Raw genomic sequence first — 72089 nt, 5'->3', positions numbered from 1 at the left:
AGGTAAGCTCAATGTCACAGCAGAAACAACAGAAAGCATAGAGTTAAACGGTTGTTGCTGGGCAGGAGTCTAGACCAATCACAGCCAGCCTCACACACAGCAGGAGTCTTGGCCAATCACAGCCAGCCTCACACACAGCCTGTGAGGGAAATTCCCTAGCAGGAGCTGCTGGAATCATTATTCACCAGAGAGAGAGAAGCTGAACAGGCATTCACTCCACTAAGAGTTGTCTTTTATGGAAGCAAAGAGGCCAAAATATCTATTTAAAACAGTTATATAATGTTCCTACTGTTAATATAGAGATTAGAACTGTATACTAACCCAGTTATATGCGTGTTTACTTACAGTTCCACCAATTGCAAACTACAAAGTTCACAATCCAAATTCCATATTGCAATCCAAATTTCATTCAACCATACCAGATCATAGTCAAACAAATCTACAAATAGTTACTGCTAACTGCATACTGCAAATTGCGACCAAATTCAGCAAGTAGAACTATTAGTTAGATCTCAGATATACATCTCAGAGAGATCATAAAGTGATTAAATAACTTAAAGTGAGAGTACAGATACTGAAGAGAGAAATATATCCACCATTGTATGTTGAATGACAAGATTGAACAGTTGAACCACCATCTTGTGCATACCGCCATTTTGTGATATCTTTTCAACACATGTTATGTACATGGACCTTTTGCTGCGGAGGTGGCAGTGTTATATATGAAGAAAAGTTGAAGTAAATAAAGAAGTTATTTCAAGCATTTGGTGTGCTCTTTAAACCTACTGTTTCCATAGAATGGCGCTAGAGGAATTACAGAGTAATAGAGAGTCTGGTTAGACTAAAAGTAGTCAGAGATATCAAAATTCTTCTAATGCCACAGCACAAAAGGCACTTCATAGTGCAGCGCCTGCCACAGCCGATTGCGGCCACAAATCCAGTTTGGCTGCCCAATAGTCCAGCATATCTTCAATGACGGCTGGCAGGGTGCACTCCAAGTATGCCACCACTAGAGATGGCCCGAACTATCCGACGGCGAACAGTTCCCGGCGAACATAGCTTGTTCGCGTTCGCCTCTGCCGGGCGAACACATGCGATGTTCGGTCCGCCCCCTATACATCATCATTGAGCAAACTTTGACCCTGTACCTCACAGTCAGCAGACACATTCCAGCCAATCAGCAGCATACCCTCCCTCCCAGACCCTCCCACCTCCTGCACAGCATCCATTTTAGATTCATTCTGAAGCTGCAGTCTTAGTGAGAGGAGGGAGACTGTAACTGCTGCTGATTTAATTGGGAAATCGATAGCTAGGCTAGTGAATTCAGTGTCCACTCCAGTCCTGAAAGACTCATCTGATCTCTGCTGTAAGGACAGCGTCCTGACAGCACCCCAAAAAGCCCTTTTTAGGGCTGCAACATTAGTCTGCTTTTTTTTTTTCCTTTATATACATATTGCAGTTGCCTGGCCTGCCTGTGTGTGAGGAGCTGCAGGCCCACAGACTGTAGTGTGCCCACTGCCAGTGCTCACCCCTGTCATTCCGTGTGGCACAGGACTTTGCTTAAAAAAAGGCACTTAATTCTTACACTTTAATCTAAGGTTAGTTGCCTGCCAGTGTGTGTCAGGCTGACTTCCACTGACTGTAGTGTGCCCACTGCCAGTGCCCACCACTCATACCGGCTGGCACAGGACTTTGCATAAAAAAGGCATTTAATTTTTACACTTTAGTGTAATTTCAGCTGCTTGCCTGCTGCTAGTGTGTGTCAGGCCGACTTCAACTGACTGTAGTGTGCCCACTGCCAGTGCCCACCCCTGTCATCCCGTGTGGCACAGGACTTTGCTTAAAAAAAAGGCACTTCATTTTTACACTTTAATCTAAGGTTAGTTGCCTGCCAGTGTGTGTCAGGCCGACTTCAACTGACTGTAGTGTGCCCACTGCCAGTGCCCACCCCTGTCATCCCGAGTGGCACAGGACTTTGCTTAAAAAATAGGCACTTAATTTTTACACTTTAATCTAAGGTTAGTTGCCTGCCAGTGTGTGTCAGGCTGACTTCCACTGACTGTAGTGTGCCCACTGCCAGTGCCCACCACTCATACCGGCTGGCACAGGACTTTGCTTAAAAAAAAGGCACTTCATTTTTACACTTTAATCTAAGGTTAGTTGCCTGCCAGTGTGTGTCAGGCCGACTTCAACTGACTGTAGTGTGCCCACTGCCAGTGCCCACCCCTGTCATCCCGAGTGGCACAGGACTTTGCTTAAAAAATAGGCACTTAATTTTTACACTTTAATCTAAGGTTAGTTGCCTGCCAGTGTGTGTCAGGCTGACTTCCACTGACTGTAGTGTGCCCACTGCCAGTGCCCACCACTCATACCGGCTGGCACAGGACTTTGCTTAAAAAAGGCATTTAATTTTTACACTTTAATGTAATTTCAGCTGCTTGCCTGCTGCTAGTGTGTGTCAGGCCGACTTCAACTGACTGTAGTGTGCCCACTGCCAGTGCCCACCCCTGTCATACCGAGTGGCACAGGACTTTGCTTAAAAAATAGGCACTTAATTTTTACACTTTAATCTAAGGTTAGTTGCCTGCCAGTGTGTGTCAGGCTGACTTCCACTGACTGTAGTGTGCCCACTGCCAGTGCCCACCACTCATACCGGCTGGCACAGGACTTTGCTTAAAAAAGGCATTTAATTTTTACACTTTAATGTAATTTCAGCTGCTTGCCTGCTGCTAGTGTGTGTCAGGCCGACTTCAACTGACTGTAGTGTGCCCACTGCCAGTGCCCACCCCTGTCATACCGAGTGGCACAGGACTTTGCTTAAAAAATAGGCACTTAATTTTTACACTTTAATCTAAGGTTAGTTGCCTGCCAGTGTGTGTCAGGCTGACTTCCACTGACTGTAGTGTGCCCACTGCCAGTGCCCACCACTCATACCGGCTGGCACAGGACTTTGCTTAAAAAAGGCATTTAATTTTTACACTTTAATGTAATTTCAGCTGCTTGCCTGCTGCTAGTGTGTGTCAGGCCGACTTCAACTGACTGTAGTGTGCCCACTGCCAGTGCCCACCCCTGTCATACCGAGTGGCACAGGACTTTGCTTAAAAAATAGGCACTTAATTTTTACACTTTAATCTAAGGTTAGTTGCCTGCCAGTGTGTGTCAGGCTGACTTCCACTGACTGTAGTGTGCCCACTGCCAGTGCCCACCACTCATACCGGCTGGCACAGGACTTTGCATAAAAAAGGCATTTAATTTTTACACTTTAGTGTAATTTCAGCTGCTTGCCTGCTGCTAGTGTGTGTCAGGCCGACTTCAACTGACTGTAGTGTGCCCACTGCCAGTGCCCACCCCTGTCATCCCGTGTGGCACAGGACTTTGCTTAAAAAAAAGGCACTTCATTTTTACACTTTAATCTAAGGTTAGTTGCCTGCCAGTGTGTGTCAGGCCGACTTCAACTGACTGTAGTGTGCCCACTGCCAGTGCCCACCCCTGTCATACCGAGTGGCACAGGACTTTGCTTAAAAAATAGGCACTTAATTTTTACACTTTAATCTAAGGTTAGTTGCCTGCCAGTGTGTGTCAGGCTGACTTCCACTGACTGTAGTGTGCCCACTGCCAGTGCCCACCACTCATACCGGCTGGCACAGGACTTTGCATAAAAAAGGCATTTAATTTTTACACTTTAGTGTAATTTCAGCTGCTTGCCTGCTGCTAGTGTGTGTCAGGCCGACTTCAACTGACTGTAGTGTGCCCACTGCCAGTGCCAACCACTGATACCGGGTGGCACAGTAGCTTGCCGATAAATAAGGCATTTAATTTTTAGACAGTAGTCTAAATTCAGTTGCTTGCCTGCTGCCAGTGTGTGTCAGGCCCGCTTCCACTGACTGTAGTGTGCCCACTGCCAGTGCCAACCACTGATACCGGGTGGCACAGTAGCTTGCCGATAAATAAGGCATTTAATTTTTAGACAGTAGTCTAAATTCAGTTGCTTGCCTGCTGCCAGTGTGTGTCAGGCCCTCTTCCACTGACTGTAGTGTGCCCACTGCCAGTGCCAACCACTCATACCGGGTGGCACAGTAGCTTGCCGATAAATAAGGCATTTAATTTTTAGACAGTAGTCTAAATTCAGTTGCTTGCCTGCTGCCAGTGTGTGTCAGGCCCTCTTCCACTGACTGTAGTGTGCCCACTGCCAGTGCCAACCACTCATACCGGGTGGCACAGTAGCTTGCCGATAAATAAGGCATTTAATTTTTACACTTTAGTGTAATTTCAGTTGCTTGCCTGCTGCCAGTGTGTGTCAGGCCCGCTTCTACTGACTGTAGTGTGCCCACTGCCAGTGCCAACCACTGATACCATCTCCCCGTTCGAAAAATCTATTCAATAAATGGCACCCAGATTGGGGACGTTAGAGGGATTAAACTGATGAGAATAGTACTACAGAAAATACCACTCATATCGGGTGTGACAGTAAATTGCACGGCGCAGACGCAGTCACCGTGGATAAAAACAAAGGGGAGGGAGCCAGCGTTTTTTTAACCATCTCCCCGTTCGAAAAATCAATTCAATTGACCTTTCGGGGACCCTTGGTGTTGTACGTGGCTGGGTGGAGGAAGAAACCTTCAATGACATCACCGGGACGTGGCTAGCTTGGTATCCAACCTTGTGCAAATGGGGAGTTTGCGGTTGTGCAAATGAACTGTTTGCGGTGCATTAAAAGGGGAGTTTGGTCTGTCAATGTCTGTGATGCGGGCGTAACCCTTACACTACCTGATCGATACAACATCATACCTGATCGTATACACACACTGGATGTTTTAAAGCACGTTATTCCAAACAATTTAGGAATGTTAGTTGATTTATGCCCTTTATGGATTAAAACCCGACTCTGCGTCCACTACGTAATTTTCCATGGGAGTTTTGCCATAGATCCCCCTCCGGCATGCCACAGTCCAGGTGTTAGACCCCTTGAAACAACTTTCTCATCACTATTGTGGCCAGAAAGAGTCCCTGTGGGTTTTAAAATTCGCCTGTCTATTGAAGTCTATGGCGGTTCGCCCGGTTCGCCAGTTCGCGAACATTTGCGGAAGTTCTCGTTCGCTGTTCGCGAACTGAAAATTTTATGTTCGCGACATCACTAGCCACCACCTGCTGGTTCAGGTTCTGCTCTATGTCTAGCTGGTGAGTAGTTTCTTCTCTATGCTGGTGAAGTAAGCTGCTTATCAGCGACTCTAGACTGAGGCTGCTGCTGATGGAGCTGCTCCTGCCACTCCCCCCCCCAGCAGCCATGGCAGTGGAATGTGAGCGCAGAGGGCCCCCCCGGTCAGACCTGTGAGAGGATGGACGATGGCGCAGATAGGCAGAGGCTAACTGACTACATAGGATGTCTCCATGGTAGATTTGTTTTGTCCTTCCTCTCAGCGAGTGTAAAAAAGGTTCCCATTTTGGATCGGTAGCGAGGGTCTCACATGGTGGAGAGCCAGTAGTCATCCCTCTGCCGAATGGGGACAATTCGGCTGTCACTAGGCAAGCAAGTGAGCATGCATTGGGCCATTTGAGCAAGTGACTCGGAGGGACTCCCTGCCTTCATCTCCACTGCATACTGCCACGGTGTGTCTGGGTCATCTGCCTCATCTTCCTCCTCTCCCTCTTGCTCCTCCGGCTGCTCCTGCTCCTCCTCTCGTGTCACCTGTTTTTGAAAAATCACCTATTTCACTACAAATTGCTTGTGCTTTAATGTCATCCTACTCCTCCTCCTCCTCCAGTTCAGTCCCCACAGGGCTCATGTGGCTGTGAGATGTAGGTGCCATGTCTCTAGTCCCCTGACCAGCCAGATTTACCAGCATCTTTATCCAGGATATAAATCAGTGGAATGACGTTGTACATAACACAGTCCTGGCGACAGACAAATAAAGTGGCCTCATTAAAGGGCACGCTCAAACGGCAGGTGTCACGTATGAGCTGCCACTGGCTAACATCGAAGTTACACAGGGGAGTACCTCTGTCCGCTTGTATCATTAAGAAATCGTTTATGGCCTTTCTCTGTTCGTACAGTCAGTCCAACATATGGAGGGTGGAATTCCAACCGGTGGAAATGTCGCATATCAGCCTATGTTGGGGGACGCCGTTCTGCCTCTGTAGCTCAAGGAGGGTGAGTTTGGCGGTGTACGAGTGGCTGAAGTGCATGCAAACTTTCCTGGCCATTTTTAGGATGTCTTGCAAATGGGTGAAAGACTTCAGGAAACGCTTGACAACCAGATTGAACACGTGCGCCATGCAGGGCACATGGCTCAGTCCTCCTTGACGCAGCGTCGACACGATGTTCTTCCTGTTGTCGGTCACCATGGTTCCGACTTTGAGTTGTCGTGGAGAAAGCCAGGATTCGATTTCTTGATGAAGGACACGGAGCCGTTCCTCCCCTGTGTGACTCTGTTCATTAAGGGAAACTAGATGCAGAACAGCGTGACACTGCCGTTCCCTGCACATGTGGAATGCTGGTGAAGCACTGTGAATTTTCCCTGCAGTAGAGGCTGAGAACAAGGTGGAGTATGAGGAGACAGCATGAGAATGTGGAGGTGGAAGCGGCGTCACCTGGCCAAGTTGCTGGTTTGGCTGGGTAGGAACCACATTCGCCCAGTGGGCCGTATAGAACATAAATTGTCCTTGACTGTAGCTATAGCTCTACATGTTGGCGCTGCCGTGCACTTTGGCAGACACTGACAGGCTCAAGGACTGGCCCACCATCTGTTCTACATATGTGTGCAGGATTAGGACTGCCTTTTTGGCAAAGAAATGACTGCTTGGGACTCTCCACCTTGGCTCGGCACAAGCCATCAGTTTTCTGAAAGGTGCAGAGTCCACCACTTGGAAAGGGAGGGACTGCAGTACCAGCAACTTGGTCAGGAGAACGTTCAGCTTCTGCGCCGTTGGATGAGTGCACGCATACTGTTTCTTGGCAATCGATTCGGTGACTGATTGCTGACGGAATGACTGACTAGGAGAAGGAGGAGCAGGAGCAGGAGCAAAAGGACCAGCAGATAATGGAAAGGACAGACAGCTTCCTTCGGCTGAGGTGGTGGAGCTGAAATCGGGTGTGTGCCACTGGGCGGCAGCCTGGACCACCACATTGGAGCCACGGTTCTCCCAGGCCACTTTATGGTGACGCTGCATGTGTCGATGCAGGGCCGTGGTGCCAACATTGGCACCCTGGCCACGCTTCACCTTCTGCCCACATATTTGACAAATGGCCATGTTCACCTCCCCCGGCAGCGTGACAAAAAACTGCCACACCACTGAGTTGGTGATTTTACCCCCAACACTCCGCACTGACTGACTGCTACCGCCACTGCCTTCGTGAATCCCTGCACCACTACAGCGAGTGGTCTACTACGGGCACGTTTGGCTCCTGACCTCCCACTGCTGCCACCCTGCTACGCTAGCAACTTGCTAACTCCGCCGCTTCCTCACGGGCAAGCTTCCACCCTCTTTTCCTGATGATGATCAAGCCCCTAATTCAACCAACTCCCAAGTACGATCAGCTCCATCATCATCATCGAGTAATGTCTGCACTTCACTGTCCTCCTCAATGGTCTCTGGGTCAGGCGCCTGAACGCTCGCAACACCAGCTCCCATGCCAATCTCCTCATCACTACTTGCCCGCCTACCGGAGGAAGTGGCGGATGTCTCCTCTGTATCTTGGCTGGGCAGTAGCTGCTGATTCTTCTCTAGTAGCTCATCCTTGCTGTATAGTGGAGCTGAGCCCACAGCTTATAGTACTTCTCTGGCTGAGGGAACAGGGCAGGTTGAGGACAGGTGAGGGCACAGGGCCTGCTCCCGTGCCATGCCAACTAAGCGTTGTGTCTGACGAACCCACCGAATCTTGGCTGGGGGTGTCTGATGTCACTTTGGACGAAGTTTAAGATCGAGTCAACCATTCAAGAACTTCTGGGTTGCTGGTCAAGACACGACCGCTAACTGACACTCGGAGCTCAGAACTTTCAAAGTGACCCTTGCTGCCACAAGCCCCTTACTCGGCTGCGACCTGTGCCTGGACCAGAAACGTTTAGGCCTGTGCCCCTTCTCTGTGCAAGACCTGTCACTTCTCTGTCTGACATACTGTTAGATCAAATAAGTAAATAAAAAGGAAATTACTAGTGTTGAATGAGTATGCTCGGCCGAACACCAGTTCGGCTCTAGCATCTCTATGCTCGGCACATTGTAATATTCAGCCGAATACCTTGTGTGCTCGAGCGCGATGCTCTAGTCGGTGTATTTAAATCCAATTTAGTCTCTATTTCTAAAAAGTTTCTGCTGGGATTTGAATTCACAACCTTGTACAAAGCAAGGACTTTAACCACTTAGCTATAAAGCTGAATGATAAACTGTGTCAGAAATACCTCATAGTAGTTTGTCATGTAGTAAGTATTCCTATACAGCAGAAATATCATTTCATATTTCAATGCAGGTTAACATGTAGCTGTATAGCGTAGAGGTTAAGGTTCTTGGCTCTAATGTAGAAGGTAGTGAGTTCAAACTTTTCAGAAATATAGGTTAAATTATATATATATATATATATATATATACACACAGTACAGACCAAAAGTTTGGACACACCTTTTCATTCAAAGAGTTTTCTTTATTTTCATGACTATGAAAATTGTAGATTCACACTGAAGGCATCAAAACTATGAATTAAAACATGTGGAATTATATACATAACAAACAAGTGTGAAAGAACTGAAAATATGTCATATTCTGGTTCTTCAAAGTAGCCACCTTTTGCTTTGATTACTGCTTTGCACACTCTTGGTATTCTCTTGATGAGCTTCAAGAGGTAGTCCCCTGAAATGGTTTTCACTTCACAGGTGTGCCCTGTCAGGTTTCATAAGTGGGATTTCTTGCCTTATAAATGGGGTTGGGACCATTAGTTGCGTTGAGGAGAAGTCAGGTGGATACACAGCTGATAGTCCTACTGAATAGACTGTTAGAATTTATATAATGGCAAAAAAAAAGCAGCTAAGTAAAGAAAAACGATTGGCCATCATTACTTTAAGAAATGAAGGTCAGTCATTTGACTATTTGACCATGAAGTAAGGGCTATTTGACCATGAAGGAGAGTGATGGGGCGCTGCGCCAGATGACCTGGCCTCCACAGTCACCGGACCTGAACCCAATCGAGATGGTTTGGGGTGAGCTGGACCGCAGAGTGAAGGCAAAAGGGCCAACAAGTGCTAAGCATCTCTGGAAACTCCTTCAAGACTGTTGGAAGACCATTTCAGGGGACTACCTCTTGAAGCTCATCAAGAGAATGCCAAAAGTGTGCAAAGCAGTAATCAAAGCAAAAGGTGTCTACTTTGAAGAACCTAGAATATGACATATTTTCAGTTGTTTCACCCTTTTTTTTTATGTATATAATTCCACATGTGTTAATTCATAGTTTTGATGCTTTCATAGTCATGAAAATAAAGAAAACTCTTTGAATGAGAAGGTGTGTCCAAACTTTTGGTCTGTACTGTATATATATATATATATATATATATATATATATATATATATAAAAACAAAGTCCAGTGGGAGCACCAGCCAAAATGTGGGTGCAGGTCCAACGAAGGGTAACAGCAATCCCCAATGGTATAGTGATCAGAGGAGGGGATCGTCTAACCCTTTTGAAAAAAAGAGAGTTGCGCTGGATATATGATTTGGACAGCTTGCACCCTAGAGGTCTCAATGTTGAGTTTAGGTGAGAGTGACTGGATTTGTGGCACACTTTTGATTCCCCTGTATGTTTGCGGTCTGTCTTTCTTATATCTGTATAATGGTGCAGGAGAATTGTGAAAGACCAATATGTAACTGCAACATAAATCGAGAAACTAAAATATATTTCTCTTTGCCTTTTAGGAATTTTTACACTGTCAGAATATTGGATGTGGATCCCTGAACTTCGGCTTTTGGAGACAATGCGTCCAAATGTGGACATCAGCGTTCTTTTATTCACGCGTCATTCCAGATACATAACTGTCCCTGAATATGATACGGCTGTTGTAATGGTAAAGGGATCATCCCCCTATGACTGCTAAATTACCGGCAAATGGGCTTTGACTGCCGGCGGGGATCATGGAAATGTTCCCCTCTGACACTCGCAGCCCGCTGGTCCGGTGTCCCGCTCGAAAGATCGGGATTTCGGCCCAGTTGCTGGGACATGTAGGAGATCCCTACTGCGGTCTTATACCATTCTTAATGCTTAATAATTACTTTGTTCAGACAACAGTTAGGCATAGAACATGTTCGGAACTACAGGGCATGTTACCCTTAAGTAAAATGGCGGTTTTGTGTTGAATACATAGGACACATGCGCAGGACCTTTGCACTATGACTCATATGATGATGTCAGTGTGGTCATGCGCAATGAAGAGTTGGAGAAGCGCAACGAACGCGATGGTATATGCGGGCCCCATTGCTACCTAAGGTCTGATTTCTGTGATCCATATTCACTATATTCTTATTTATATAATTGTGAACTTAATTGAAACAAAGCAATGTACCCACCTTGCTCCACACTATAGGGATGGTATCCCAAAGTTGTGGATTATGTCACTTTATGCACATGCACTTTATTTATTCACTTGTATCAGATGTATGTAATTTGAATTGATTGTAACCACACCCTGATGGGTTGGACATTTTGCAAGTGTCTTTATATACCTTCACTTTCACTGTTTCCATGCTTGAGGAAGGCTCTTGTGAGCCGAAACGTCGCAAGATTTGCCATATTATGGGTGAATAAACTACTGGTTGTTTTATCACTACTTCGGAGTGCAGTCCTACTTCTTCTTTTACTATATATATATATATATATATATATATATATATATATACGTTTTTAGCCATAATATAATTACATATATTATTATATACTTACAATATATAATACAGGGTGGGCCATTTATATGGATACACCTTAATAAAATGGGAATGGTTGGTGATATTGACTTCCTGTTTGTGGCACATTACTATATGTGAGGGGGGAAACTTTTCAAGATGGGTAGTGAACATGGCGGCCATTTTGAAGTCGGCCATTTTGAATCCAACTTTTGTTTTTTCAATAGGAAGAGAGTCATGTGACACATCAAACTTATTGGGAATTTCACAAGAAAAACAATGGTGTGCTTGGTTTTAACCTAACTTTATTCTTTCATGAGTTATTTACAAGTTTCTGACCACTTATAAAATATGTTCAATGTGCTGCCCATTGTGTTGGATTGTGAATGCAACCCTCTTCTCCCACTCTTCACACACTGAAAGCAACACCGCAGGAGAAATGCTAGCACAGGCTTCCAGTATCCGTAGTTTCAGGTGCTGCACATCTCGTATCATCTGAAGGCAATCGTCTATGCTGTGAAGATACGAGGTGTGCAGCACCTGAAACTACGGATACTGGAAGCCTGTGCTAGCATTTCTCCTGTGGTGTTGCTATCAGTGTGTGAAGAGTGGGAGAAGAGGGTTGCATTCACAATCCAACACAATGGGCAGCACATTGAACACATTTTATAAGTGGTCAGAAACTTGTAAATAACTCATGAAAGAATAAAGTTATGTTAAAACCAAGCACACCATTGTTTTTCTTGTGAAATTCCCAATAAGTTTGATGTGTCACATGACCCTCTTCCTATTGAAAAAACAAAAGTTGGATTCAAAATGGCCAACTTCAAAATGGCCGCCATGGTCACCACCCATCTTGAAAAGTTTCCCCCCTCACATATACTAATGTGCCACAAACAGGAAGTCAATATCACAAACCATTCCCATTTTATTAAGGTGTATCCATATAAATGGCCCACCCTGTATATTATAATATATATAACCTATTATGGCTAAAAACTAAAAACATCAGTAGTAGTTTCCCACATATTATGCATTCATATATCAGAAGTATGATTATTTATATATATATATATATATATATATATATATATATTAATAATTTTTTTGTAATTACACATTTATTTTGTGCCATACATTTTTTACAATTACAAAAAATAATCTAAAATATATAAATCTAATTTAGCCTCTATTTCTGAAACATTTCTGCTGGGATTTTAACTCACAACCGTCTACATTAGAGCCAAGAACTTTAACCTCTATGCTATACAGCTACATGTTAACCTGCACTGAAATGTGAAATGATACTTCTGCTGTATAGGAATACTTACTACATGACAAACTACTATGAGATTTTTCTGACATAGTTTATCATTCAGCTTTATAGCTGAGTGGTTAAAGTCCTTGTCTCTAATGTAGAAGGTTGTGAGTTCAAATCCTGGCAGAAACTTTTCAGAAATAGAGGCTAAATTAGATTTAAATACACAGGCTGTCCCCAAGCACTGACTCCATATATGGACATAGCTATATATGGAGTCAGAGAAAGAACTCCTAAGCCGCAGACTCACACTGGGGGATTCCCTCACTGTACAGAGATCTTCTGCATAGACCTCAGTGGTACCCGGCACCCTCCCTTCTTCAGAGCAGGGGGTGCTTGGTTTCTCCCATTGTGCTCGAGCACCAGATCACCCAAGCACTTTGGTGCTCGATCAACACTAGAAATTACTACACTCCAAAAAGGGCTTTAATTTTCTCACTTCACCACACAACGGGTAATAACATATATATAACTGCACCCCACTAGGGCTAATAAGACCCCAATAACAAGAGCGGTTTACTGGAATTACAGAGGTATTGCAAATCTGAAATGAGCAGCAGTATAATGACAATTTGGATTTTCAGTCAGTGCAGCAAGGTGTAATAGGATTGTATCTATTACCCAGGCTGTAAACACCCCTGTTGAACCCTGTTCTGCTTCAATACTGTGGAATAATTCCTCTCTATCCTTTCCCTACACTTCTAATATTCTTTCCCTGAACTTCTATTGAGCAAAATATATGTTTTCAAGTCTTTCCTAGCACTGTCCCTAGCGCCTGCTAACGTCTCTCGCTAAATCCAAGATGGCTGAGGCTATTTATAGGGCTGGGACATTACAGGGCTGTCTGGCTGTGGATTGGCTGCATACATGGCATTGTGGGTGATCTCTCGTTCCCAGAGTTCCTTGCTCCATGTCTTAACATGTGCACCAGCCATTTTAGGAAAATAATGCGATTCATTACCACGAAGCGTGAGGAAATTCGGAGCGAATCGAATAATTCCTGAAATTCGGATCAAATTCCACTTCATCAGATTTGATTCACTCATCTCTACTTAAAATTCTACTGTGAAAAAATGACATTCCATGTAGCATCACTTAATGTAATATTTACTTTATATTAAAGCATTTCTCTTTCCACATTGTAGTAAACATCTTTATACCATAGCAACTGTATCTGAGAAACTCTACATCATGGTAAAGTGGACTTATGTCAAATAAAAAGCCAAAAATCTTCACTCTATCAAAATATTATATTAGAAATATATCAGATATTCAGAAGAATGTTGTAAACGTAAGTAATCCCCAAAGCTTTATAAGCTTAGTCGAAGTCAAATGTGAACAATGTGATACTAATGGTCCTTTTAAACAGTTTGAAAATCAAGATATTATCGTTTATTGGTCACATATCCTAGGTGCAGCTCAATGACAATAAAGTGAATGGGACTGAGGTGCCAGGCACAGCCACTATACTATGGATGGTGCTGCGCTTAGTAAGCTATGAGGAGGCCGCAGCGCTCACTGGGGCTCCAGTGAGTGCCGTGACTTGACTTCCTCAAATTAGCTGGGAGCCGGACCCCTGCTAATCTCATATTGATGACCTATCCTGAGAATAGGCTATCAATATAAAAATCCCCAAAAACCCCTTTAAGCTGAATTCTGTACAGAAGAATATCCATGCACAGTACATTTAATTATGTAATTAAATTTTTAAGTCGACTGCAACGTTGCCTTGTGACTGGTAAGGCTTACAAGTAGTGTTGAGAAAATCGAAGTGGACTTCGATCCGACTTTCAAGAAAAATTTGATTCTGATTTGTCACGCAGCCGAATTTCCTCACGCTTGATGGTAATTAATAAATTTTTCCTCAAATGGCAGTAAAAAACAACAACAACAAAAAAAATACACTCATCTCATCCATTTGCTCGCAGAGAGGCCGTCTCAGCCATCTTGATTGAAGAAAATGCTCTGGTCAGGCACAATTATGTGATCATACGATCAGAGTGTGCGCAATTTGGTGCGTTTTCTTCAAAATGGCCACGTCGGCCTCTCCGAGAGCAAATGCGAGTATATATTTTGTTCTGATTTACCCCCTGAAAGGCCTGAATGTGACTGTCAGATGTCATGATCAACGTTGACTGCAACATCTGAGGGGTTAAGTGACGTGGGGGCGGCACGATCGCCGCTCCCTGTCATTGCACCTATTATATACAATGGAATGCGATTCATGATGAATTCATTCATAATTAATCAAATTACTTCATTCATCTCTACTTACCATAACTGCTGAGCTTTTCTAGTATCTAGTAGCATCCAATATTTTGAGGGGCACATACTAGCATTTTATATAGAGGTGAGCAGATTTCCCAAAAGTAGTCAGCCTGCAGATTCCATTTGGTCTAAATAAAAATTGACCAAATTTAACATGCTCCAATCGCCCTGAAAATCTGTGTATGGCACTCTGGGATGTCCCAGGATCAACCCTTTCAAGAGCACTAGTAATATCAACGTGAAACATGTGAGACTATGGGTAAATGTATGATGGCCAGTGGTAACAAACAGCCGGTGCAAACACATTGCACTGTCCAATATTTTTTATATTTTTAAAGCTACAAAGATTCTAAATATGGCTTATTCTCTGCCTTCTGATTTGATCGATTTGTGCAGAATGAATGCTAAAAACTTTAAATAATTGGAAACCAAAGTTTATGGAAAATTCAAAACAAATTTGATTAATTTACATTTGATTGGCTCAGCCTTAATTTTAAATAGAATTCAAAACTTTCATTATATTTCTGCAACATACTTTGGTGAATGTTTTAAATTGATGTAAATGGTTATTTTCTACTGTTTTCATTTATTTGAAATTTTGCAGTTTTCCTGAATTTTTCTAAATGCTAAAAAATCCAAAGTATTTGGAATGGATGATGAGTTCTCATTTTATTTTATATGCCTCATATCCAACTTTAGCTTGTAAAGAGACTTGTTGGCAGGGGAGATAAAAACATCTTAGAGTTATAGATGCATTTTACCGCTGGGGTCAGAAAGAACAATTTTCTAGTTTTCCTGCATGGAGGACATAGGAGACCATGCTGTGTGAAATGATTTCTCTTAGGTGCACAAAGTCTCAGAAGAATTGTGTTTCTATTTATTGTAGAGGGTAAACAGCTTTAAATTCAAGTCAATAAAATGTGAATGCTGAACTAGCAAGAAAAGGCTTAGAAAGTATTTTACCCTAAAATAAAAATACCTTGAAATATAACAGTAAGTGGTCCTTCTGTTTAAAGTCTACTAGAATTTTGTTCAGCTATTTTCGTAGTTCCCTACACAGATAATAACTAATGAAGAGTGCTATTAGACATTTAAGGCTGAGCTGCAGGTACCATATTAATTGCAGAGCTTCACCTCAGCTTGCCATGGGTATAAGTTGCAAGCATCCGCATGTTTAGTTGCGCATACTTATAATCACGAGTCTATTAAGAATAGACTCAGTTCCCACCAATCCTAATCACTCTTTATTAAAGCTTTCCTTATATGACAGTCTGTGGGAAGCTAGACATCAATTTATAGGAGATGCAAACGAGGTCTTCCTAATAATGGTCATTGCATCAGCTAGACCAAGATACCTCAAAACCAGTTGACTAGCCAGGTCATCCTAGGATCTTATGTAGAATAAAGATACCCAGTCTGTATTTTGGTCTTTGTGAATCAGGACAAATGGTGCTGAACATCTGTACAATGTATATACGGTAGTGAACATGCTAGGCTATGTACAGGGTCTTCATATGTGGGCCACTACACAAGGGTTTCATTGCTGTCAGACATTATCTTGCTCTCCAATCTTTTACACTACTTCTCTGGGGCTCTCTCAGAGTTTCTCTTGGCCTTTCAGAAATGCACAGTTCTTGCTGTTTAAATATTGTTAAATCCAGCAGAACCCTGATAGAACACATTAAAGAGTTGTCTGTCTGTTTTGACCCCTCTATTTAGGTGACAGGAGAAGCAGTGTAAGCATACCCTGGGCAATGGTCATGGAGGTTTCATGACCAAGAAATCCAACTCTCTGACATGAGATTGCAAGTGCCATGGATATGGTCCCTTTATGTTTGGTACCTTCTCTGCACTGAACACTTCCCTTGCTCCTGTGACTTCTCTAGCATTCTCCTAATTGGACACTATAGCCATCACCAGTATAGAGGGGAGGGACTGGTGAAATATTCAGTACAGAATGCTAAGGACACTGAACAGGAAGGGACTGTTTCTATCATGACACTGGGGAGTTGGATTTCATGGTCATGCAACCTGTATGACCATTAGTGATGGACGAACATCTGCCGGGACGGTTCGCGAACACGATCAAATGTTCGCGAGACGCAAGTTCGTGGCGGGTCCCATTCATTTTAATGGCCGGAGAACCTGAAAAACCTTCAGCTCATATTTGCAGCCAAGAAATAATTACTAGACGTGCACAAATAGTCCCACAACATGGACAGAGACATACCAGATGTATTATTCGAATTTGCGATCTCAATTCATAATTTTTTTCAATGCAAAATATCAGTAATATAATTTTCGCTTATGCGCCTTCGCAAATGCACTATACAGTACCCAAATGCATTATAAAGAAAGTATATTGGTATATAACACCCCGCTTCAATCAGTTTTTTTTGGGGGGCGACTGGTATATCACACCAGTAGAAATTATTCCAATAACGCGTGTCCCTCTATATACCTGCAGTATCGCAGCAGAACCGCACACAACTGCCGCACAATACAAATGCACTATAATATACTTTCTTACATAGAAAGTATATTATAACATTGTACAAGGAAGGCAATCCATTAGAATATACATAAAGATAAATCGTAACCTTTAATAATGTTACTATGAGGGTCCATTCACACGTTCCTAAGTGTTTTGCGGATCCGCAAAACACGGACATCGGCAATGTGCATTCCGCAATTTGCGGACCGCACATCACCGGCACTATAATAGAAAATGCCTAATCTTGTCCGCAATTGCGGACAAGAATAGGACATGTTCTATTTTTTGGCGGAAACGAAGCACGGATGCGAAAGTGTGGATCCACAAATGCGGATGCGGACAGCACATTCCGGCCCCATTAAAAATAAATGGGTCTGCACCCGTTCCGCAAAATTGTGGAACGGACCCATTTTGCGGACGTGTGAATGGAAAAGATATCCCTCAAAATGAAAATAAATCTAATTATTAAAGTTAAGCAAAAAGCATAGATGTGGTAGGCAATAACAAGTGCTCGGTGGCACCAAATCAGAAACCATATGTCCTACCACAATCCGGGGGGTTCCAGTGCACATCCATGAATCCCGGAGGGAAAGCAAAAAACATCTATGGCCTGGGTTAGATGATGATGTGGTATTTAAGGACAGGGTGGGAAAAGAACTGTCCCTGATATTGCCCTACAGGGGGGTGCTTTCCTGGTCCTGATAGCAAAACCACAGACCACCCGCCCTGATAAGAGCGACCCCATCTGGAACCTTACACTATATAAAAATGGCGCTAGTAAGCCCCTAGCCCCTAGGCCCCTGACTTCCAGGTGATCATTATATAGATCTATGTGTTTTTGACTCATTATAAAAGTATATTATAAGTATATCGCACCCCTCTGTGTATCACACCTATCGATAGCACACCTACTGTATACCAGTCCCTGAAAGGACTTTTGTGGCCCTATTAGCTAGCATTTGGTGTCCCTAACAGCCTGTCCCTGCTCCACACAGCAACCTCTCCCTACACTGGCAAAACACTGAATGTAAAATGGCGGCCAGATCAGGTTTATTTATAAGGTAGAGGGTATGTCCATGTGCTGAAAAGTCTCAATTGGCTGTCCTGTACCACCTTATCGATGTGTCATGAGTCAAAGTTCTTCACAATGTAAAAGAATATGGTGGGCGCATATATCTCCATATGTTCATATGTTCGGCGAATCGTGAACACGCAAAGTTCGCCGCGAAATGACCGCCGGGCGAACCGCAAGGCCATCCCTAATGACCATGGCCTAAAGCATAGTTTCACTGCCCTGGGCACGGTGAAACTGTGCCTGCTGCCAGAGCACAAGAAACACACTCCAATCCACGCAGGACACCAATCTTGAAGTCACACCAGTGCGGCCAGGTGGTTGGTTGGATTGCAGCAGATAATGCTTCCAGTCGGTTAAGCACCACCCTGTCTTCCACAAAGTCCAGTCTCAGTAGCCGAGAGTCTGGTGAACAGAATCCTCACCCTGATCCTCCTTCCTCCCACCATGGAGAGTCTTGGCAAACAAGTGATCCCACACTCGGATCTTCCGTGGAGCTCTTTTCATCGCCATTACTTGATTTGGGCCTCTCGCCAAGCCCGCTTGAAGAGGGACATGAGGAGATCTTGTGCACTGATTCCCAAACTCTTAAGCATCCATAGTCAGAAGAAGATGACAGTGGGGAATGGAAATTAGTGTTTTACGAGGTGGATAATAATGATAAAACACAGTTGCCAATAAGTCAACGGCAATTAGTGTCTCAAAAGGTTGATGATGAGGATGAGACACAGTTGTCAATAAGTGAGGTTGTTGTTAGGTCAACAAGTCAGAAGGATGACCAGAGTGAGGAAGTGGAAGAGGAGGTGGTGGAAGATGAAATCACTGACCCAACCTGGGAAGGTGGCAAGCTGAGCGAGGACAGCAGTACAGAGGGGGAGGGATCTGCAGCACAGCAACAGGCTGGAAGAGGCAGTGGGGTGGCAAATGGGAGAAGACGGGCCACACCAAACAGGCCCACAACTGTTCCCCGGAGCACCCCCTTGCGGCAATCTCCCTTGCCAAGGGGTAAGTGTTCTGCAGTCTGACGCTTTTTTGAGGAAAGTGGGGATGATAAAAGAATTGTCATTTGCAACCTGTATTGTACAAAATTGAGCAGGAGCGTGAACACTAGCAACCTCACCACCACCAGCATGATCCGCCACATGGCATCAAAGCACCCTAATAGGCCGAACGCCTGGGTCCACAATCAGTGTCTGCAGGTCACACCACTGCCTCCTTTTCCCCTGTTATGTTTTGGCCAATCCCCTGTCCAAGAGGCAGGCTCGGATGCCTCCCGCCCTGTACCTAGTCCTTCGCAAGCAGCATTAGCTAGCACATCCTCTTCTGTGTCCCAGCGCAGCTTACAGATGTCCATATCCCAGGCCTTTGAACGAAAGCGCAAATACCCAGCCACCCACCCACAGGCCATAGCACTAAATGAGCAAATTTCCAAATTGCTGGCCCTGGAATTGTTGCCATTTAGCCTTGTGGACACTGAGGCGTTCCAAAGCCTGATGGCGGCGGGCATTCCTCGTTACTCAGTCCCCAGCCGCCACTATTATTCCTGGTGTGCCTTCCCCAGCTTACACCAGCATGTGTCCCGAAACATCACCCATGCCCTGACCAATGCAGTTATTGGGAAGGTCCACTTAACGACTGACACATGGACAAGTGCTTTTGGCCACGGACATTACATTTCCCTGACAGCACACTGGGTGAACATTGTGAAAGCCGGGAGCGAGTCCTACCCTGGGATGGCACAGGTGCTACCGATGCCAAGGAATGCGGGCCCTACTTCCATCAGGAGTTCCGCCACCACCTACATTAGTGGCTGCAACACCCACTTCTCCTCCTCCACCTCCTCCTCCACTTCCACCTCTCAATTATCATCTTGCAGCACCAGTCAGCCTTTAGTCAGTAGCTGGAAGCACTGCAGTGGGGAAGCAGCAACAGGCAGTGCTGAAAATAATTTGCTTAGGTGACAAACAGCACACCACCGCAGAGCTGTGGCAGGGTAATAGGGACCAGATTGAGCTGTGGCTCTCGCCACTCAACCTACAACCAGGCATGGTTGTGTCTGATAATAGCCATAACTTAGTGGCGGCTTTGGAGTTCGGCAAGCTCACACACATACTATGCCTAGCCCACATGTTCAACTTAGTGGTTCAGTGGTTTCTCAAAACCTACCCCAATTTACCTGAGCTACTGGTAAAGGTGCGTCGCATGTGTGCCCATTTCTGAAAGTCATCTACAGCTGCCGAAGGTCTGGCAACACTTCAGCAGCGCTTGCAATTGCCAGCTCACCGACTGTTGTGCGACGTGAGCACGCGCTGGAACTCCACGTTCCACATGTTGTCCAGGCTATGTGAGCAGCAGAGGGCAGTAGTGGAATACCAGCTGCAACATGGTCGTCGCCTTTCCAGTCAGCTTCCGCTCTTCACAAGCGACGAGTGGGCACGGATGTCTGACCTCTGTGAGGTTTTACGCAACTTTGAGAAATCAACACAGATGGTGAGCGGCGATGCCACTTCTGTGTCTACTGAAACGCTCGCTGCTCACAATGAAGGCGGACGCTTCGAATGTGGAAAAGGTGGAAATGGGGGAAGAAAGTACACAGGGGGATAGCCAGACCACCCTCAGTTCATCTTCTCAGCGCCAGTGCAGTTTCTAGGTAAAATTTCTCTCAGGGCGAGTGTCAAAAAAACTCCCCCCCCCATCAAAACTGCTAGATGAAATCATATCAGAAGAGTACTTGCAACCGTCTCACTATATATATATATATATATATATTTATATATATATATATATATTTTATGCTTAACACAAGATTTATTGAGAGCAAAAGAAAATCATAAATTACTGCTTAAACTGCTAAAAGTCGCAGGCAGAGTGGTACAGGAGAACTGCAGTATAAAGTAAGGCAATACCCTTAGAAGAGTAGTCATGAAATACAATCATCAATAATGTGCAAAAACAAAATACTGTCATGTTAGCATTTAATAACTAACTAAAACCCAATCACATCAGGTCTCAACTAGCACACGCAAGTAAATGTACAAAAACCAAGTAACATATAAAACCAGATTCAAAGCATAGATGGCAAGGTGGATTACTGTATACTGTACATAAAATGTATGGAGGTTACACCATGCCGGATAATATAACCTCTGTGCCATGCTGTACAATAAACAGTATAACCCCTACACAGTGTAGAGGAATACTGTATATTGTGTGACACAGTGTATGCTATATGTGTATAACATAAACATACTCCACATGAAAACTTACAATTACTTGGCTTGGCCTTTGGGGATCTCGGACGCCACTTCAACACTTTGGCTGGGGGGCTCGGTGGAGCTGATGTGTTTTATCCTAATGAGAAAGATTTCATAATAAGGATTTGGAGAAGGGGCAGTGGGGTCGCAGAGCAGGGAGAGGCTGGTGCTGATACTAGGGGGTCATACCATGGGGGAGTAATAAAGCCCACCATAATGCCCCCCCAGTAGAAATAATTCTCATTGTAAAGGGCAAAACATACCCCCTTGTAATGCCCCCAGTTGAGCTAATGTTCCCATAATGTGCCAATATAAAATTCCCCTTCTCAGTGCCCCCATAGATGACCCCATAGTGCTCCTCTCCCCCCTTCCCCATAGTACCCACCATAATGTGTCCCAGTATAAAATGCCCCTATACAGAGCCCCCCATATAAAATACCCCTTCTTTTTAGCCTCAGTAGATGCCCCTATAGTGCCACCCAATAATGTGCCAGTAATAAGTGCCCCAATAGATGCCCCCAATCATGTGCCAGTAATAAGAGCCCCCATAGATGCCCCCCCAATCATGTGCCAGTAATAAGAGCACCCACCATCATGTGCCAGTAGCCCCCTTATGTGCCAGTAGCCTCCTATCATGTGCCAGTAGCCCCCCTTATGTGCCAGTAGCCCCCCTTATGTGCCAGTAGTCCCCCTTATGTGCCAGTAGCCTCCTATCATGTGCCAATAGCCCCCTTATGTGCCAGTAGTCTTCCTTATGTGCCAGTAGCTCCCCTTATGTGCCAGTAGCCCCCCATTATGTGCCAGTAGCCTCCTATCATGTGCCAGTAGCCCCCCTTATGTGCCAGTAGTCCCCCTTTATGTGCCAGTAGCCTCCTATCATGTGCCATCTCCCCCACTAATGTGCCAGTATTAAGTGCCTCTCTCCTTCCCACCCCTCCCCCCATATGTGCCAGTATCATAGTGCCATCTCCCCCCTCCAAATGTGCCAGTATCAAGTGCCCCAATAGATGCCCCCAATCATGTGCCAGTAATAAGAGCCCCCATAGATGCCCCCCCAATCATGTGCCAGTAATAAGAGCACCCACCATCATGTGCCAGTAGCCCCCTTATGTGCCAGTAGCCTCCTATCATGTGCCAGTAGCCCCCCTTATGTGCCAGTAGTCCCCCTTATGTGCCAGTAGCCTCCTATCATGTGCCAATAGCCCCCTTATGTGCCAGTAGTCTTCCTTATGTGCCAGTAGCTCCCCTTATGTGCCAGTAGCCCCCCATTATGTGCCAGTAGCCTCCTATCATGTGCCAGTAGCCCCCCTTATGTGCCAGTAGTCCCCCTTTATGTGCCAGTAGCCTCCTATCATGTGCCATCTCCCCCACTAATGTGCCAGTATTAAGTGCCTCTCTCCTTCCCACCCCTCCCCCCATATGTGCCAGTATCATAGTGCCATCTCCCCCCTCCAAATGTGCCAGTATCAAGTGCCTCTCTCCTCCCCCCATGCGCCAGTATCAAGTGCCTCTCTCCTTCCCCCCATGTGCCAGTATCATAGTGCCCCCCTCCCCCATGTGCCAGTATCAAATGCTTCCCGCTCCCTCCATGTGGCAGTAACAGTCGTGTATTTAAAAAAAAATACTTATACTTACCTCCATGTCAGCGATGCGAGGCAGCATCTTCCGGCCTGTGTCCCGCGCTGTATGTCCATATATGGAGTCAGTGCTTGTGTATTCTAATTTAGCCTGTATTTCAGAAAGGTTTCTGTTGGGACTCTAACCCACGACCTTCTGTATCAGAGGCAAGGCACTTAACCACACTGCATAAGAGCTGCATAGCCACTGACTGAAAAAAATATGAGACTTCTACTGTAGACTCTGTTATAGCTGTTATAGCCAGTGTACATCTATACACATGACAGCTGCCCCAACACAACCAGCACTGCTATATCTCTATATATGACAGCTGCCCCAGCACACCCAGCTCTGCTACATCTATACACATCACATTTGCCCTTGCACACTCAGCTCTGCTATATCTATATATCTCTAAGTATTACTATACAGTAGATAGATATATAGAGATATAGCAGAGCTGAATGTGCTGGGCAGCTGTCATGTGTATAGATGCAGCAGAGCTGGGTGTGCTGGGGAGGCTGTCTTGTGTATAGATGTAGCAGAGCTGGGTGTGCTGGGGCAGCTGTCATGTGTATAGATATAGCAGTGCTGGGTGTGTTGGGGGCAGCTGTGGGGCAGCTGTCATGTGTATAGATGTACACTGGCTATAACAGCTATAACAGAGTCTACAGTAGAAGTCTCATATTTTTTCAGTCAGTGGCTATGCAGCTCTTATAGCTGTGTGGGTAAGTGCCTTGCCTCTGATACAGAAGGTTGTGGGTTCAAATCCCAGCAGACACAGCTCTCCCTATCCTGAGGATGGCAATACAGATGACTATGCCTGGGATTCATCGGATTGTAATCTTGTAAATGAGAAGCGTGCAAGTTGTTACACAGGCAGGGCATCTATAAGTTAGTAAGGGCGCTGCTGGGAGGTGAGAGAAGGCCGCCGCCATCCTGCATGTCGTTACAGTGTGTGGTGTTTGTGGCAGTTGCTACACCGGCTAAGGATCCTCTTCGCTGTCAGCGCCCTGGGCAGCCACCCGGCGCATCTGCCTGTCAACTGAAAATGCTGACAGGTTGACTCTTATCAAACTGAACAAGACCTGGATTGCCCCTAACTTCTCTACTCCCAGAGGAAAGCGGCTGAACATAAAGGCACTTTAAATGTGGCTTTTATGGTGTATTGAATACACTGTATTCCCATGCACACCATCCACCACAAAAAAAGGGTATATGGTGCAATCTTCCTTTTCTTGTCCTCTTCCTCCTTCATCATATCAACATGCTTATTAGGCTGCCCTCGCTCCTAATGTTTTTAGAGGGTCACCAACAGGTCCTCTCCCATAATGTTTTAGATGGTCAGATCAGCAGCAGGCCCTCGCCCCTAATGTTTTAGATGATCAGCAGCAGGCCCTCGCCCCTAATGTTTTAGAGGGTCACCAACAGGTCCTCTCCCATAATGTTTTAGATGGTCAGATCAGCAGCAGGCCCTCGCCCCTAATGTTTTAGATGATCAGCAGCAGGCCCTCGCCCCTAATGTTTTAGATGGTCAGATCAGCAGCAGACCCTCGCCCCTAATGTTTTAGATGATCAGCAGCAGGCCCTCGCCCCTAATGTTTTAGATGGTCAGATCAGCAGCAGACCCTCGCCCCTAATGTTTTAGATGATCAGATCAGCAGCAGGCCCTCGCCCCTAATGTTTTGGATGGTCAGATCAGCAGCAGGTCCTCGCCCCTAATGTTTTAGATGGTCAGATCAGCAGCAGGCCCTTGCCCCTAATGTTTTAGATGGTCAGATCAGCAGCAGGCCCTCGCCCCTAATGTTTTAGATGGTCAGATCAGCAGCAGGCCCTCGCCCCTAATGTTTTAGATGGTCAGATCAGCAGCAGGCCCTCGCCTCTTCCTTGAAATTTTTGGCAGCACTTGCACTTTATATACAAGTAAATATACAGGAAAGAATGCTTCCTAACAATTTTTTCTCTAAAATCAATTTTATCTTCGGTTTTGTGCGTATTATTGTCAGTCTGTAAAAGTGGCGTACTACTCGGACAACATCGTGTGACCTGGGAGTCCAAGATGCATCCAGACATTCCCGAACTATTTCAGTGGTGTTTCCATCAATTTCTGACCTTTTCCAATGAACCAGGCACCCTCCCCTCTTCAGAGCAGGGGGTGTCTGGTTTAATGCTCTGGTTCTCCCATTGACTTCCATCCCAAAGTGGTCTACTCGAGCACTAGAGCACCCAAGCACTTTGGTGCTCGATCAACACTAAAAATTGTTTATTATTATTCACTCTCAGCATTATAAATAAAATTACCTTTGATCAATGTATTCACTTGTAATACACAATTGCGTAACTTGCAGCAAGGCCTGATACATAACAATTTGCAGCAACATCACAATAAGGCAGAGGAGCAGTCCGCACAGGAGAGTCCTATTGCTTTATGATCCATTAAACAAAAATTTCTTGGGGAAATGAATTAAAGAACATATAGGTGCAATGATTGAAGTTTAACATCGGGACTAGAAATGCTAAGTGTAATTTGACAATAATGACAGAGATTCTGAAGCATGAGCTCAGCACTACACAGCAGATAAATCAATTAATACAGGCAACAGAACACTTCTTACACAGTGGGAACAAGAGAACTGTTATTCATCCTAAGAAAATATAGCAAAATAGGATAGGTATTCTATCACAATACTGAAGACATTAAAGATTTGAAGTAAAGAAAAATTGTTGTTTTGCTGGAGTTCAATATTGATACAATATAAATAAGAATACATTTTAGGATCTGTAGATCTATAGATTTTATGTTGTGCACTAAACTGAAGGCAATTTAATTACATGAAAAATACAACCATGAGAGCAATAATAACAATAATAATAATACTATATACGTCATCACTATCAGATCGGCGGAGGTCCAACACCCAGCACCCCCGCCGATCAGCTGGTCGAAGAGAATGCCTTCCTTTTATTGTTTACCTGCTTGCCATGGACATCACAGTGGTGAGCAGGTGTAATTACAAGAAGCCATCCCGTTGACTTCAATGGCACGGTCCCTTCCTATTCAAGTGTATATGAACAAGGCATCGCATAGAAGTGAATAGGATCAGTGATGGTCAGTTTGCAGTGTTCCCCAGCGAACTGCCTGTTCCCAGTGACTGCATTTGATTTCAGACCAGCTCCCGGCAAAGGCACAGGTAAGGGCTTACCTGTGCATCGCTGGACAGGTGATTCTACCTTACTAAAGATGGCAGCCCGCATGTGTTTGCTGGTGAACACTGTGAACTGACCATCACTGAATAGGATGGCTTGTAATTACACCTGCTCACCACTGTTATGTCCATGGCAAGCAGGTGCTTCCCAATGAAGGGAAGGCTGCTCTCAAACTGAGCACAGCCTTCTCTTCAACCAGCTGATCGGTGTAGTTCACCAACCAATCTGATATTGATGGTCTATCCTGAGAATAGGTCATCAATATCAACCCCTTAATGACCAGCGCCGTACATGTACGGCACTGGCCGGGTCTTTAAAGATGACACCTGCTCCTGAGTGCTGCGGACGCCATAGCCGCGGGTGACCGCCTGCTTCTTATAGCAGGCACCCGCGGCTCATGTCCGCAACAGGCAAGAATGCCAATCGCGGACATATAACCCCCCCGATGCCGTGGTCAATCCTCCACAAATAGTCCCACAACATGGACAGTGATATACCAGAGGGGGATCATTGTCAAAAATTTCCACAAAATATATGTATTTTAATCAGGGGCCATTTTTATGCGTCTTAAAGGGAAACTCTCAGAAATGTGCCCTTCTGGAGCCTAGAAAATTTTAATTTTAGGCCATGGGAGTACAGGCCCCAAAAATTAGGCATTCACCTGACAAAAAAGAACTTGTGATGATGTGGCTAGAGGTACATTAAGCGGTCACTGGATACAAATTTTACTGTCGGCCAGTACAGGCCCCAAAAATTAGGCATTCACCTGACAGAAAAGAACTTGTGATTATGTGGCTGGAGGTACATTAGGCAGTCACTGGATACAATTTTTACTGTAGGCCACTGGAGTACAGGCCCCAAAAATTAGGCATTCACCTGACAGAAAATAACTTGTGATGTGGCTGGAGGTACATTAGGTGGTCACTGGCTAAAAATTTTACCGTAGGCCAGAACAGGCCCCAAAAATTAGGCATTCACCTGACAGAAAAGAACTTGTGATGATGTGGCTGAAGATACATTAGGCGGTCACTAGATACAAATTTTACTGCAGGACAGTACAGGCCCCAAAAATTAGGCATTCACCTGACAGAAAAGAATTTGTGATGATGTGGCTGGAGGTACATTAAGCGGTCACTGGATACAAATTTTACTGTCTGCCAGTACAGGCCCCAAAATTAGGCATTCACATGACAGAAAAGGTATTTTATGCAGATGTATATACATAAGACAACGACCATTCTTTGTTCTGGGTAGTGGCGGATATGTGTGGGGTGGCATGAGGAAATTCAATTACACGTGGTCGTCATAGGTGTTGAATTCATCAGAGATCCATGCCTCATTCATTTTTAGAAATGTGAGGTAGTGCACACTGTCGTGAGCTAGGCGGGTACGCTTATCGGTCACGATCCCCCCTGCTGCGCTGAACGTCCTTTTGGACAGGACACTGGACAAAAGGTAAGCCAAGAGTTCCATGGCAAATTGTGCCAGCTCTGGCCACAGGTCAAGCCTGCACACCCTGTAGTCCAGGGGTTCCTCGCTTCTCAGAGCGTCCACATCAGCGATTTACCCGATGTAGTCGGACACATGTCAGTCTAGGCGTTCCCTGAGGCTAAATCCGGAGGGCGGCTGTCGATGGTTTGGCTGAAAGAATGATCTCATATCTGAAATGACCAACACATCTTCAAACTGCCCTCTTTTTGCAGGGGCAGTAGGATTGGTACCTGCACCTGTTTCGCTGTGGGTGGAAATTCCTCTGCCAGCACCCGCAACAGAAAAATGCAGCATCTCTCGCAGCAAGGCCTGGAAATGTTGCATTCTGCCAGCCCTCTGTGATGCTGGTAACATGTCCGCCATTTTGTGTTTGTACCGGGAGTCTAAGTACGTTGCCGCCCAGTACTGGTCCTTGCCCTTTATGCTTTTTATATGGGGGTTCCACTTTCAAACACTGGAGCATGAAGGCCCCCATTTGCACTAAATTGGAAGCTGTGGAGCGCCCTGGCTTCTGCTCATCGCCTAGGAGAATGTTGTCCTCGATCTCCTCCCCCCCGCCACGGACAACACAAGGGATCCCCGAAAAGTTTAAAGTCCCCCTCAAAGCCTGCTCTTCTTGCTTCTCCTCCTCCCCCAGCCACCATCCTCCTCTGACTCCTCTTCAGACACCTGCTGACTTGTCTCAGATGGAGTAGTCCGCCCTAGGAATGCATTCAGCATTGCGACTTCTTCATCTTCCTGCTCCTGCTTCTCGACGGCTTGATCAATGACACGACGCGATGCACGCTCCAGAAAGAAGGCGTAAGTTCCGATGTCACTGATGGCGCCCTGGCCAGTTTGGTGATCTCATTAAATGGCCGCAGAAGTCTGCATGCGTCGCGCATGAGCAGCCACTGGCGCGGTGAAAAGAAACCAAGCTCCCCAGAACCTGTCCTGCTGCAAAGTTCGAACAGGTAGTTGTTAACAGCACATTGCTGCTGGAGCAGCCTATCAAGCATATACAAGGTGGAGTTCCTGCACGTCGGGCTGTCACAAATCAGACATCTGACGGGCAGGTGGTGTTGCCGCTGAACGCTAGCAAGGCGAGCCATGGCCAGGTAAGATCCTCCAAAAAGGGGAATAGATTTTCCTGGCCTGCCGCAAGACGTCCTGGACCCCAAGGTATTTGGCAACGAATCACTGCATGACTAATTCAGAACGCGTGCCATGCACGACACGTGTGTCATTTTGCCCTGTTTCAGCGCGCTCAGCATATTGGCACCGTTGTTGCACACCACTCTACCAACTGTCAAATTAAGTGTGGTTAGCCACTGATCAGCCTGTGACCGCAGAGCTGAAAGCAGTGCAGGACCGGTGTGACTCTTGGCTTCCGGGCACAACAGACGCATCACAGCATGGCAACGTCTCACCTGGCACGTCAAATAGGTTCTGGGGAGCTTGGGGGGCGCAGCGGAAGAGGCAGTAGCAGTGGAAAAGGAGTAGTCAGCCGAGGAGCAGATGAAGGATGGAGTAGGAAGAGGAGAAGAAAAGGCAGGCCTGCATGCAATCGGTGGCGGTAACACCAAATCCACGCGGGAGCCACGGGTTACATACTTTGTGGCCGTCTGAAGGTTCACCCAGTGGGCAGTAAAAGTTATGCACCTTCCCTGTCCGTGTTTGCTAGACCACGTGTTTGTGGTCAGATATATCTTGGCACCGACACTGTGTGCCATAGATATATTTACTTGCCACTGAAAGTGGCCATACAGCTCTGGGATGCCCTTCTGGGAGAAATATTTCCTTCTGGGGACCTTCCATTGCAGTGTGCCAATGGCCACAAATTTTCTAAAGGCCTCTGAGTCCACCAGTTTATATGGCAGTATTTGGCGGGCTAGCAGTTCAGACAAGCCAGCGGTCAGCCGTTGGGCAAAAGGGTTATCCGGCGTCATCAACTTTTTACGTTCAAACATTTGGGCCACGGAAGCCTGCCTTCTGCCAGGTGAACGCAACAACGGCATGGGGGAAAGTGGAGTGGATAACAAATGGGAGGAGAGAGGAGAAGGAGAGCGTGGATTTGTGGGTTCTGACGGTGCTGCTCCCACTGGGCTCGGTGATGGGAGGCCCGGTGCCTTCTTAAGGCAGTCATCCCTAGTAGTGATGAGCGGCAGGGGTCATATTCGAATTTGTGATATTTCACAAATATTTTGTAGAATATTCGTCGAATATTCGCAAAATCGAATATTTGTTATATTTAGAGTTGAGCGGACACCTGGATGTTCGGGTTCGGCAGGTCTGGCCGAACTTGAAAAAAAAGTAAATGGGGACCCGAACTTTTGGCCACTAAAATCTCTCTAAAATAGCCCTGGAAAGAGCTAGAGGGCTGCAAATGGCAGCAAAATGTGCTTAAGAGCATGTGGATAGGGAAATGAATTAAAAAAACATAAAAGACATTAAAAACATTTAAATTAGGAATGATGTAGGAGGAAGAGGTTGAGGAGGCGGTGAATGGGTGGATGTGGCGGTGTAGGCTCACGTGGCGGTCTAGGTGGAAGCGGCAGCGAAGCAAGGAATAGGTAGCCAACACAGATGTGTGTTATTTTGCATTTTTACATAGGGGTATCCCCCAAAATATTGGGACATAAAATAAACAAAAAAAAGTAATAAGTGCACTTGAGTACAAGGATGGATGGTTGAGGCTGTTAGAACTGTCTATTCTGCACAAGGTATAGACAAGTATTGTGGGATCCAGGCCTGGTTAATTTTAATGAACGTGAGCTTGTCCACGTTGGCTGTTGACAGGCGGCTGCGTCTGTCTGTAATGACGCCTCCTGCCGTGCTAAATACACGTTCAGAGAGCACACTGGCTCCAGGGCAGGCCAGCACCTCCAAGGCATACAGGGCAAGCTCTGGCCATGTGGACAATTTGGAGACCCAGAAGTTGGAATGGGGCAGAACCATCAGTCAGTACGTGTAGGCGTGTGCACAGGTACTGTTCCACCATATTGTTCAAATGCTGCCTCCTACTAACACGCTCCATATCAGCAGTTGGGGACGGTTGTTGCGGTGAGGTGACAAAGCTTTTCCACATGTCGGCCATGCTAACCCTGCCTTCTGAGGCGCTGACACAGCTGCGTTGGCGACCTCTTCCTCCTCCCCTGCCTTCGCCTTGTGCTTCCACTTGTCCCCCGACGTCAGTCAGGAATGCTCTCAGGAGCGCGTCTACCAGCGTGCGCCTGTAGTCGAGCATCTTCCGATTACGCTCCAGTGAGGGAATTAAGGACGGCACATTGTCTTTGTAACGGGGATCCAGCAGGGTGGCCACCCAGTAGTCAGCACACGTTAAAATGTGGGCAACTCTGCTGTCATTGCACAGGCACTGCAGCATGTAGTCGCTCATGTGTGCCAGGCTGCCCGGAGGTAAGGACAAGCTGTCTTCTGTGGGAGGCGTATCGTCTGCATCCTCCGTATCCCCCCAGCCACGCACCAGTGATAGGCCCGAGCTGCGTTGGGTGCCACCCCGCTGTGAACATGCTTCATCCTCATCCTCCTCCTCCTCGTCCTCCAGTAGTGGGCCATGGCTGGCCAAATTTGTACCTGGCCTCTGCTGTTGCAAAAAAACTCCCTCTGAGCCACTTCTAAAAGACTGGCCTGAAAGTGTTAGAAATGACCCCTCTTCCTCCTCCTCCTCGTCCTGGGCCACATCCTCTTCCATCATCGCCCTAAGTGTTTTCTCAAGGAGACATAGAAATAGTATGGAGGCCCAGTCATTGGTGGTGAAGTGGTGCTGTTCCGCAGTGTGTGCTGCAGCTGAAAACTCCACTATGGCCTGCTGCTGCTCGCAGTCTCTCCAGCATGTGCAAGGTGGAGTTCCACCTGGTGGGCACATCGCATATGAGGCGGTGAGCGGGAAGGCCGAAGTTACGCTGTAGAGCAGACAGCCGAGCGGCGGCAGGATGAGAACGCCGGAAGCACGCACAGACGGCCTGCACTTTATGCAGCAGCTCTGACATGTCGGGGTAGTTGTGAATGAATTTCTGCACCACCAAATTCAGCACATGCGCCAGGCAAGGGATGTGCGTCAAACCGGCTAGTCCCAGAGCTGCAACGAGATTCCGCCCATTATCGCACACCACCAGGCCGGGCTTGAAGCTCACTGGCAGCAACCACTCGTCGGTCTGTTGTTCTATACCCCCCCACAACTCCTGTGCGGTGTCGGGCCTGTCCCCCAAACACATCAGTTTCAGAACGGCCTGCTAACGTTTACCCCTGGCTGTGCTGTGCTGAAGTTGGTGGTGAAGGTCTGACCGGATGAAGAGGTGATAGAAGAGTAGGAGGAAGCAGAGTACTTGGTTGTGCAGGGAGGGCACGGCTCTCCTGGAGGCGTAGTGGCGGCTGGAACCACGTACTGTGGGACAGCAAGCGACATGAGCTGTTTGAAGCTGTCCGTCTCCACCAGCCTGAATGACAGCATTTCAAAGGCCAGTAGTTTAGAAATGCTGGCATTCAGGGCCAGGGAATCGAGGGTGGCTAGGTGGGAATTTACGCTTTCTCTCTGTCATGGTCTTACCTGCTTGCTGCTCTCCTTCGTTTGACATGTGCTGGCGGCCATCTTGGGTCCTGGGTTTCTTGTAGCCTTCCACCCTGCGGCTCCTCCTTCCCCTGGGAGGAGCTGGATGCCTAGCTCATAGATATAGGAGGTCTGTGGCTTCAGTTCCTTGCTTGGTCCTCTTGTGTTCACATGCTTCTAAGACTGCTGCTGCTTCTGGTTCCTGATCCTGGCTTCGTCTGACTACCCTGCTGGTTCCTGATCCTGGCTTCGTCTGACTACCCTGCTGGTTCCTGATCCTGGCTTCGTCTGACTACCCTGCTGGTTCCTGATCCTGGCTTCGTCTGACTACCCTTCTGGTTCCTGACCTCTGGCTTCGCAAAGACTCTGCTCGGTTTCACCATCCGTTTGAACTTTTGCTTTACAGCTTTATTTTCAATAAAGCCTTCTTATTTTCACTCATCTCTTGTTGTACGTCTGGTTCATGGTTCCGTGACATTAGGACCAAGCCATGAATTCTGACGGTACAGGGCCATCCTCGCTACCCACGCTGGTTGCCAGACTTGATCAGCAGGATCACCTGTTGGGTCGGTTCGCTGTGGCGTTGCAAACCCTGCTTGAACGCACGGCTCATTTCGCTCCCGTTGCCGATGGGTCGGTTGTCGCTCCTGGGCTCGCTCCTACTGCCGCTCCGGTTGTTGCGCCAGAGTCTACCCCGACACCTGTTGTTGCGCCTGCGGTGTTTCGGGGTATGACCGGTTCTGCCCCTCTTCCACAGCGCTTTGGGGGAGAGCCAACTCAGTGCCGAGGTTTCCTTAACCAGGTGGGCATTTATTTCGAGTTGCTGCCACATGCCTTTCCTACTGAGAGATCAAAGGTGGGCTTCTTGATCTCGCTGCTCTCGGACAAGGCCTTGGCCTGGGCCAGCCCTTTATGGGAGAACAACAATCCGGTGGTTGCCGAGTTTTCCGGTTTTGTTGCTTCTCTTCGGAAGGTATTCGATGTGCCGGCTCGTGCTGCCTCTGCTGCGAAGCTCCTTATGTCCATCAGACAGGGTTCACGATCCGTAGCTGAATACGCCATTGAGTTTCGTACCCTGGCAGCAGAGGTGGGCTGGAATAATGAGGCTCTGGTCGCTGCTTTCTCTCATGGTCTCTCGGATGCCTTGAAGGATGAGGTTGCAGCTAAGGACCTACCAGTTGAGCTCGAGTCTCTTATTTCTTTCCTGATTTTGATTGACACCAGACTCAGGGAGAGACCTTCCTTTAAGGAGAACCTGCGGAGGTCTTCTAACAGATTGGTGCCTACGTTTGCTGTCCCACCCGTGCCTCCCTCTCCTCCCACGCCTCCTGGGGATGACTTGTCTGGGGGTGAACCCATGCAGCTGGGGTTTGCTCGCCTGTCCGAGGGGGAGAGGGCACTCCGGAGACGCGAGGGCCGATGCATGTACTGTGGTCTCGGTGGGCATTTTCGGTTGGCATGTCCGAACCGTCCGGGAAACGCTCGTACCCTGAGATCCTGTCGGGGGCAGATCTTGGGTGGAGTCTCCTCGTCCCCGGTTTCCCGTGTTGACAAACCACTGATCACTGTTGTCCTCTCCTGGGTCGGGGGCTCGGTTACGACCCAGGCGTTGGTGGACTCTGGTGCTGGTGGTTTGTTCATTGATAGTGTGTTCGCTGCCGCCAATTCCATTCCTCTGCAGGCTCGAGGTTCCCCACTGGCTCTTGAGGCGATAGACGGCAGACCCCTTCTGCCGCCACACGTGACTCATGAGACCCTTCCAGTGGGGATAGCCATTGGTGCCGTTCACAGAGAGTCGGTCTGCCTCCAGGTTATTTCGTCTCCACACTACTCGGTGGTCTTGGGGTACCCCTGGCTCCAGAAGCATAATCCGACTTTCGATTGGAGATCGGTCGAGATCCTCTCGTGGTCACCGCAGTGTGGGACTAGTTGCATCCATGGGTCTGTCAAGTTGCTGTGTACTTCCTCGGACTCTCTGTTGCCTCCTGAATACGAGGAGTACCGGGATGTATTCGATAAGGTGCGCGCGGTTGCCCTACCTCCGCACCGCCCATACGATTGTGCCATAGAGTTACAATCTGGTGCCGTTCCTCCTCGTGGCAAAGTCTATCCACTGTCGGTAGCGGAGAATGAGGCCATGGAGGAGTACGTGAAGGAGGCGCTTTCACGCGGACACATTCGCAAATCTTCGTCCCCGGCAGGGGCTGGATTTTTCTTTGTGAAAAAGAAGGGCGGTGAGTTGAGGCCTTGCATCGATTACAGGGGTCTCAATCGCATCACGATCAAGAACGCTTACCCGATACCCTTGATTTCCGAGCTGTTCGATCGCCTTAAAGGGGCCACGGTCTTTACCAAACTCGACCTGAGGGCGGCATATAACCTGGTAAGGATCAAGGCGGGCGATGAGTGGAAGACCGCGTTTAACACCAGGACCGGTCATTACGAATCCTTGGTTATGCCCTTTGGGTTGTGCAATGCGCCCGCAGTCTTTCAGGAATTCATCAACGATGTTTTCCGTGACCTGTTGCAGCAGTGTGTGGTAGTCTATTTGGATGACATCTTGGTATATTCTGAATCCATGGAGGCCCACATTCTGGATGTCAGACGAGTGTTGCAACGGTTACGAGAGAACAAGCTGTTCGGTAAGCTTGAGAAATGCGAATTTCACCGATCCCAGGTAACCTTCTTAGGTTACATCATTTCCGCTGAGGGGTTCTCCATGGATCCTGAGAAGGTTTCGGCTGTCTTACAGTGGCCCCAGCCCAGTGGTCTTCGTTCCCTGCAGCGCTTTTTGGGCTTCGCCAATTATTATCGGAAGTTCATCAGGGACTTTTCCATGCTGGCCAAGCCTCTCACGGATCTGACCAGGAAGGGCAGTAATTCCCAGGTCTGGCCGCTCGAGGCCATCCGAGCTTTTGAGGCCCTAAAGTCCGCCTTTGTGTCGGCTCCGATTCTGTCGCATCCCAACCCTGGGTTGCCCTTTGTCCTCGAGGTGGACGCGTCTGAGACGGGAGTAGGCGCCCTTCTGTCTCAGCGTAGAACACCAGAGGGTCCTCTGCTTCCTTGTGGGTTTTACTCCCGGAAACTGTCTTCCGCGGAGTGCAACTATCAGATTGGTGACAGGGAGTTATTGGCCATCGTGCAGGCCCTTAAAGAATGGAGGCACTTGCTCGAGGGTTCGGTGGTTCCGGTTCTCATCCTGACGGACCACAAGAATCTGACCTACCTTTCTGAGGCCAAGAGATTGACACCACGTCAGGCCAGATGGGCTCTGTTCTTGTCACGTTTTAATTACGTGGTCTCCTACCTACCCGGTTCCAAGAACATCAGGGCGGATGCCTTATCACGGCAGTACTCCGAGCTGTCCAGGGAGGAGTCGATTCCGACTTCGGTCATACCTCCGAATCAGATCCTGGCCGCCATTCGCACCAGCCTGACCTCTCCCCTGGGTGAGCAGATTTTGGCGGCTCAATCTGGTGCTCCCTCTGGGAGACCCAACGGCAGATGTTTTGTGCCTGAGGAGTTGCGCACTCGGTTGTTGCGAACCTACCATAACTCCAAGACCGCGGGGCATCCTGGAAAGAATCAGCTGTCCTGGGCTGTTTCACGTCTGTTCTGGTGGCCTTCCCTACGTTCCGACATCGCCGCATATGTAGCGGCATGCTCCGTTTGTGCCCAGAGTAAGTCCCCTCGGCACCTTCCGTTGGGCCTTCTGCAACCCATAGCCACCGGGGAGCGCCCATGGTCACACCTGGGGATGGATTTCATTGTGGACCTCCCTGCATCCCGAGGCCATACGGTCATTCTCATGATTGTGGATCGGTTTTCCAAAATGTGCCACTGTGTTCCTCTCAAGAAGTTACCCTCTGCACAAGAGTTGGCCACGATTTTTGCCAGGGAGGTCTTCCGGTTGCACGGTTTGCCTAAGGAGATTGTGTCGGATCGGGGGAGTCAGTTTGTGTCCAGGTTCTGGCGCGCCTTTTGCTCCCAGTTGGGGATTCATCTCTCCTTCTCCTCGGCCTACCACCCTCAGTCCAATGGGGCCGCAGAACGATCCAATCAGGCCTTGGAGCAATTCCTTCGTTGCTATGTCTCCGATCACCAAGACAATTGGGTTGACCTCCTGCCTTGGGCTGAGTTTGCCAGGAACACGGCGGTGAACTCTTCCTCTGGGACGTCTCCCTTCATGGCCAATTATGGGTTCCAACCTGCCGTGTTACCGGAGGTATTCTCTCCCCAGGATATTCCGGCTGTGGAGGATCACCTTTCCGTCCTACGTGCTTCTTGGGTACAGATCCAGAAGTCCCTTGAGGTCTCTGCGCAGCGCCAGAGATTCCAGGCTGATCGCAGACGAGCGCCTGCTCCTTCCTACCAGGTCGGAGACCGTGTATGGTTGTCCACCCGCAACCTCAACCTTCGAGTGCCCACTCCCAAGCTGGCGCCTCGCTTTGTTGGTCCCTTCCGAGTGCTTCGCAGGGTAAACCCGGTAGCCTATGCCCTTGCGCTTCCTCCTGGCATGCGGATCTCCAACGTGTTTCATGTCTCCCTGTTGAAGCCACTGGTGTGTAATCGTTTCACTTCCTCGGTTCCTCGGCCTCGTCCGGTCCAAGTGGGCAATCGTGAGGAATATGAGGTGAGCAATATCCTGGACTCACGCCTGGTCCGCGGTCGGTTGCAGTTTTTGGTCCATTGGCGTGGTTATGGTCCAGAGGAGCGTTCCTGGGTTCCCTCCGCAGATGTCCATGCTCCTGCCTTGCTCCGAGCCTTCCACGCACGCTTCCCTCAGAAACCGTTTTGTGCTCCGCGGAGGAGGGGCCCTTGAGGGGGAGGTACTGTCATGGTCTTACCTGCTTGCTGCTCTCCTTCGTTTGACATGTGCTGGCGGCCATCTTGGGTCCTGGGTTTCTTGTAGCCTTCCACCCTGCGGCTCCTCCTTCCCCTGGGAGGAGCTGGATGCCTAGCTCATAGATATAGGAGGTCTGTGGCTTCAGTTCCTTGCTTGGTCCTCTTGTGTTCACATGCTTCTAAGACTGCTGCTGCTTCTGGTTCCTGATCCTGGCTTCGTCTGACTACCCTGCTGGTTCCTGATCCTGGCTTCGTCTGACTACCCTGCTGGTTCCTGATCCTGGCTTCGTCTGACTACCCTGCTGGTTCCTGATCCTGGCTTCGTCTGACTACCCTTCTGGTTCCTGACCTCTGGCTTCGCAAAGACTCTGCTCGGTTTCACCATCCGTTTGAACTTTTGCTTTACAGCTTTATTTTCAATAAAGCCTTCTTATTTTCACTCATCTCTTGTTGTACGTCTGGTTCATGGTTCCGTGACACTCTCCAAGGTTTGTGAGATGGAGAGCAGAACGCTTCTGTGTGACATGGTGGAGATGCTTGGTGACGGAGGTGGTGGTGTTGGTGGCACATCCTCTGTTTGCTGGGCGGCAGGTGCCAACGTTCCTCCAGAGGTGGAGGAAGAGGCCGAGGCAGCAGCAGAAGAGGGAGCCCTTTCTTGGTTTTGAAGGTGCTTACTCCACTGCAGTCCGTGTCTCGCATGTAGATGCCTAGTCATGCAGGTTGTGCTAAGGTTCAGAACGTTAATGCCTCGCTTCAGGCTCTGATGGCACAGCGTGCAAACCACTCGGGTCTTGTCGTCAGCACATTGTGTGAAGAAGTGCCATGCCAGGGAACTCCTTGAAGCTGCCTTTGGTGTGCTCGGTCCCTGGTGGCGGTGGCCAGTAGCAGGCGAACTGTTTTGGCGAGGGCTACTCTGCTTTTGCACCCTACTCCCTCTTTTGCTACGCTGTTGGCTCGGTCTCACCACTGCCTCTTCCTCCGAACTCTGAAAGTCAGTGGCACGACCTTCATTCCATGTGGGGTCTAGGACCTCATCGTCCCCTGCATCGTCTTCCACCCAGTCTTCCTCCCTGACCTCCTTTTCGGCCTGCACACTGCAGAAAGACGCAGCAGTTGGCACCTGTGTTTCGTCACGTGCTGAGGTGGTATTCCCATGTCCTCATCAGGAAACATAAGTGGTTGTGCGTCAGTGCATTCTATGTCTTCCAACCCTGGGGAAGGGCTAGGTGGATGCCCTTGGGAAACCCTGCCAGCAGAGTCTTCAAACAGCATAAGAGACTGCTGCATGACTTGAGGCTCAGACAGGTTCCCCGATATGCACGGGGGTGATGTGACAGACTGATGGGCATGGGTTTCAGGCGCCACCTGTGCGCTTTCTGCAGAAGAATGGGTGGGAGATAATGTGAACCTGCTGGATCCACTGTTGGCCACCCAATCGACTAGTGCCTGTACTTGCTCAGGCCTTACCATCCTTATAACGGCATTAGGTCCAACCAAATATCGCTGTAGATTCTGGCGGCTACTGGGACCTGAGGTAGTAGGTTCAGTAGGACGTGTAGCTGTAGCAGAACGGCCACGTCTTCTCCCTGCACCAGAAGCTCCACCAACACCACCACCACGACCATGACCGCATCCCTTATTAGATGTTTGCCTCATAGTTAGCGTTCACCAAGCAAAGTAAAAAGTAGTTGAGTCTGTTAAAAATAATTATCCGCCAATAAAAACCCTGATGTAGGGTATTGCACTCAAATATTTTTTTTAAAACTCTATATGACAGCGGTATTTGTGGCCTAGACTTCACAGTAACTTATGCACCTCTAATTCCAGATGTGCACTATATCAGAGGTTTTTTTTTAACCCCAGTAAGCAAAAGCCATATTTGTGGCCTAAATTTCACAGTAACTTATGCACCTATAATTACAGATGTGCAGTATATCAGAGGTTTTTTTTTAACCCCAGTAAGCAAAAGCCGTATTTGTGGCCTAAATTTCACAGTAACTTATGCACCTATAATCACTGATGTGCAGTATATAAAACACAGTGTTTTTTCCACCCCGGTATGCGAAAGCTGTATTTCTGGCCTAAAATGAACAGTCCCTTATGCACCTATAATCCTAGATGTGCACTATACAGACATCCCAACCTGCAAAAACTCATTTCAGGGAGGTGCACTTCTCATTTCAGGGAGGTTTTCTTTCTTTTTTTTTCACAAACTTTTTATTACATTTTCCAAACATATGCAGTATCTGCACACTTTGCTCTATGGTGTGGAGAACTGGGCTCATTACCCTGCCCCAAATTAACATATTTATGTATATGATTAAAGGGATTCTGTCACCACCTATAAGCCCTGTGAGCTAAACATATGCTCATGTCCAGGGTAGCTTTCTGATTTCTAAGTTGGCCTTATAAAAGCTATTTGTGGGTTTATTCTGCGGAAAAACAGGTTTTACTAATGGCTTGCTTCACTGATAGTGACAGCTCTTTGGATCTCAAAGAGTTGACAACAACAGATTCCAAATGCAAATAGCACACTTGAAATGAACTCTGGACCTTTTATCTGCTCATTGTAATTGGGATAATGAGGGAATAACACACACCTGGCCATGGAACAGCTGAGAAGCCAATTGTCCCATTACTTTTGGTTCCTTAACAAGTGGGAGGCACATATGCAAACTGTTGTAATTCCTACACCATTCACCTGATTTGGATGTAAATATCCTCAAATTAAAGCTAACAGTCTGCAGTTAAAGCACATCTAGTTTGTGTAATTTCAAATCCATTGTGGTGGTGTATAGAGCCAAAAATCTTAGAATTGTGTCGATGTCCCAATATTTATGGACCTGACTGTATATCGCAGCCCTCAATCAGTATTTTGTAAAAGCAGGTATATCGCAGCCCTCAATCAGTATTTTGTGGAAGTAGGTATATCAATCCCCTTAATCAGTATTTTGTGGAAGTAGGTATATCAATCCCCTTAATCAGTATTTTGTGGAAGTAGGTATATCAATCCCCTTAATCAGTATTTTGTGGAAGAAGGTATATCGCAGGCCTAAATCAATATTTGGTAGTAGAAAAAGGTAGATCAATCTCCATAATCCGTATTTTGTGGAAGCAGGTATACAGCAGCTTCTAATCAGTATTTTGTGGAAGCAGGTATCTCGTAGGCCTCAATCAATACTTGGTGGAAACAGGTATATCAAACCCCTTAATCAGTTTTTTTTGTTAGCAGGTATATCGCAGCCCTCAATCAGTATTTTGCTTAAGTTGTTATATCAATCCCCTTAATCAGTATTTTGTGAAAGCAGGTATATCTAAGGCCTCAATCAATATTTGGTGGAAACAGGTATATCAAGCCCGTTAATCAGTAATTTGTGGAAGCAGGTATCTCGCTGACCTCAATCAATATTTTGTGGAAGCAGATATATCAATCCCCTTAATCAGTATATTGTGCAAGCAGTACATCGCAGGCCTCAAAAAATATTTGGTGGAAACAGGTATATCTAACCTCTTAATCAGTATTTTGTAGAAGCAGGTATATCGCAGCCCTCAATTAGTATTTTGTGGAAGCAGGTATCTTGTAGGCCTCAATCAATATTTGGTGGAAACAGGTATATTGAACCCCTTAATCAGTATTTTGTGTTAGCAGGTATATCGCAGACCTTAATCTGTATTTTGTGGAAGTAGGTATATCAAACCCCTTAATCAGTATTTTGTGGAAGCAGGTATCTCGCAGGCCTCAATCAATATTTGGTGGAAGCAGGTATATCACTTCCTTTAATCAGTATTTTGAGTTAGCAGGTATATTGCAGCCCTCAATCAGTATTTTGTGGAAGCAGGTATATCAATCCCCAAAATCAGTATTTTGTGGAAGCAGGTATATCAAACCCCTTAATCAGTATTTTGTGGAAGCAGGTATATCGCAGGTCTCAATCAATATTTTGTAAAAAGCAGGTATATCAATCCCTAAAATCAGTATTTTGTGGAAGCAGGTATATTGCAGCCCTCAATCAATATTTTGTGGAAGCAGGTATGTCAAATCCTTTAATCAGTATTTTGTGAAAGTAGGTATCATGCAGACCTAAATCAATATTTGGTGGAAGCAGGTATATCACTCCCCTTAATCAGTATTTTGTGTTAGCAGGTATATCGCAGCCCTCAATCACTATTTTGTGGAACGAGGTATATCAATCCCCAAAGTCAGTATTTTGTGGAAGCAAGTATATCAAACCCCTTAATCAATATTTTGTGGAAGCAGGTATACTGCAGCCCCCAATCAGTATTTTGTGGAAGCAGGTATCTCGAAGTCCTCAATCAATACTTGGTGGAAACAGGTATATCGAACCCCTTAATCAGTTTTTTGTGTTAGCAGGTATATCACAGCCCTCAATCAATATTTTGTTTAAGGGGATTGATATAACAACTTAAATAAAATATTGATTGAGGGCTGTGATATACCTGTTAACACAAAATACTGATTAAGGGGATTGATATAACAACTTAATCAGTATTTTGTGGAAGCAGGTATCTCATGGACCTCAATCAATATTTTGTGGAAGCAGATATATCAATCCCCTTAATCAGTATATTGGGGAAGCAGTATATCGCAGGCCTCAATACATTTTTGGTGGAAACGGGTATATCAAACCTCTTAATCAGTATTTTGTGGAAGCAGGTATATCGCAGCCCTCAATCAGTATTTTGTGTTAGCAGGTATATCGTAGACCTCAATCAGTATTTTGTGGAAGTAGGTATATCAAACCCCTTAATCAGTATTTTGTGGAAGCAGGTATCTCGCAGGTCTCAATCAATATTTGGTGGAAGCAGGTATATCACTCCCCTTAATCAGTATTTTGTGTTAGCAGGTATATCACAGCCCTCAATCAGTATTTTGTGGAGGCAGGTATATCAATCCCCAAAATCAGTATTTAGTGGAAGCAGGTATATCAAACCCCTTAATCAGTATTTTGTTGAAGCAGGTATATCGCAGGTCTCAATCAATATTTTGTGGAAGCAGGTATATCAAACCCCTTAATCAGTATTTTGTGGAAGCAGGTATATCGCAGCCCCCAATCAGTATATTGTGGAAGCAGGTATCTCGTAGGCCTCAATCAATACTTGGTGGAAACAGGTATATCGAACCCCTTAATCAGTATTTTGTGTTAGCAGGTACAGTCAGGTCCATAAATATTGGGACATTGACACAATTCTAACATTTTTGGCTCTATACACCACCACAATGAATTTGAAATGAAACTAACAAGATGTGCTTTAACTGCAGACTGTCAGCTTTAATTGGAGGGTAATTACATCCAAATCAGGTGAACGGTGTAGGAATTAAAACAGTTTGCATATGTGCCTCCCACTTGTTAAGGAATCAAAAGTAATGGGACACAATAATAATCATAAATCAAACTTTCACTTTTTAATACTTGGTTGCAAATCCTTTGCAGTCAATTACAGCCTGAAGTCTGGAATGCATAAACATCACCAGACGCTGAGTTTCATCCCTGGTGATGCTCTGCCAGGCCTCTACTGCAACTGTCTTCAGTTCCTGCTTGTTCTTGGGGCATTTTCCCTTCAGTTTTGTCCTCAGCAAGTGAAATGCATGCTCAATCGGATTCAGGTCAGGTGATTGACTTGGCCATTGCATAACATTCCACTGCTTTCCCTTTTCTTTGGTTGCCTTTGCAGTATGCTTTGGGTCATTGTCCATCTGCACTGTGAAGCTCCGTCCAATGAGTTCTGAAGCATTTGGCTGAATATGAGCAGATAATATTGCCCGAAACACTTCAGAATTCATCCTGCTGCTTTTGTCAGCAGTCACATCATCAATAAATACAAGAGAACCAGTTCCATTTGCAGCCATACATGCCCACGCCATGACACTACCACCACCATGCTTCACTGATGAGGTGGTATGCTTAGGATCATGAGCAGTTCCTTTCCTTCTCCATACTCTTCTTTTCCCATCACTCTGGTACTAGTTGATCTTGGTCTCATCTGTCCAAAGGATGTTGTTCCAGAACTGTGAAGGCTTTTTTAGATGTTGTTTGCCAAACCCTAATCTGGCCTTCCTGTTTTTGAGGCTCACCAATGGTTTACATCTTGTGGTAAACCCTTTGTATTCACTCTGGTGAAGTCTTCTCTTGATTGTTGACTTTGACACACATACACCTACCTCCTGGAGAGTGTTCTTGATCTGGCCAACTGTTGTGAAGGGTGTTTTCTTCATCAGGGCAAGAATTCTTCGGTCATCCACCACAGTTGTTTTCCGTGGTCTTCCGGGTCTTTTGGTGTTGCTGCGCTCGCCGGTGCGTTCCTTCTTTTTAAGAAAGTTCCAAACTGTTGTTTTGGCCACGCCTAATGTTTTTTCTATCTCTCTGATGGGTTTGTTTTGTTTTTTCAGCCTAATAACGGCTTGCTTCACTGATAGTGACAGCTCTTTGGATCTCATCTTTAGAGTTGACAGCAACCGATTTCAAATGCAAATAGCACACTTGAAATGAACTCTGGACCTTTTATCTGCTCATTGTAATTGGGATAATGAGGGAATAACACACACCTGGCCATGGAACAGCTGAGAAGCCAATTGTCCCATTACTTTTGGTTCCTTAACAAGTGGGAGGCACATATGCAAACTGTTGTAATTCCTACACCGTTCACCTGATTTGGATGTAAATACCCTCAAGTTAAAGCTGACAGTCTGCAGTTAAAGCACATCTAGTTTGTTTAATTCCAAATCCATTGTGGTGGTGTATAGAGCCAAAAATCTTAGAATTGTGTCAATGTCCCAATATTTATGGACCTGACTGTATATCGCAGCCCTCAATCAGTATTTTGTGGAAGTAGGTATATCAATCCCCTTAATCAGTATTTTGTGGAAGCAGGTATATCACAGGCCTAAATCAATATTTGGTGGTAGAAACAGGTAGATCAATCCCCTTAATCAGTATTTTGTGGAAGCAGGTATATCACAGCCCTCAATCAGTATTTTGTGGAAGCAGGTATATCACTCCCCAAAATCAGTATTTTGTAGAAGCAGGTATATCGTAGGCCTCAATCAATATTTGGTGGAAGCAGGTATGTCAATCCCCTTAATCAGTAGTTTGTGGAAGCAGGTATATCTAAGGCCTCAATCAATATTTGGTGGAAACAGGTATATCAAGCCCCTTAATCAGTATTTTGTGGAAGCAGGTATATCGCAGGCCTTAGACAATATTTGGTGGAAACAGGTATATAAATCCCCTTAATCAGTATTTTGTGGAAGCAGATACATCGCAGCCCCCAATCAATATTTTGTGGAAGCAGGTAACTTGTAGGCCTTAATCAATATTTGGTGGAAACAGGTTTATCGCAGCACTCAATCAGTATTTTGTGTAAGTTGTTATATCAATCCCCTTAATCAGTATTTTTTGGAAGCAGGTATATCGCAGGCCTCAATCAATATTTGGTGGAAGCAGGTATGTAAATCCCCTTAATCAGTATTTTATGGAAGCCGATATCTCGTAGGTCTCAATCAATATTTGGTGGAAACTGGTATATCGAACCCCTTAATCAATATTTTGTGGAAGCAGGTATATCGCAGCCCTCAATCAGTATTTTGTGTTAGCAGGTGTATCGCAGCCCTCAATCAGTATTTTGTGGAAGCAGGTATATCAATCCCCTTAATCAGTATTTTGTGGAAGCAGGTATATTGCAGGCCTTAATCAATATTTGGTGGAAGAAGGTATATCAAACCCCTTAATCAGTATTTTGTGGTAGCAGGTACATACCGGATTCCAAAAAATTGGGACACTAAACAAATTGTGAATAAAAACTGAATGCAGTGATGTGGAGATGGCAAATGTCAATATTTTATTTGTAATAGAACGTAGATGACAGATCAAACGTTTAATCCGAGTAAATGTATCATTTTAAAGGAAAAATACGTTGATTCAAAATTTCACGGTGTCAACAAATCCCCAAAAAGTTGGGACAAGTAGCAATAAGAGGCTGGAAAAAGTAAATTTGAGCATAACGAAGAGCTGGAAGACCAATTAACACTAATTAGGTCAATTGGCAACATGATTGGGTATAAAAAGAGCTTCTCAGAGTGGCAGTGTCTCTCAGAAGCCAAGATGGGTAGAGGATCACCAATTCCCACAATGTTGCGCAGAAAGATAGTGGAGCAATATCAGAAAGGTGTTACCCAGCGAAAAATTGCAAAGACTTTGCATCTATCATCATCAACTGTGCATAACATCATCCGAAGATTCAGAGAATCTGGAACAATCTCTGTGCGTAAGGGTCAAGGCCGTAAAACCATACTGGATGCCCGTAATCTCCGGGCCCTTAAACGACACTGCACCACAAACAGGAATGCTACTGTAAAGGAAATCACAGAATGGGCTCAGGAATACTTCCAGAAACCATTGTCAGTGAACACAATCCACCGTGCCATCCGCCGTTGCCAGCTGAAACTCTACAGTGCAAAGAAGAAGCCATTTCTAAGCAAGATCCACAAGCTCAGGCGTTTTCACTGGGCCAGGGATCATTTAAAATGGAGTGTGGCAAAATGGAAGACTGTTCTGTGGTCAGACGAGTCACGATTCGAAGTTCTTTTTGGAAATCTGGGACGCCATGTCATCCGGACCAAAGAGGACAAGGACAACCCAAGTTGTTATCAACGCTCAGTTCAGAAGCCTGCATCTCTGATGGTATGGGGTTGCATGAGTGCGTGTGGCATGGGCAGCTTGCATGTCTGGAAAGGCACCATCAATGCAGAAAAATATATGCTCCCATCCAGACGTCATCTCTTTCAGGGAAGACCCTGCATTTTTCAACAAGATAATGCCAGACCACATTCTGCATCAATCACAACATCATGGCAGCGTAGGAGAAGGATCCGGGTACTGAAATGGCCAGTCTGCAGTCCAGATCTTTCACCTATAGAGAACATTTGGCGCATCATAAAGAGGAAGGTGCAACAAAGAAGGCCAAGATGATTGAACAGTTAGAGGCCTGTATTAGACAAGAATGGGAGAGCATTCCTATTTCTAAACTTGAGAAACTGGTCTCCTCGGTCCCCAGACGTCTGTTGAGTGTTGTAAGAAGAAGGGGAGATGCCACACAGTGGTGAAAATGGCCTTGTCCCAACTTTTTGGGGATTTGTTGACACCATGAAATCCTGATTCAACATATTTTTCCCTTAAAATGGTACATTTTCTCAGTTTAAACTTTTGTTCCGTGATTTATGTTCTATTCTGAATAAAATATTAGAAGTTGGCACCTCCACATCATTGCATTCAGTTTTTATTCACGATTTGTATAGTGTCCCAACTTTTTTGGAATCCGGTTTGTATATTGCACCCCTCAATCAATAGTTGGTGGAAGCAGGTATGTCGAACCCCTTAAGCAGTATTTTGTGGAAGCAGGTATATCACAACCCTCTAGTGTTTTTTTTTGCCGCAACAGTTATATCATACCACCCTGTTTTTTTGGTGCAATAGTTACAGTGAGGAACAGAAATATTTGAACACCCTGATATTTTGCAAGTTCTCCCACTTAGAAATCATGGAGGGGTCTGAAATTCACATTGTAGGTGCATTCCCAGTCTGAGAGACAGAATAAATAAAAAAAATCAGGAAGTCACATTGTTTGATTTTTAAATAATTGATTTGTCTTGCACTGTTGAACATAAGTATTTTAACACCTGAGAAAATGAGTGTTAATATTTGGTACAGAAGCCTTTGTTTGCAATTACAGAGGTCTCTAGATCTGTCAGGTTTCGGGGTTGTCGCTGAGCAACACAGAGTTTCAGCTCCCTCCAAAGATGTTCTATTGGATTAAGGTCTGGAGACTGGCTAGGCCACTCCAGAACCTTGATATTCTTCTTACGGAGCCACTTATTGGTTATCCTGGCTGTGTGCTTCGGGTCGTTGTCATGTTGGAAGACCCAGCCACGACCCATCTTCAATGCTCTGACTGAGGGAAGGTTGCTGCTCAAAATCTCACAATAAATGGCCCCATTCATCCTCTCCTTAATACAGTGCAGTCGTCCTGTCCCCTTTGCAGAAAAGCATCCACAAAGCCTGATGTTACCACCCCCATGCTTCACAGTAGGGATGGTGTTCTTGGGATACAACTCATCCTTCTTTTTCCTCCAAACACGACGAGTGAAGTTTAGACAAAAAAGTTCTACTTTGGTCTCATATGTCCACATGACTTTCTCCCATGCCTCCTCTGGATCATCCAGATGGTCATTGGCAAACTTCAGACGGGCATGGATATGTGATGATTTGAGCAGGGGAACCTTCCGTGCAATGCATGATTTGAAACCATGACGGCGTAGTGTTCTACCGACAGTGACCTTTGAAACTGTGTTCCCAGCTCTCTTCATGTCATTGACCAGCTCCTCCCTTGTAGTTCTGGGCTAATTCCTCACCTTTCTTATCCTCAGTGATACCCCATGAGGTGAGATCTTTCATGGAACCCCTGTACGAGGCAGACTGACAGTCGTCTTTAGCCTCTTCCATTTTCTAGCAATTGCTCCAACAGTTGATCTATTTTCACCAAGCTGCTTGGCAATTGCCCTGTAGCCCTTTCCAGCCTTGTGGAGGTCCACAATTTTGTCTCTGGTGTCCTTTGACAACTCTTTGGTCTTGCCCATGGTAGTAGTTGGCGTTTGACTGACTGTGGGGTGGACAGGTGTCTTTAAAGAGCTCAGACAGGTGCTACTAAGTTATATTAATGAGTGGAGTAGAGGTGGACTTTTTAAAGGCACAGTAACATGTCTTTGAGAGCCAGAATTCTTGCTATTTCTCAGGTTTTCAAATACTTATGTATGTTAATATTATATCCGCGCAGGCTTTTATTAGTAAATTCAGACAATTTATATCCTTCTTCACAAGTTCCTTTAGATTCACATGTACAGTCGCATAGTTTCCTACCTTAAAAGGTTGTAGTCACTTGTTCTTCTATGCGGGCAAGAGCCAGGAGCTTGTTGCGGAGTGTTGTGATCTTCAGCTCTACTGCTTATTCACGTGCTGCCCCGGCCGGTGGCAGACGCGCGCGCAGGAGCCGCTGTGTGAATAGAAAGCGTGTGACGTCACACTTGTTCCTACTGGTTCAAAAAATTATGTTCAGCAGTGCAAGACAAATAAATTCTTCAAAAATCATACATATGTGATTTCCAGAATTTTTTATTTATTCTGTCTCTCAGAGTGGGAATGCACCTATAATGTGAATTTCAGTGGAAGAAGTTGCAAAATTGCAGGGTGTTCAAATACTTCTGTTCCTCATTGTATATTGCAGCCCTCAAACAGTATTTTGTGGAAGAAGGTATATCACACCCCTCAATCAGTTTTTTTGGGGGCAACAGGTATATCACACCCATTGAAATTAGTTGTTCCAATAGCGCTTGTCCCTCTATATAGCTGCGGTATTGCAGCAGAACTGCACAAAACTGATGCACAATACAAATGCACTATATACTTTCTATGTTAGAAAGTATATTATAGGTATACCAAACCCCTCAATCAGTTTTTTTGGGGGCAACAGTTATATCACACCCGTTGCAATTAGTTGTTCCAATAGAGTTTATTCCTCTGTATAGCTGCGGTATCGCAGTAAAACCGCACACAACTGCTGCACATTACAAATGCACTATAATATACTTTCTATGTTAGAAAGTATATTATAGGTATCATTATAGGTATCACACCTATCGATAGCACACCTATACCAGTCCTTAAAAGGACTTTTGTGCCATTTTTAGCTACCATTTGGTGTCCCTAACAGCCTGTCCCTGCTCCACAAAGCAACCTCTCCCTACACTGGCAAAACACAAAATGGCTGCCAAATCGGGTTCTGTGATAGGGTGGGGGTGTGTCCATGTGCTGAAACTTCTCAATTGGCTGTCCTGTCCCACCTGATGGATGTGTCATGGGTCAAAGTTTGGCGCAATGCAAAAACAAATGGCGCCGGCGGCCATCGCCATAGGTTCGTATGTTTGGCGCAAAGTTCGCCGTGAAAGGACCGCCAAGCGAACCGCAAGGCCATCTCTACTGCACAGTCTAATGTAAATTAAATGTTGTTATTGATGTCTACTGGCTATAGTATTTATTGGATCTTTTCCTTACCTGCATGTTTATAATTATATTTATGTAAAAGAGTATTTTTTTTTAGTTTATCTTGTATTAAGTGCATTGCATCAGGAAAGGTTATATTGTACTGTTGTTGTGATATATGACAGTAAAAGTTAATTCGTATGCATAAAAATGTCACTAAGCATCTTCAATGATCTTAACATTAATGGCAATATTGAGAGTTTACAGCGGTTCATCAAAGTGTCACTCACAACCATTAGAGTTTATTGCAGAAATGAATGATACAGTTTATATGGAACTATCCTCCCTCCTGACATGTCTGCTTTAGTAAATGCTAGTTGTTATGACTGTAGGTAGGGACAGACTAGGACAGAGAGCCCTAAGGCTAGAACACAGCCTGCTTTCCCTACCTACTTGCAGTACAAGCCCTAGATTGCTAGACCACAACTGGTTGATGGTTCCTACGCTATTTAAGTGCAGAGACGGACAAACAGCAATGACAGACAAACACAATACCGTCATATGTAAATGGGTCAGAACCAGACATGCTATGCAGTACCAAAAAAGAGACAGAGAGTGGTCAGAAGACAAGCCAGAGTAAAGGAAATTAACAATGTGCCCTCTCCACTTTGACAGGACTAGGCAGTGTAAACATCATCATGTCTGTCTCTGTAAAAGTGCAGAGGGCACAGCAGTTGTAGAGACCAGAGCCTCTGGGAGTAACAGCAATGCTCCGTTGCTCCTAGAGGCTCATTTGCATGTGCAAGCAATGCATCACAGGCACATATTAAAGTGGGACCAACACAGATGCCTTCAGCTGTCATGTGCACATGTAGCAGGTCAGCCAGTTTCACAGATACAAATCTGCTGACAGATGCCCTTTAACTCTCAAGTTATGGCCATGTTAACAAATGTTGTTTGTCTCATTTAAAGGGAATATATAATCATAAAATGACCTATCACTTAAATCAAGTTAAAGGGCTTCTGTCAGCCCACTAAACCGTTTTTTGTTTTTTTTTGCTTAATAATAACCCCTACACTGCGATTTATCCATACATAAGTAAAATAATAATTTTGGTTCAGTAGAATTTGCTAAAACCCTATTTTTATAATATGTAAATTACCTTGCTACCAGCAAGTAGGGCGGCTACTTGCTGGTAGCAGCCGCATCCTCCGATGGTAATGACGCCCCCTCTGCTTGTTGATTGACAGGGCCAGCGGACGGGATCTTTCTCCGCTGGCCCTGCCTGTTTTCATTCAATATCTGGCGCCTGCGCCGCGGCCGTACCTATCTTCAATCGGCGCAGGCGCACTGAGAGGCGGCCACTCACTCGGCCGCTTCATCCTCAATGCGCCTGCGCCGGGTGTAGATGTGACGTCATCGGCGCAGGCGCATTGAGGATGAAGCGGCCGAGTGAGTGGCCGCCTCTCAGTGCACCTGCGCCGATTGAAGATAGGTACGGCCGCGGCGCAGGCGCCAGATATTGAATGAAAACAGTCAGGGCCAGCGGAGAAAGATCCCGTCCGCTGGCCCTGTCAATCAACAAGCAGAGGGGGCGTCATTACCATCGGAGGATGCGGCTGCTACCAGCAGGTAGCCGCCCTACTTGCTGGTAGCAAGGTAATTTACATATTATAAAAATAGGGTTTTAGCAAATTCTACTGAACCAAAATTATTATTTTACTTATGAATGGATAAATCGCAGTATAGGGGTTATTATTAAGCAAAAAAAACAAAAAACGGTTTAGTGGGCTGACAGAAGCCCTTTAAGTTTTGGTGATTTTTTTTTTTTTTTTTTCAATGGCGTTATATACACAGTATTTTAACAAATTCTTAAATCATGCAGCTTTTGCACTAAACTCTTGGTCTAATAATACGATAAATATGTTTTAATATGATATGCTTTACAGCAGCCACATGAGCCATAGACACAGTAGACTGAAGCTAACATATTGAGTTCTATGGTAGAGTTTTTTAGCCATGCTCTGTGACCTGTGTAGAGGTTATTTTGCAGAGAGGGGGAGTAGATAAGCTGTGACTATCATCTATAGGAAATAGTGGATCCTGTTTTATCTATACAGAGGTATTATATATCGTTGTAATCCTGTCTGTGATGATAATGAGAATACTGCTGAAAAGTAAGGCTACTTTCACACTGACGTTTTGGTTTCCATTTGTGAGATCCGTTTCAGGGCTCTCAAAAGCGGTCCAAAACGGATCAGTTTGGCCCTAATGCATTCTGAATGCATCAGTTTGCCTCCGTTCCGCCTCCACTCCGCTTTGGAGGCGGACACCAAAACGCTGCTTGCCAAACTGATCCGTCCTTACACACAATTGAAGTCAATCAGTCTGTAATAGCTCCGTCTGAGGCGGATCCGTTTACATTCGTTTTGCTCAACTGAGCATGCTCCATAAATGTCACCACCCCCAGCAAACATGGCAGCCATCTTGGATGCAGTTCATAACAAACAGGTATGTATGGATAGTTCTCTCTCTCTTTTTTCTTTCTTTCTTTCTTTCTTTCTTTCTTTCTCTCTTTCTTTCTTTCTTTCTTTCTTTCATGGCATTGGGGGCAAATTATGGCACTGGGATGCGGGTGCTCAGACAGATTGCACAGAGGTGTGGGGGTTATGGCAAGGTGGGGGGAAAGCTGGCATATATGGTGGGACTGACGGCATATATGGTGGGAACGAGGCACTGTTGGTAGGTCATAGAACAGGGGAAAGATTTTTGCACAGGGGTGGTGTGGTGGCGGCAAAGATGGCACTTAGTGGGGGCAGGAAGCCCATAGGTGTTACCGGTGTCGGGGGGGGGGGGGGAAATGTACTATTTAGGGGTTAAGTAATAGGGGGCCGATGATTGCATGGGGGTGGTGGTTATATTGCTCAGAGGTTGTGCTAATTGCAATTTTGCGGGGCACGAGGGACTGTTGGTGGGTCATGGATTAGGGGGCAGATTATTGCTTTGTGGGGGCCAGAATGGCACTGAATGGCGGCAGATGGAAGAGAGCTGTGGCTGATTGCAGGGGGGTGGAAGAGGCACTGTTGGGGACTCACATCGGGCTCACAGCATGTGGGTAGCTTATGGCAGGGGGTGTTAGGTTGATGTTAATTGAGGGGGCAAATGGCACTGAGGGTGGGGCATATATCAATGGGGGTTGCTGTTGGAAGATTATGGTATAGGGGGGGTTTATGGCGCTTGGAGGGTGGGGGCGATGGTACGGGGGCAGATGGCAATGAAGGGCGGCAGATGGCATTGAGGATGGGCAGATGCACTGAGGGAGGCTTCAAAATCAAGCGCATTTGAATGATGTTTTTAATGGGGTTTTTTTCTTCCTTTTTTCTTTTTTTTTTCTTTGTAGCATCTACCAAAGCGTAAAAATAAATTTTTTGAAGACCCAAAACTTTGTATTAAAACATACGTTTTTAAAATACAGTTGCAAGAAAAAGTATGTGAACCCTTTGGAATGATATGGATTTCTGCACAAATTGGTCATAAAATGTGATCTGATCTTCATCTAAGTCACAACAATATACTGTACAATCACATTCTGCTTAAACTAATAACACACAAATAATTAAATATTACCATGTTTTTATTGAACACACCATGTAAACATTTACAGTGCTGGTGGAAAAGTATGTGAACCCCTAGACTAATGACATTTCCAAGAGCTAAATGGAGTGAGGTGTCAGCCAACTTGAGTCCAATCAATGAGATGAAATTGGAGGTGTTGGTTACAGCTGCCCTGCCCTATAAAAAACACACTCCAGTTCTGGGTTTGCTTTCCACAAGAAGCACTGCCTGATGTGAATGATGCCTCGCACAAATGATCTCTCAGAAAACCTACGATTAAGAATTGTTGACTTGCATAAAGCTGGAAAGGATTATAAAAGTATCTCCAAAAGCCTTGCTGTTCATCAGTCCACGGTAAGACAAATTGTCTATAAATGGAGAAAGTTCAGCATTGCTGCTACTCTCCCTAGGAGTGGCCGTCCTGTAAAGATGACTGCAAGAGCACAGCGCAGACTGCTCAATGAGGTGAAGAAGAATTCTAGAATGTCAGCTAAAGACTTACAAAAGTCTCTGGCATATGCTAACATCCCTGTTAGCGAATCTACGATATGTAAAACACTAAACAAGAATGGATTTCATGGGAGGATACCACAGAGGAGGCCACTGCTGTCAAAAAAAAACATTGCTGCACGTTTACAGTTTGCACAAGAGCACCTGGATGTTCCACAGCAATACTGGCAAAATATTCTGTGGACAGGTGAAACCAAAGTTGAGTTGTTTAGAAGAAACACACAACACTATGTGTGGAGAAAAAGTGGCACAGCACACCAACATCAAAACCTCATCCCAACTGTGAAGTATGGTGGTGGGGGCATCATGGTTTGGGGCTGCTTTGCTGCGTCAGGGCCTGGACGGATTGCTATCATCGAAGGAAAAATGAATTCCCAAGTTTATCAAGACATTTTGCAGGAGAACTTAAAGGGAATCTGTCACCAGCATATTATCCAAATTTTTTTTTCATGAATCCATGTGTAATAAAGTACCTTATATCCAGATGTCTTGTTCTTTTTAATGCGAGTCTTGTCATTTCTTCATAAAAAGGCTTTTTATGATATGCAAATCAAGCTGTAAGGAGCCCAGAGGGGCGTTATTCTTTCTCCACGGTGCCCAGGAACGCCCCTCTGAAGTGCCGTGCCCGCCGAAATTTGAAAACGAATACCTCCTACAAGTTCAGCTAAATCGCCTCCCAGAGGCGCGGCTAAGTGCTCAAACCCCCTTCCGCCCAGCGCCGCGCTCTGCGGCAAACACCCCGAACCTCCTCTCGCCGCATCCTAAATCCCGCGCAGGCGCAGTGTCGGCGATTTCCTGCCCCTGCGCAATGATAAAAAGACTGAGGGCAACAACTTCAACAGCGTCACTGGGACCGGCGCATGCCCAGTGACGCTGTTGAAGCTTTTGATAATATGCTTGTGACAGATTCCCTTTAAGGCCATCTGTCCACCAGCTGAAGCTCAACAGAAGATGGGTGTTGCAACAGGACAACGACCCAAGCATATAAGTAAATCAACAACAGAATGGCTTAAACAGAAGAAAATACGCCTTCTGGAGTGGCCCAGTCAGAGTCCTGACCTTAACCTGATTGAGATGCTGTGGCATGACCTCGAGAAAGCGATTCACACCAGACATCCCAAGAATATTTCTGAACTGAAACAGTTCTGTAAAGAGTAATGGTCAAGAATTACTCCTGACCGTTGTGCACGTCTGATCTGCAACTACAGGAAACGTTTGGTTGAAGTTATTGCTGCCAAAGGAGGTTCAACCAGTTATTAAATCCAAGGGTTCACATACTTTTTCCACCTGCACAGTGAATGTTTACATGGTGTGTTCAATAAAAACATGGTAACATTTAATTCTTTGTGTGTTATTAGTTTAAGCAGACTGTGATTGTCTATTGTTGTGACTTAGATGAAGATCAGATCACATTTTATGACCAATTTGTGCAGAAATCCATATCATTCCAAAGGGTTCACATTCTTTTTCTTGCAACTGTAAATATTATATATTTCTGATATCTAAGTGGACTTGTTCATATAGAGTGTTTATTTGCATTTGTATTATGTCTCTACAGATGTCTGAAGCATCCAAAAGTGCTCACAGAAGGCCACCAAGAAGGCATCGTCGCATTCAGCAAGCAGTAAGTACAAGTGACAATATGATTTTATAATACAATAAGATTCAGAACATTAATCTGTATGTCTCTTTGTTCTAGTCTTCATCATCCACAAGCTGAGCCCCCGGCTCAGCCCCCGCAGTACCATCTCCAGCACTATCTCCTGTTGCGGGGTTTTCGAGGACCTCCGCGTCACCAAGGGGAGGTGGACGTAGCACTGACCAGGACCGGCAGGAAGTAAGTATATTTGAATATAATCTTTGTAAAAAGGAGGCGTGTCCCGTGTTATGAGACCACACGGACCACCTACATGCTGACCATCATTATACCAAGCGGCTCTGGAGGCAGATATTTAATTCTTTATTTACCGGCTGGGAGGATCTTACTGCGGCGGCTCAGAAAGATTGTGGTAAGTACCGCAATATATATTTACACCTCATGTATAACCAAACACCTTGATAATATTTAATATTAATTTATTTTTTATTTTTCACAGTTCAAAAGGTTATGACTAGTGATGTCGCGAACATAAAATTTTCAGTTCGCGAACAGCGAACGAGAACTTCCGCAAATGTTCGCGAACTGGCGAACCGGGCGAACCGCCATAGACTTCAATAGACAGGCGAATTTTAAAACCCACAGGGACTCTTTCTGGCCACAATAGTGATGAGAAAGTTGTTTCAAGGGGTCTAACACCTGGACTGTGGCATGCCGGAGGGGGATCTATGGCAAAACTCCCATGGAAAATTACGTAGTGGACGCAGAGTCGGGTTTTAATCCATAAAGGGCATAAATCAACTAACATTCCTAAATTGTTTGGAATAACGTGCTTTAAAACATCCAGTGTGTGTATACGATCAGGTATGATGTTGTATCGATCAGGTAGTGTAAGGGTTACGCCCGCATCACAGACATTGACAGACCAAACTCCCCTTTTAATGCACCGCAAACAGTTCATTTGCACAACCGCAAACTCCCCATTTGCACAAGGTTGGATACCAAGCTAGCCACGTCCCGGTGATGTCATTGAAGGTTTCTTCCTCCACCCAGCCACGTACAACACCAAGGGTCCCCGAAAGGTCAATTGAATTGATTTTTCGAACGGGGAGATGGTTAAAAAAACGCTGGCTCCCTCCCCTTTGTTTTTATCCACGGTGACTGCGTCTGCGCCGTGCAATTTACTGTCACACCCGATATGAGTGGTATTTTCTGTAGTACTATTCTCATCAGTTTAATCCCTCTAACGTCCCCAATCTGGGTGCCATTTATTGAATAGATTTTTCGAACGGGGAGATGGTATCAGTGGTTGGCACTGGCAGTGGGCACACTACAGTCAGTAGAAGCGGGCCTGACACACACTGGCAGCAGGCAAGCAACTGAAATTACACTAAAGTGTAAAAATTAAATGCCTTATTTATCGGCAAGCTACTGTGCCACCCGGTATGAGTGGTTGGCACTGGCAGTGGGCACACTACAGTCAGTGGAAGAGGGCCTGACACACACTGGCAGCAGGCAAGCAACTGAATTTAGACTACTGTCTAAAAATTAAATGCCTTATTTATCGGCAAGCTACTGTGCCACCCGGTATCAGTGGTTGGCACTGGCAGTGGGCACACTACAGTCAGTGGAAGCGGGCCTGACACACACTGGCAGCAGGCAAGCAACTGAATTTAGACTACTGTCTAAAAATTAAATGCCTTATTTATCGGCAAGCTACTGTGCCACCTGGTATCAGTGGTTGGCACTGGCAGTGGGCACACTACAGTCAGTTGAAGTCGGCCTGACACACACTAGCAGCAGGCAAGCAGCTGAAATTACACTAAAGTGTAAAAATTAAATGCCTTTTTTATGCAAAGTCCTGTGCCAGCCGGTATGAGTGGTGGGCACTGGCAGTGGGCACACTACAGTCAGTGGAAGTCAGCCTGACACACACTGGCAGGCAACTAACCTTAGATTAAAGTGTAAAAATTAAGTGCCTATTTTTTAAGCAAAGTCCTGTGCCACTCGGTATGACAGGGGTGGGCACTGGCAGTGGGCACACTACAGTCAGTTGAAGTCGGCCTGACACACACTAGCAGCAGGCAAGCAGCTGAAATTACATTAAAGTGTAAAAATTAAATGCCTTTTTTAAGCAAAGTCCTGTGCCAGCCGGTATGAGTGGTGGGCACTGGCAGTGGGCACACTACAGTCAGTGGAAGTCAGCCTGACACACACTGGCAGGCAACTAACCTTAGATTAAAGTGTAAAAATTAAGTGCCTATTTTTTAAGCAAAGTCCTGTGCCACTCGGGATGACAGGGGTGGGCACTGGCAGTGGGCACACTACAGTCAGTTGAAGTCGGCCTGACACACACTGGCAGGCAACTAACCTTAGATTAAAGTGTAAAAATGAAGTGCCTTTTTTTTAAGCAAAGTCCTGTGCCAGCCGGTATGAGTGGTGGGCACTGGCAGTGGGCACACTACAGTCAGTGGAAGTCAGCCTGACACACACTGGCAGGCAACTAACCTTAGATTAAAGTGTAAAAATTAAGTGCCTATTTTTTAAGCAAAGTCCTGTGCCACTCGGGATGACAGGGGTGGGCACTGGCAGTGGGCACACTACAGTCAGTTGAAGTCGGCCTGACACACACTGGCAGGCAACTAACCTTAGATTAAAGTGTAAAAATGAAGTGCCTTTTTTTTAAGCAAAGTCCTGTGCCAGCCGGTATGAGTGGTGGGCACTGGCAGTGGGCACACTACAGTCAGTGGAAGTCAGCCTGACACACACTGGCAGGCAACTAACCTTAGATTAAAGTGTAAAAATTAAGTGCCTATTTTTTAAGCAAAGTCCTGTGCCACTCGGGATGACAGGGGTGGGCACTGGCAGTGGGCACACTACAGTCAGTTGAAGTCGGCCTGACACACACTGGCAGGCAACTAACCTTAGATTAAAGTGTAAAAATGAAGTGCCTTTTTTTTAAGCAAAGTCCTGTGCCACACGGGATGACAGGGGTGGGCACTGGCAGTGGGCACACTACAGTCAGTTGAAGTCGGCCTGACACACACTAGCAGCAGGCAAGCAGCTGAAATTACACTAAAGTGTAAAAATTAATGCCTTTTTTATGCAAAGTCCTGTGCCAGCCGGTATGAGTGGTGGGCACTGGCAGTGGGCACACTACAGTCAGTGGAAGTCAGCCTGACACACACTGGCAGGCAACTAACCTTAGATTAAAGTGTAAAAATTAAGTGCCTATTTTTTAAGCAAAGTCCTGTGCCACTCGGGATGACAGGGGTGGGCACTGGCAGTGGGCACACTACAGTCAGTTGAAGTCGGCCTGACACACACTGGCAGGCAACTAACCTTAGATTAAAGTGTAAAAATGAAGTGCCTTTTTTTTAAGCAAAGTCCTGTGCCACACGGGATGACAGGGGTGGGCACTGGCAGTGGGCACACTACAGTCAGTTGAAGTCGGCCTGACACACACTAGCAGCAGGCAAGCAGCTGAAATTACACTAAAGTGTAAAAATTAATGCCTTTTTTATGCAAAGTCCTGTGCCAGCCGGTATGAGTGGTGGGCACTGGCAGTGGGCACACTACAGTCAGTGGAAGTCAGCCTGACACACACTGGCAGGCAACTAACCTTAGATTAAAGTGTAAAAATTAAGTGCCTTTTTTTAAGCAAAGTCCTGTGCCACACGGAATGACAGGGGTGAGCACTGGCAGTGGGCACACTACAGTCTGTGGGCCTGCAGCTCCTCACACACAGGCAGGCCAGGCAACTGCAATATGTATATAAAGGAAAAAAAAAAAGCAGACTAATGTTGCAGCCCTAAAAAGGGCTTTTTGGGGTGCTGTCAGGACGCTGTCCTTACAGCAGAGATCAGATGAGTCTTTCAGGACTGGAGTGGACACTGAATTCACTAGCCTAGCTATCGATTTCCCAATTAAATCAGCAGCAGTTACAGTCTCCCTCCTCTCACTAAGACTGCAGCTTCAGAATGAATCTAAAATGGATGCTGTGCAGGAGGTGGGAGGGTCTGGGAGGGAGGGTATGCTGCTGATTGGCTGGAATGTGTCTGCTGACTGTGAGGTACAGGGTCAAAGTTTGCTCAATGATGATGTATAGGGGGCGGACCGAACATCGCATGTGTTCGCCCGGCAGAGGCGAACGCGAACAAGCTATGTTCGCCGGGAACTGTTCGCCGTCGGATAGTTCGGGCCATCTCTAGTTATGACTCGGTGGCGGTCAATCCGGGACCGCTTCAAGAGAGATTACAACAAGTGGAGTGGATCCGGAGCAACCTCAAAGTCGCAATATATGTAATCTGCGGCTTTGGGGTTCTTACGCCGGATGCTGGCTCTTAGAAGGTAATTTTTTTTTATTATTCTTAAAATATATATAAAATGATTTTGCTTTCATCTCCCTATGACAGCAAGGGGCTGTGTGAGACAGAGGAGCGTTTGGCCCATCTGTTTCATGCTGCCCCCTACAGTCGCAGGGACAATTTTTCTCTACCTATGTCAGCAAGGGGCTGTGTGAGACAGAGGAGCGTTTGGCCCCTCTGTTTCATGCAGCCCCCTACAGTCACTGGGACAATTGTTCTCTATCTATGACAGCAAGGGGCTGCGTGAGACAGAGGAGCATTTGGCCCCTCTGTTTTATGCAGCCCCCTACAAGAGGTAGGCATATCATAACCTGGACGCAATAATTCATGGCCTTTTTTTTTCTTTTTCTCCACAGTACTGCCAGCAGCACTGGGGCGTCTAAACCAGCTCTTGAAGCAGAACCGGAACCGTCTGCCACCCCCAGCCCTCCTGTCTCTCATGCACAGGTTCAGGACAATCCTGCTCCAGTACCGGGTCCCGCTTTTCAACATACACTCTCGCATTGGAGACAAAATGTGAGGGATATGTTGAATAGCAGGAGATCCGGTAGGAGCCGTCAGGAGGATTATGGTAACCTTGTAGAGATTGCTTCCGGTGCTCTAAAAGGTTTTGCAGAAGATATGAGGCAAGTGTTGGATGAGTTGGCACGTCGCCTGGCGTCAACTCACCGCTCACCAACATTACCTGCAATCCCTAAACCCCCTGATGGACCAAATGACACCCGGGCAGGTGCAGGAGTTTAGTGGAGAACGGGTTGTGGGAAATTTTGCACCGCCCCCCCGGGCCCACACCTACCCCCATCCACCACCTACCCCCCATCCCACTTTTTCCAACCATCCCCTTTCTGCCAACCATCCCATTCCCGCCATCCATCCTTTTCCCACCCCCACCCCCGAGCATGTGTTAAATCTTCCTTCCTTTTTTTCAACGCCTTCTCCTCACTATACCGCTCCAACTTCTTTTCAAACTACCTACTCAACACATGCTCTGGAACATTCCAATTCTGACCCATTCACTCTCCAAACCCATCAAATACCACATGCATCTTTTCCTGCGGCCTGTCCTTTTTATCGCTCCACAGAAGACAGGGGGCTACCGCTGCGGGTCCAAGGATGTCCACCCCGCAACTCTCCATCTCCCCTGGATATTATCAAAAATTATAAAAAAAATATATAATTTATTTATACAAATATTTACATATTTTCAGTTTTTTTTATTGTTAAATAAATATTTTTCTTGTACTTTACTGTGTGTGCTTTTTTATTTCCTGGTTCAGGCTATCATCACCTATGGCCACTTCAGCTTTTGGGAAATTAGAACTCCCAGCTTACAAATAACATTGCGTTTATTATAACGCTGGTAGAATCTAAAATTGGTTTCTAGGAGTTTTATTTTCCCAATGCCTGTAGTGCCAAAGTTGGCATAATCTTTGATGGTGAACGATCAATAACGGGCTTTCTAATAGCTCCTTATTGATCATATTCCGGCTGATTGGCACATGAACAAGCAAATGCTTGTTCATCAGTCAATCAATTGTAAATCCACATGAACCCTTGTGGGAGTCACGGTACATGTGAATCAGCCTAATCAACAATTCAGTTACTAGACAGCGCAAAATTTTATTTTCGCTCTGTAGCACAGATGAAGCTGTCACATGAAGTATCGTCATTATCACAAGGGACAGGAATGGGACATGGTCCACATGAACCCTTGTGGGAGTCACGGAACATGTGAATCAGCCTCATCAACAATTCAGTTACTAGACAGCGCAAAATTTTATTTGCGCTCTTTAGCACAGATGAAGCTGTCACATGAAGTATCATCATTATCACAAAGGACAGGAAAGGGAAATGATTCTGTTATGGAACAGAGCCGATGAAGGACCTGCACCCAAAGAACTCAGCAATTCAAGCTGCGATGCTCTTCCTTGCCCTGCGCAGGATCACGCAGAACAAGGGATGAAAATAACACAGCTAAGCGGAGGATTCCGCCAAACAGTGTTTTTGTTTATGGCCAGGTTTGACAGGCTATGGCAGGGCTACAGATGGCACAATAATGCTGGTGATGCAACGGGACTCACTGATGGATGCACAGATTCATGTTGGCTGACAATAAAAAAGTAAACGAAAGGTGTTTTAATTTTTTATTTATTTAGTATAAGTCAAATATAATAAAAATTGCAAAACATTACCTGGCAAAATCACTCTGCCCGCTAAGGAACAAACATGATTCCAATATACACTACCTGAGTGGAGGTATACACTTTCAAAGTGGTTGGACTCTTTGAGATATACATTTTCTTTCAAAACGGATCCGCTAAATGGAAGCAAATGCGAAGAACGGATCTGATTTACAGGTGGATCCGTTTGAACGGATCCGTTTAAAAGGCCCCCGTTTGCATCCGTTTTGCAATTTTTGAGACTGATCTGTTTGTGTGAAAGTAGCCTGATCCGTACAGAACAGTAAGTCTTGACAGATTATTAACACTAAAAACTAGACCAAGTCAAGGAGAGAAAAAAAAAAAAGTTTAACAAAACATTTAAAGAGGACCTTTCATGGGTCCAGACATTATGAAATAAGTAGGGGGTTGTGTAGGGCATAGTGCAGTAGAGATGTCGCGAACATAAAATTTTCAGTTCGCGAATGCGAATTTACGCAAATGTTCGCGAACGGGCGAACCGCCATAGACTTCAATAGACAGGCGAATTTTAAAACCCACAGGGACTCTTTCTGGCCACAATAGTGATGGAAAAGTTGTTTCAAGGGGACTAACACCTGGACTGTGGCATGCCGGAGGGGGATCCATGTCAAAACTCCCATGGAAAATTACGTAGTTGACGCAGAGTGTGGCAAGTTGAATTCGCAATGCGATTAATATAACCTGCATTAATCGCATTGCGAATTCAACTTAGAGCTAAGTTTCTAATGGTTGTATTGCTAGAATTGACGAATATAACGAATATAGCACTATATTCTCAATCTTCATTATATTCTAGCAATACAACCATTAGGAACCCAGCTCTAAGTTGAATTCGCAATGCAATTAATATAACCTGTTTTAGTTCACACGAGCGTGTCCGGATAAGGTCCGGATGCGTTGCGGCAAACCCGCCCGAGTAGGTACCCAATTGCAGTGAGTTTTGACTGCGATTGCGTTCCGTTGTTCAGTTTTTATCGCGCGGGTGCAATGTGTTTTGCACGCGCGTGATAAAAAACTGACTGTGGTACCCAGACCACAGAAGTTCAGGTTTGGGTTTGGTGTTGTGTAGATGTTATTATTTTCCCTTATAACATGGTTATAAGGGAAAATAATAGCATTCTTTAATACAGAATGCTTAGTAGGTGGTCAATTGAGGGTTAAAAAATAAAAAATAAACTCACCTTCTCCTCTTGATCGAGTAGCTGCCAGTCTCTTCTTCTTACTTTTTTAATCATGATATGCCGGCTAAAGGACCTGTGGTGACGTCAGATCACATGGTCCAATCACATGGTCCATCACCATCATGTGATTGGACCATGTGATCTGACGTCACCTGGCTATGACGCTCTCCACTGTGATTGGACCGCGCTACAGCCAGGGAGAAGGAGAAACAGATAAGCCAACAGTCAGGAAGCTTCTGTTCAAATTTATTTTATTTAGTGTATAAAAACTGGCTCAACGCGTTTCGGGACGAAGTCCCTTCATCAGGAGTAGAAACACGTTGAGCCAGTTTTTATACACTAAGTAAAATAAATTTGAACAGAAGCTTCCTGACTGTTGGCTGCCTTCATCTTTCACCATCTTGAGGCGAACCTGGCTGGTTTACCGGTGTATTATGCTTATCCGAGTAAATCCCCCCCCTGTGAAGTGAGTAACACCTTTTTGTGTAGACTTACACCGAAGTGTATTCATCTGTACATCTATTCTCCACAAACTGTGGCGTTTTTAAAATTGATACTATACTATTTTTTAAATCGACACTATATTATTTATACTATTTGTTATTGTCTCCCTCCACCCATTTTAATCCATATCATTGTTTTTATATTGTTTTTTTATATTGCCTTTTATATTACCTGATGTTATCCACATAACATCTTGCAATTATTTATTTGTTTCCAAGACCAAATTCCTCTTCCATTTGTCCCAGCGTCCTCCCCACCCTATTGATTGGCTCTATTCTAGGGTCTACTTGGAGGGAGATTGGGAGTGTCCTCACACCCATTCCCCCCCTTCTTGTACTTATCTTCATTCACCTGCAGACGTTTCTGCAGGGCTGACCCTGCGCAGCAGCCTTTCCTCTGCCCCCCCCCCCCCCATCCTTTATCTCCCCTCCATCCCCTGGTGCCTCCAGTTACTTCGGGTCCCCTGGACACCCGCTCCATTGGATCCCTGTAACCCTCAAGACTCTCTCTCTTTCTCCGCATTGAGAAACAGGGCAGTCTCCTCCTCCCTGTACCGATGATATTCATTTGCATACCAGGCGGTAAAAGTAAAAGGGGGGCACATCGGGGGAACGGAGCACCGGACAGATAAGTTAGTAAGTGATCTTGAATGCCTGCACTATGCCCTACACAACCCCCTACTTATTTAATAATGTCTGGACCCATGAAAGGTCCTCTTTAAATAATGGGTCATTTTCTGATGACATTTTAATTAAAGATACTGGGGCATATTTACTAATGCTGTCTAATAGGTATACAGTGTAAGCATAGATGACAAAAATGTATCAGATTTATCACAGTGGCTTAAGCAAATATTTAAACTGTCTAGTCTAACTTTTACACCACCTATTTATTGACATGAAGGGGCTTTCCAACAGTAAGACAGACCTCCCAGAGTAGCCGACCTGCTGTTAAGATCATACTTACCTGGTCTCCACCAATGAGTTCTGTGCCTGTCGCCAGAGGGACACCTGACCGCTGAAGCCAATCAAAGGCCACAACAGTGTCCTGCTCCCCTTACGTCACATGACCAGTTGACCTGACTGCATTTATCGACAGATGTTGAGTTCAGTACAGCAGAGAGAGGAAGAGATGGCCCTACAGTGACTGTCATGTCTCATGGATAATTTTCATTAACGTCATCTTTGTATTGTATTGTATTGCTGCTTAAGTTTGTCCTTCTTCTCTCTCTCTGTATGTTGCCCTGTTCTTGCAGCCCCCTCCCTCCTTCTTGCCAGTAGATGTGGCCATTTTATGTTATCTGCACTGGTGTTTTCATGTGCTGCTCAACTGTGCCAAATAATTATCTTTTCATATACTGTTTTGGTGCATAATTACAAGATTTCAGCTTGGAATAAATTAATCTGGATTCTTCACACATGCCTGAGCAGTTGAGTTGATCGCTGTCTGATGAGAGTCTGAAGTAAGTACACAGTTCAATACAGATTGCCATTGTTACATGGAGCCATTGAGTCAGAACAGTGACAGACACTGAACCCAGCGGCATAAAAACGTCTGAAAGTGTCTAAAACACTTAAATTTGGTGCAAGAATGTACACCAGTTTGTTTGCCACAAATTGCACATAATTCTGGCGCAGTTTCAATAATAAATCTTCCCCACACTACCTCCATACTTTTTTTTTTAAATGAGGGATGGTAAAGGAAGAACCAGAGGTAGGGCTCTCTGGCAATAAAACATCTTGACATCATTTGTGATGGACCCTCAAAGTACAGTATGTCTCCTGGGTGTTTCTAACACTGAAAAATATTTAGCAGGAAATACATATGTTTTAAATTTCACACAATTGCAGTTGGGTGACCACTGAGGGAGGCAACATGTGGAACCCCATAGATATTTACTATACTGAAATGCTAAAACCAGTGAAATATTATTATAACACAATGCGCCAGAGAATATTTATGGTTTGGGCTGAATCCATATTGAATACAGTTTCCAAAGCTATTACAAATTTCATGTGGCTGTGTGATTTCACCAGTACACTGCCCTCTTCTTAAATTCCCTAATTTATTCATGGGAAAATATAGATTTTTATTATTTAATGCCATTAGAATAACAAGAACAAATTGCTCAAGTATACTTTAAAAACATTATATTTCCAGTACGTTATGCCGGATTTCAAAACTTTGGCTAGAAGAGAGTTTTCATTTTCAGAAAATGACTGCATGTTGTACATCATAAGCTAAATTAAAATTGGCAAATATGTCATTTTCAGGAGGCCTCTTTCATACTACGCGACATCATAAGATATCACTAGGGGTCATTACTGGAAATATAAAACAAGATACAGCTCAGTGTTTTTTCATTTCAGCAAATTGTTCATTGAACACATTTATATACACTCACCTAAAGAATTATTAGGAACACCATACTAATACGGTGTTGGACCCCCTTTTGCCTTCAGAACTGCCTTAATTCTATGTGGCATTGATTCAACAAGGTGCTGATAGCATTCTTTAGAAATGTTGGCCCATATTGATAGGATAGCATCTTGCAGTTGATGGAGATTTGAGGGATGCACATCCAGGGGACGAAGCTCCCGTTCCACCACATCCCAAAGATGCTCTATTGGGTTGAGATCTGGTGACTGTGGGGGCCATTTTAGTACAGTGAACTCATTGTCATGTTCAAGAAACCAATTTGAAATCATTCGAGCTTTGTGACATGGTGCATTATCCTGCTGGAAGTAGCCATCAGATGATGGATACATGTTCTCATTCTGTTTACGCCAAATTCGGACTCTACCATTTGAATGTCTCAACAGAAATCGAGACTCATCAGACCAGGCAACATTTTTCCAGTCTTCAACAGTCCAATTTTGGTGAGCTCGTGCAAATTGTAGCCTCTTTTTCCTATTTGTAGTGGAGATGAGTGGTACCCGGTGGGGTCTTCTGCTGTTGTAGCCCATCCGCCTCTTGGTTGTGCGTGTTGTGGCTTCACAAATGCTTTGCTGCATACCTCGGTTGTAATGATTGGTTATTTCAGTCAGCGTTGATCTTCTATCAGCTTGAATTAGTCGGCCCATTCTCCTCTGACCTCTAGCATCCACAAGGCATTTTCGCCCACAGGACTGCCACATACTGGATGTTTTACCCTTTTCACACCATTCTTTGTAAACTCTAGAAATGGTTGTGCGTGAAAATCCCAGTAACTGAGCAGATTGTGAAATACTCAGACCGGCCCGTCTGGCACCAACTACCATGCCACGCTCAAAATTGCTTAAATCACCTTTCTTTCCCATTCTGACATTCAGTTTGGAGTTCAAGAGATTGTCTTGACCAGGACCACCCCCTAAATGCATCGAAGCAACTGCCATGTGATTGGTTGACTAGATAATTGAATTAATGAGAAATAGAACAGGTGTTCCTAATAATTCTTTAGGTGAGTGTATGTACAAGGACCGAAAGCATATGGAATTGTCCTCAGAAAGTTTATTCCTTTTTACCTTTCTTATATCCTGGATATGCATTGAGTGAATGTGAAAATAGAAATAAAAAATTATTTCCAGAACCACCTTTTTTTTTTTATTATAAATTACATGTTTCTACATAGTAGAAGTGGATGTGGATCTGCTGTTATCTAAGAGGCCCATTGGTTTTCATCCTATAACCACTATACAGGGACCAGCATGTGGTGCACCAAGGGATCAGGCCAAATCATAGTCAGAAAACAAGCCAAAGTCAAGGCAGGTAGGGTATGCACAATCCAGTAAACAGTCCAAAGATCAGGGTGGGAAGGTCAGGGTCAATACAATGGAAAGGCAGTGGTCAGTTCAGGCAGGAAAGTGTCAAATCCAGTAAGCAGGCAGGATTCGGTACACAGGTAAACAAACAGTATAATGCACCTTTGCAGAGACTAGCTAACTAGACAACATATTGCTCATGTACCTTTCCATTGAGGAAGGCACTTTAAATACCCCAAAGCAGGCTTAATTAGGCTGGGGCAGATGGAGGTGTCCATGCACTGGTTTTTTAAGAGGTCCAGATGTACACTTGCGCACCCTAAGAGGATAGGAGGAGAGGCTGCAGGCAGAAGCAGTAGGCTGCATAGGCCTATCTGTTCTCTGGCATCCATGCCTACCAGGCAGGTGCAGGAGGACACCAGCAGGCACGGACCACTGGAGCAGGAGCAACATGTTGTTCACTGACCTCTGGGGTTATGACTATCTTTCCAATTGTTTCAATGCATCTACAATTAACAAATAAGCAACTTTGCAAATCATCTTAATTTTAAAACATCCTATTTTTTGTGTCTACTCCTATACAGTGTGTACAAGCCCTGTGTTGTCAGATTCAGCAGTTATATTGCCTTATATCTTCCTCATAAGTCTTAATAACATACCTTTGGTAGGTAACAAGAAAGGGAAAGAGAGAAGGCAGTAGAATTACAGAATTCAAGTTTGTGCAGTGTCTGGGTTTTGGGTGGCCCTAACGTGTTCCTGCTCAGCAGAATAGATGGTAAGGCATGGTGCACCACAAAGGGAATTAAGTTCAGAGAATCAGGGTCTGCAGTAGACCTGTGTGCTTCTTTACTAGAGGAATTCAGGTACAAAACAATACAGGCGAGGAATAGGGCTGGCTTCTCCAGTCTCCTCCTTGGCAGAAGAAGGGTTTGATGATGAGGAAAGGCCTGAGCTAGCTGTCCCTCTCTCTCAGAAGGCTGGTACTAGTGATGGACGAACATCGGCTGGGACGTTTCACGAACGAGTGTACACGATCAAATGTTCGTGAACCGCGTGTTCGTGGTGGGCCCCTTTCACTTTAATGGCAGGCGAATCCTGAAAAATCGTCAGGTCACATTTGCAGCCACTAAATACTTACAAGAAGTGCACAAATAGTCCCAAAACATGGACAGTGACATACCAGAAGGGGATCAATGGCAAAAATTCCCACAAAAAATATGTATTTTTAATCAGGGGCCATTTTTATGCATCTTAAAGGGAAACTCTCAAAAAAGTGCCCCGCTGGAGCCTAGAAATTTCTTAGTCTAGGCCACGGGGGTACGGGCCGCAAAAATTAGGCATTCACCAGACAGAACAGAACAAGTGATTATGTGGCTGGAGGTATATTAGGTGGCCACTGATTAGCAATTTTACTGTAGGCCAGTGGAGTATAGGCCCCAAAAATTATGCATTCACTTGACAGAAAAGAACAAGTGATTATGTGGCTGGAGGTATATTAGGCGGTCAGTGGATAGCAATTTTACTGTAGGCCAGTGGAGTATAGGCCCCAAAAATTAGGCATTCACCGGACAGAAAAGAACAAGTGATTATGTGGCTGGAAGTATATTAGACGGTCAGTGGATAACAATTTTACTGTAGTCCAGTACAAGCCCCAAAAATTAGGCATTCACCTGACAGAAAAGAACTTGTTGATGTGGCTGGAGGGACATTAGGCGGTCACTGGATAAAAATTTCACTGTAGGCCCCCAAAAATTAGGCGAACCGCTAGTTTGCGGCGGGCCCCATTCACTTAAATGGCAGGCAAACCTGAAAAACCTTCAGGTCATTATTGCAGCCACCAAATGCTTACAAGAAGTGCACAAATCGTCCCACAACATAAACAGTGCCATTTTTATGCGTCTTAAAGGGAAACAGTTAAAAATGTGGGCTGCTGGAGTTTACTTTTTTTTTATTTTAGGCCACGGGAGTACAGGCCGCAAAATTAGGCATTCACCGGACAGAAAAGAACAAGTAATTATGTGGCTGGTGGTATATTAGACGGTCATTAGATATCAATTTTACTGCAGGCCAGTACAAATAGATGTCAAATACATACAGTATGTTCATAACAAATATAAAATTGGATTAAAGACATGGCTAACAAAATCCCCCCTCTTGAAAAAAAAAAAAAAATGATAATAGTTGAAATTCGATAACATGTGGTCGTCACAGGTGTTGAATTCCATCGAGGTCCCAAAAATTAGGCATTCACCGGACAAAAAAAAGCATTTTATGCCGCTGTATTTACCTAAGACAGGGACCATTATTTGTTCTGGGTGGTGGCGGATATTTGTGGGCTGTCATGAAGAAATTCAATTAAACCTGGTCGTCACAGCTGTTGAATTCCTCCGAGATCCATGCCTCATTAATTTTTAGAAATGTGAGGTAGTCCACACTGTCGTGAGCTAGGCAAGTGCGCTTATCGGTCACAATCCCCCTTGCTGCGCTGAACGTCCTTTTGGACAGGACACTCGACGAGGGACAAGCCAAGAGTTCCATGGCAAATTGTGCCAGCTCTGGCCACAGGTCAAGCCTGCAGACCCAGTAGGCCAGGGGTTCCTCGCTTCTCAGAGCGTCCACATGTAGTCGGACACCTGTCGTTCTAGGCGTTCCCTGAGGCTGGATCTGGAGGGCGGCTCTCGATGGCTGCAAGAATGATCTCATATCTGAAGTGGTCAACCCATCTTCAAATCGCCCTGTTCTTGCATGCGCTGTAGGATTGTTACTCGCAACTGTTTCTCTGTGGGTGGAAATTCCTCTGCCAGCGCCCGCAACAGAAGAATGCAGCATCTTTCAGAGCAAGGCCTGGAAATGCTGAATTCTGACAGCCCTCTGTGATGCTGGTAACATGTCCGCCATTTTGTGTTTGTACCGGGGTTCTAAGTACGTTGCCACCCAGTACTGTTCCTTTCCCTTTATGCTTTTTATACAGGGGTCCCTCTTCAAACACTGGAGCATGAAGGCCCCCATTTGCACTAAATTGGAAGCGGTGGAGCGGCCTGGCTCCTGCTCATCACCCAGGAGAATGTCGTCCTCGGTCTTCTCCCCCCATCCACTGACCACCAGGAACACCAGGGGTCCCAGAAAAATTTAAAGCCTTCTCTTTTTGCTCCTCCTCCTCCCCCCAGGCACCATCCTCCTCTGACTCCTCTTCAGACTCCTGCTGACTTGTCTCAGATGGAATAGTTCCCCCCGGAAATTCATTCAGCATTGCGGCTTCCTCGTCTTTCTGCTCCTGCTCCTCAACAGCTTGATCAATGACACAATGCAATAAACGTTCCAGAAAGAAGGCGTAAGGTACTATGTCACTGATGGCACCCTCGCTGCGACTGACCAGTTTGGTGATCTCATCAAATGGCTGCAGAAGTCTGCATGCATCACGCATAAACAGCCACTGGCATGGGGAAAAAAAAAACAAGCTCCCCAGAACCTGTCCTGCCACAGAGTTCATACATGTAGTCATTAACGGCATGTTTCTGCTGGAGAAGCCTATCAAGCATATACAAGGTGGAGTTCCATCGCGTCGGGCAGTCAGAAATCAGACGTATGACGGGCAATTGGTGTCACCACTGAACATCAGCAAGGCGAGCCATGGCCGTGTAAGATCTTCTAAAACGGGCAGAGATTTTCCTGGCCTGCTGCAAGATGTCCTGGACCCCGGGGTATTTGGCAACAAATCGCTGCACGACTATGTCCAGGACGTGTGCCATGCACGGCACGTGTCATTTTGCCCTGTTTCAGCGCGCTAAGCAGATTGGCACCGTTGTCGCACACCACATTACCAACTGTCAAATTGAGCGGGGTTAGCCACTGATCGGCCTGTGACCGCAGAGCTGAAAGCAGTGCAGGACCATTGTGGCTCTTGGCTTTCAGGCACAACAGCCGCAGCACAGCATGGCAACGTCTCACCTGGCACATCGAATAGGTTCTGGGGAGGTGCAGAGGAAGAGGCGGTAGCAGTGGAAAAGGAGGAGTCAGCCGAGGAGGAGACAAAGAATGGAGTAGGGAAAAAATTGGGTTGGGCGTCACTCAATATCAGGCAAACATATGTTCAAGCTGAATTATATCAGAATAAAACTTTATAGTTAATAATACATATCACATATACAACATGTTACACTAAAAATCAATGTTACGCTAAAAATCAATGTTACACAAAAAGTCAATGCCGGAAGGACTGTTCACCATGATCTTGGATGAAATGTCCTGGAGTATGTGGCCCAAGAGATAAATCAAATCAGAGATAAAGGTGTATATCACAATAAAATCCATTCAGTTGGACTTGACATCAGGATCATATATTCGAATATATTATGAGCAAAAGCAAGTCAGTAGTGCTCTATTCATATGGTACTTTACCACTCCTGCGTCTGTTATCGCCGGTCTCTGCTATTATCTGCAAGGACCTGTGAGTGAGACTCCCCCGCTCCTGGATGTATGTTGCAGCGGTGTAGCGCTGTTCACCGCTGTGACCTGCAAGGACCTGTGTGGCGTCCCACGTGGTTCACTGCTAGGTCATGTGACTTGAGACTTCAGGCGGGGATTCAAAACATCTTTAGACGTGAGTGGTTTGCTCGGGGCTGCCGTTGTCCCGAGTATGAAGATATGCAAATATAAGTGCTTTGTCTTGGTGGTCCCTCACTGTTATTACAGTGGATACAGTAGATCCAGCGTTAAACTTTTATGCTCGAACATTTGGGCCACGGAAGCCTGCCTTCTGCCAGATGATTGTGACGACGGAACTGCTAACCGGATCACACTGCCGCAAGTGTGAAAGTAGCCTAATAGACAAATTTGTGAAATTTATTAACCTGTCCACTAGGTAGAGCAGGGGTATATCACAGCCAAAAATTGGTGAATTTCACCAAAAAATGTAAGAGACAAATTAGTGAAATTACATAAAATAAATAAAATACGAACAAATTAAAATAATAAACTTTATGTATGAGGTGGAGGTCCATATGGAGTAGGAGGTTGAGGAGGCGGTGAATGTAGCGGTGTAGGTGGAAGCGGTGGTGGAGGAGGACGAGGTAGACAAAACTTTTTCTTTTTTTGTTTAAATTAGGGTACACTCCAAAAGAGTGGGAAATATCAAATATACAACAATGAGCAATTGCGCTGTAGTATAACAATGGCTGGATAAGGCCGGTATACATGTCTATTCTGCACAAGGTACGGACAAGTCCTGTGGGATCCATGCCTAGTTCATTTAAATGAACTTGAGCATGTTCACATTGGCTGTGGACAGGCAGCTGCGCTTGTCTGTAACGCCCCCTGCCATGCTAAACACATGTTCA

General features: G+C 45.6%; 1 long non-coding RNA gene across 1 annotated transcript; it reads right to left on the bottom strand.

Moving 5' to 3' along the window:
- Nucleotides 1–40352: 40352 nt before the first annotated feature.
- On the bottom strand, nucleotides 40353–46467 carry LOC120998060. The gene is made up of 3 exons (XR_005778289.1): nucleotides 46377–46467; nucleotides 40451–40495; nucleotides 40353–40375 (listed from the first exon to the last, which is right to left on the bottom strand). It is a non-coding gene; the product is annotated as an uncharacterized LOC120998060 (long non-coding RNA).
- Between the last annotated feature and the right edge of the window lie 25622 nt (nucleotides 46468–72089).

Source organism: Bufo bufo, chromosome 4, assembly GCF_905171765.1.
Source record: "Bufo bufo chromosome 4, aBufBuf1.1, whole genome shotgun sequence".
NCBI lineage: Eukaryota > Metazoa > Chordata > Amphibia > Anura > Bufonidae > Bufo > Bufo bufo.
Note: the sequence above shows the minus strand (reverse complement) of the source record. Positions and strands in the feature narration are given on the sequence as shown.